This window comes from Pinus tabuliformis, chromosome 4_2 (assembly GCF_031772625.1).
Source record: "Pinus tabuliformis cultivar Carrire ecotype Pingquan chromosome 4_2, CPIR1, whole genome shotgun sequence".
Taxonomy (NCBI): Eukaryota; Viridiplantae; Streptophyta; class Pinopsida; order Pinales; family Pinaceae; genus Pinus; species Pinus tabuliformis.
Window position 1 is genome coordinate 962,123,857 of NC_142304.1, and position 72,089 is coordinate 962,195,945.

Here is a 72,089-nt window from a genome sequence, read left to right on the forward strand (position 1 = left end):
AAGATTTAGAGTTTACTGTACTTGAACCAGCATTTGATTAGTTTTGCAAGTGTAGGATTTAATCACCATCTCTTCCATCTTTAGTCCTACAATAGATCTTGTTAGAGTCAGTATTTTCATACTACCATCAGTGATCCAAATTCCTCTTTTACATCATATTAATGTCCCATTTGAAATTTTTATCATTCCACCTTGGTCATCATGCAAAACTTTACTCATTGATAGTAGCCCAAAATAAAAAATCACACTCCCCTCTCAAAAATTTGTACTTGATGGTCCACCTTCATGTGTCTTGCTAAGAATCCATTGACTATAAAGGCTCATTTCATGTCAGTCAAGTCCACCTGAAGTTTTGTCATTCAAGGTTTCATTAGGTCACCTAGGTTTTAATTTTCCAAGGTCCAATAAATCACCATCTCACTGCACAATGTCAGAAAAGTATGATACTGAAGCAAATAATATCCCTTTTTCAGTTAAATAAGGGTTTACAAGTATGTAACCATGGTTATTGAACTTCCAAATTTGATTTCAAGGAATTTATTCCAATTGTTTGTAAATTTTATTTCAAAAGAGATATAGTAATTTTTATTTCATTTATGTAATTTTATGTCTATTATATGTAATAAGTCAAAATTTTAGCTGACTATTTAATTCCATTACCAATAGCATCCAAAGAAAGGTCAAAAATGAATATTGCGAAAGCATCATCCACCTGTCAAAGGAAAAAGTCAGAAAGTCAAAGAGCATTAGTGTGAAAATTTGAAAAGTGGCATGTAACATTAGAAAATGGGTTTTCAAGGCATAAATGAAAACCCATTCAAGTATAAAATCCCTCAAAAACATCAATTCAACATTCATTCGCACTCCTAAACTCTCAAAGCATCCTCAGCAAAAGAGAATTTTTAAGTTTTAGGCGAAATTGGGCAAAACATGGGCAGAGGGTGTGTTTACAAACTGGAGAGCACGTTTAGAATTGGTGTTGCGAGTTTTCCATAAAACTTAGTGCATTTCCTAAGGGTGTTGCGTGCCTATAAGGAGAGGGTGTGTTTGACCATTTTGTTGCCCCTTTGCCCGAGAACGTCTAGAAATTGCCAAAAACACACTATATTGCTCCAAGCTTCAAAATTTGCCACCAACGTCGTCCAACAAGCAAGTAGGTTAAAATTATATTATTCCTCTCCTCCACAACTCATTTATATAGTGTTTCATTTAGTTTTGGAGTCATAGTAAGTTCAAAACCCTAGTAACATAATTCCACTCCTAAATCTCATTTCCTACCATCCCACTACCATTCCTACACTTCAAAACAACCCCCTATCACCTCCCTCATATCACACATCCCCATTTCCATCTCCTCAATTTCCTCACATCATTCCATACTCTCCACACCTATATTCCATTTCATCATCTCTCTAGGGTTTGACTCCAATAACGCATGGTAGAAGAAGAGAATAGAAGTCAGAATCAGGAAGAAAGACAAGAGAGGAGGCTAGCTAAGAAAGGAGGGAGAATCATTAGACATGAGCCAACCAATATTGGCGAACTCATGGCATCTCCCATCACTATGACAAGCTTTAAACATATGGGCTATTTTCAGTTTTGTGAGAAAGTGGAAAGGATCCAGCATCATCCCGTGTTGACCAAATTGTTCATCACCAACCTCCATGACAACCAGGTAACCCTTGTTGGTGTCACCTTCACTATATCTTCGATTATCATATTAGAAGCCTCTGGGATCCCAAATGTTGGGGAAAAATGGTTTAAACAAGTAGAAGTGGATCACTTTTATTATGAGCCATATCTTAAACCAAGGTACAAGAATTAAAGAAAGAGGATTTTTCCTTTCTCTTACCTCTTGGACAGATATGTTCGCATGCTGAAAATCATCATGAAGTACTTCATGTGTGAGGTTAGGTTTTCTAGGCTCTATTCCTATCATATTCGACTACTCATGCATTTTACAGGAGACAAAATGCTCAATATGCCCTACTATCTTTATCGAAACATTGAAAAGATGACATTCGTTGCCCAAAGGAAATATTATGATCATCAGTTGCAAAGTATCATTCACCACTTCCTCATCAAGATGATAGTCCTCCATTACCTTGATCAGCTTAACATTGCATGGGACACTTTCATATCCAATGATATTTTCATAGTCCCACCTATTTAGAATGGCCAAGAAGCACCTTCGTCATCTCATCCATCCACCTCCATTCCTCCACCTCAGCCCATACATCATCCATCTTCATCTGATGAGTTAGCCACACCATCACCTTCATCATAACCATCTCACGGGCCCATTCATTCCCCTGGCGGAGATGAAGGCAGTGAGCAAGAACACATTGAGCATGGGGCAGGTAGCAGGCCTAAAAGGGTTGGTTTAGGTACCTTGACACATACCTATTGGAGATGGCATAGGAAAGTGTTTTCCCCACAAGCTGTGGGAGGGGCCTTGCCTTCCTCGTCAACAAAGAAGGTATAAAAGGGTAAGGAAAAGGTGTCGGAGGCAGAGATCTAGCAGGAGGAGGAAGACATCCACGAGACAGAGCATGATTTTAAGTTAGTTGACCCAACCGACATGATGATAGTGAGAACGTATCCATTGTCATTAAGGAGAAGAATGCAATTATAGGGGAGATCCAGGTCAACTTGCAAAGCGCCAAATACATTAGTTCATACTATGAGCAGGAGAACAGGCAGTTTGAGGTCAAGCATGAGCTCATGGAGATTCAACTCATCAAGGAAAAGAGAGAGGCTGAAAAGGCTAAGGCCTTACTTGATGAGGCATATGGACAATATGGTGAACAACTTGATGAATAGGTTACAAGAAGAAGGCCAAGGATTATAGGCCTAAAGAGAGCTTTGGAGCTAGAAAAGAAAAGAGAGGCAGGACTAGCTAATGAGCTCACCCTAAATGAGCAATTTTCGAAAATGGTAAATGAGAACCGGGAACATTGGCTCGAGATGGTGAACACCCATCTTGAGAGCCTCTTAGACAAGAGCAAAAGGGATATTTGTATTCAAAGAAGGATGGAAAAGTACTATCCATGAGAAAAAGAATTGCAAGAGCCAAACTCAAAAGAGCCCATGCAAAAATTGAAGCCTTGACCAAGCAAGGGGAGAAAAGGAGGCTAGAAATTCTTGCCGAGGCATGAATCCATGCCTCAAACATATCATCAGCCATCATCCTAACAATTTTGATAATTTTTTAGTATATTTTGCAAGTTATGGTTTTTTGTGTCTTTTAAAGCATTTTTAACACATTCAAAGAGTCAAACGCGCAACAACTAGGGTGTTGCACTCCTTTTTGAGGAATCTGATGAACAAAACACCAGCATATTTGGATTTAGAGTGATGAGGACATCCACCCTATGCATTTTATAAGTATTTGGAGGCAAACAGGTCAGCCAAAAAGGTCAAAAATTGCCAAAAAACCACCTTTCTGCCTCATTTCCGGCTTGGGCACTGCGTGTTTATCAGTCTTGGGAGATTGAGTTTTTCATAGGGAAAATGAGCTCCAAATGGAAAACTGAAGACACCTCAAGAAAGTAGACTTGAAGGGCTTTCCAACGAGTGATATTAGGGAAACTTTGGACACTGGGAAGGCACCCAAAAGTAGTGTTGAACTTGGAGGGCATGTTTGACACTGAAATGGCGTGTTTGACAAAGAGAGGGGGTGTTCGAGATTCTTCTCTGCTTTTCACTATTTCTCTCTAAATTGATTTTCGACTATGGTAATTTGATGTTTTACTGATGTAATTGATAAAGATGATGTAATTATTATGTTTTTTGTTGTTATCTAGGGTAAATACATTACCTAAATGGCCTACATGACTTGTAATGAATCGATTTGCTGAAGTTAGGGATGAATAACTTTGACCACCCTACACTCTAGCTATCATTTCAACCTTTCTTGCAACTACTCCTCCTCTCATGGATTCAAACCCTGATGCTAGGATGAGTTGGTTTGAGGCCTATATTATGTATTTTCCTAGTCATTTTACAAGTTGGACTCTCTTGGATGTTGTAATAGCTTTCAGACTTTGGAATGGAATATATTGGATGAAGTTGCAGCTATTTTGGTGGGATTCTTGTGGCATGGTATTTTGATCTTGTTTCTTCTTCAATTTCATAAGTGTGAATTTTTTGTTCCTTTCATGATCCATTTCACTCTAATTATGTATGATTTTCAAGGTGTGATAAGAAGAATTCATCTTTGTATGCTATGTTTTGGGAAAATTATCATAGATTGTTTCATTTATTCAGTTTAAAAAGAATTCATGACCCTCATGTTTTTTTTAGCATCTAACTAGACTAAAACATCTCATCACTATACTACTAAGTTTAAATTACCTTGCCTACCTTTCCCCATTAGATGTCTGTAATTCAGATTCACTTTGCCTTGATTTAGTTCATCCTTTGACCTAATTCACTCATCCTTGTGTCTACCCAACCAAATGAAATCAAACAACCCTTTGCACTTTACATGTAGCCTAGAACCATAATTTATCCAGCCCTCTTGCCTGTGATCCTTTGGAGAGAACCCTATCTAGCTTGGTAGGGCTAGCTACCAAGTGAAAAGATTGGTTTTTGGTTACCTGAGTTGGACTCTTCGTCAGTCATGGAGATCCGGAGGAGTGATCACATACTAGCACCATTGCTTGGGAAGGAAAGGTTCATTTACCCTGGGTGTATGACTAGTTCTAAATTGATTTTTGTCCTCTAGATGATAGGACTAAGCTTCACAAAGCCTGATTCAGTAATTACAGTGTCAATATTGTAGAAGCTTGCCTCAAGGAGAAAACGAGATAAATTCTACATCTTGGTCCAGTTGATTCAGTTGAAGACAATCAGAGCTTGTTCAAAGAAATGAAGAACATTACAAATCACAAGTTTGATCAAACTTCATTCCATTGGTAAGCTTTCAATTATTACCAATTTTAGATTTCTCTATTGAAGACTTTCCTTTGAAAATAATCTCTGTTGAGCTCTAAGTATTAGATCTCTGTCTCTCTTAAGTGTGACCCTGTTAAGATACTAGCTTCAAAAAGATACACCATTTCAAACCTTGACCTAAATCCTCCTTTTCTGTTTGATGACCGTGAGAGGTTGTTGAGAAATCCTAAAGTCCCTTTCCCCAAGACTGAAACCACAAAATTGGAAAAGACCACTTCCTTACCAGATCAACTATATAGTATCGAGGATATAACTTTCAACATTAAATTTGAGTTATCCTTATTCCATTCAAAGTCTAAGTCTTGTCTTACTGAAGAAGTTTTTGATCCTATAAATTTTGACTTATACCTTCCTACCTCAAAGCCTTTGTTTAACCGACCTTCTGTAGCTTCTTAGTCTTTAAAACTTGAGCATGAGGTTTGGTCTAATTTTGACAAACTTCAAAGCCTTGTTGTTCAATTACAAATCACTGCTGGAAAGGCCTATATTCAGTATCAAATTGAGCTCTTATATTTTTCCATACCCTCTACTACACCTCTGAAAGCATCCACTTCAACCCCTCCATCTTCATCTCAACCAACACAACCCATTCCAGTTCCCATCCACCATTCTCCAGGAGTTATGGTGAAATTTTCAGCATTAGTGTTACCTGGTCAGTTGGCAGCTTTACCTCAGACCTATGGGTAGAGGCTTCCTCTATTTGATGGCAACCCAGGAGTCACAACACATCACCATATTGATAATATGACTGATTTTATTTAATTAGAGGAAGTCAACAAGAATTATGCTAAAATGAGACTGATAGCTCAAATATTTTCGAGAGACGTCAAAAAATGGTTCCATGGTTTGGCAGCGCACTCTATTAATTCTTCAGCTAGGCTCAATGAGTTGTTTTTTTATAGATGGCGCAAAAAGTATAATCCATTACAGATCTTGGTGGAATACAACACATTGAACAGGAAACGTAATGAGACAGTTCAGGAATTCACCTTAAGTTTCAATCGGATCTACAATTCTATTATGGATAACATGAAACCTCCACCTGATTTGGCGCTTCAGCACTACTCGAATACTTTTGATCTAGAGATGGCATATAAATTGAGGGAAAGAGATCCCACAACTCTGTAGGAAATGTAGAAGAATGCAGTAAGTGTGGAAGAAAACTTGATGATTAAGAAGTCTCAATTGAAACATGAGAAACTAGAAAAGAGAGTGACCATCAAAGAAGAACCATCTTCTTCCACCAATCTTAAGTTAGATGCACAGATCAGAGACATGGAGAGAATGGCTGACCAGATGATAAATCTGGATAGATCTCAAGACCCTCAAGTTAGAAATCCTAACTTTAGAACTCAGCAGCAAACTCAGTACAGGATAAAACAAGGAGAGTAGAAAGCTTCTGAAGCATCAACATCTTAGCAACCAATTCGGACACCCTTGTAGCAAAATTATGCTCAAGGAGAATATGATGATGAAACAGACCTGATTGTTGAGGAAAATCACTTCATTAGGGAAGATTACCATCCCATTTTCTTGACTGAAGATGAGAAGTATGTCGAGAATGCGGAGGATCCTAAAGATGATGATTACATACTAGCAAGCGACAATGCATTGTAGACTGAAACCAATGATTATCAAAGAGGATATTTGAATGCACTCATTTCTCAGAAGAAGCAATATTCTTTGAGGAATCGAGATGTCCCAATCATTCCTATTCAGAAAAGGAGATCATAGCAGAAAGATACCCCACATAAATCAAATCCTCAAGGTAGTCAAAGCAAAGGTAAAGAGCTGGCAATAGCTGGTCAAATCAGAACAAAACAACCATCTACAAGCAATCCAAACAAAGAAAATGACATTTAAAAGAAGGATCAGATACCAAGAGATTTTCTCAAGAAGAGAGACAATGTCCAAAGAGAGGTAGATAAATCTAGTTCTTTCAATCTAGAAACTGAAATTTCAAAGTTGAAAGTGTCAATCCTTCTTACTGAACTAGCCAAAAATAGCCATTACAAGTCTGATATAGTTAAAATGCTCAAAGTTGTTCCAATGTCTGGCATGGTTAACGTTGAAGATGACTAGCCTGAATTGATTTTTGGTCCATCCGTAGATGGTTAGTCATGAGATAGTGATGTTCCTCCATTTTATCTTAGTTCGAGAATTCACCAATTCATTCTTCACAACTCCATGCTTGATTCCAGAAAATCTCATAATTTAATGCCAAAATCCATCATGGAATAGTTGGGTCTAGATATAATTCATGAGTACCATGACTTTTATTCTTTTGACTCCAATAAGGTTCGTTGTCTTAGCCTAATCAAAGATTTGGTAGTATTCCTGGATTAAATCCCTGCAAAGAATGTTCTAATGGATGTGGTGGTAGCTAATATACCACCACAGTTTGGCATGTTATTATCTAGATCTTGGGGAGCTAAAAAAAGAGGCACGCTGTATTAGAATTCTCCTATGCTACCATCCCAATTTTCAAGGATATTGAGAAAGTTGTACTGAGAAAACAAAAATGAAGTTCATGATAACTAGCAAGGAGGAACCCAAAAATCATCCTATAAATGTTGTACATGCGGATTTAGAGTCTTTTATTTTGTACAATGATATTGGACTGAACGATGTAGATAATCAGCTAGTATAAATTAAAGACGTACTGTAGATTTTCAATTTTATAAAGACAATTTCATATTAAGAAAAAGAATATCTTCCAAGTTCATCCGAACAACCATCATACATGGCACAAAAATGTTCAGATCAGCCATCAGAGAAGGTAATGGAAACTTCAGAAGAGTCTGAAATGAAAATTCAGAAAATTGACCCAAAACACAAAAAACATGAACAACTCTTGGAAGATGAAAATGGCCTTTGGACCATGGAATTTGATGGTGCCCTTAGGAAAGATGGAGCAGGTATTGACATTTAGATTCAAATCCCACATCATCATCAGCAAGGTAATCTCCTCGAACATGTTAGATTGTGCTCATACAAGTTAGCTTTTGATTGCACTAACAATGAGGTGGAGTACAAAGCGCTGATCACAGGTTTAAATATCTTGAAGAGGTTAGGTGCCCACATAATTGCAGTGTATGGTGATTCAGAACTTGTGATGAAGCAAGTTAAATGTGAATATGAAGCTCAACATCTACGAATGAAACAATATAGAAATGCAGTTTTAGATGTTTTTGAGATGTTTCCTGAGTATACTCTTTCAGTTGTACCAAGAAATCAGAACCCTATTGCGGAATCATTAGCTACAGCTGCAAGTAATTTCAAAATCCCCATCTTTTCAAACAAGAAGTTTGAGATTCATGTCAAGCATCGACTCTCTATTCCTGACAACTTGCGATATTGGAAAGTATTCTGAGATGACAAACAGGTGAATAAATTTCTTCAGAGTGAAGGAGAGTTTTAAAATTGTTCTACGGATGAAGTCTATGATGAAGATGATCAAGTCATCAAAGCAACCCAAGTTGAAATATTACAGATGAAGGACAACAATATTCCAAAAGGTCTTGTACCTTTGGAAGACTCGTTTGATCAGGATGATGTAGCAAGGAAGCCTACATTGGTTCCTACAGAGAAAGGTGTTGAAGATGTAAACCTCATAACAACAGACAAACCAAAAATGATAAAGTTGTCCAAAACATTGTCTCCTGAGGTAAAAGAGAAATACATTCATTTATTGTCCAAATTTTTTGATGTTTTTGCTTGGGATGATGCATATTTGAAGGAGTATGATAATAAAATAATTCAGCATACCATCCCAATCAAGCTCGATCAAAAACCCTTCAGATAAAAGATAAGGAGGATTAACCCAAGGTTGTTTCCATCCATAGAGAAAGAAGCTAACATACTTTACAAGGCGAGGATCATTGTTCCTATCAAATTTTGTGTTTGGATATGGAATCTAGTCCTGACGAGAAAGAAGATTGGGGAGATTAGGCTCTACGTCGAATTCATAAACTTGAACAAAGTGTCTCTCAAAGATAATTACCCACTTCAAAAAATGGACCATATCCTTCAGAGATTTGTGGGTGCTTCCCGACTATTAATTTTGGACAGCTACTCTGGTTACAATCAAGTTTTAGTTCATGAAGATGATGAGGACAAGACCACATTCACCACACCTTGGGGCACATTCAAATATGCAAAGATGCCATTTGGTCTAAAAAATGCAAGGTCCAATTTTCAGCGTGCCATGGACATAACCTTTTCAGATAAAAAAGTTCTTTTCTTGGTTGTATACTTAGATGATGTAACCATGTCTTCACATTCAGATGATGAACATTTGGATCATTTAAAAGCCATTTTTTCAGAAGTGTAGAAAGTTCGGGATCTCTATCATTCCAAAGAAAAGTTTGTTTGCTATGGAGGAAGGTAAACTTCTCGGCCACATCATTTCGAAAGATGGCATCTGGATTGATCCTTCACGAGTAGAAGCCATTTAGCAAATTGATTTCCCTCCCAGCAAAATGGAAATCTAAGCATTCAATGGTAAGATGAATTTATTACGCAAAATTATTCCTAATTTAGCTGAACATCTTAGAGAAAGGGCCAATATGTTAAAAAAGGATAATGACGTGAAATGGTCCGAAGAAGCCTACAAGTCTTTTCATGCGATGAAGCTTGCCTTAACCATGGCCCCTGTTCTGATTACTCCTGATTACACTGATCATTTTATTATATTCTCATTTTCTTTTGAGCATACCATGGCAGTGGTACTAATGTAAAGAAGGGATAAAACCGAGCTACCAATAGCATTTTTCAGTCACAACATCAAGGATGCAGCCCTTAAGTACAACATCATTAAGAAATAGGCCTTGGCTTTGGTAAAGGAAATCAAAGATTTCAGAGTTTACATTTTACATTCACGTACTCTTGCTTATGTGTCTAATGCAATGATAAAAGAAGTCCTCATGTAGAATGACCTGGAAGGTAGAAGAGGTAGATGGATGGTAGCACTATTAGAATATGATCTTGAGATCAACCCTACAAATCTGATCAAAGGTCAAGACTTAGCCAAACTCATGTCCGAGTCAAACCTCCATCCTCTGGACATCAGCCTTGTTACAACATTATCCGACAATCAAGAAGAAGTGGATCTCATTCAGGTATCTAAAATATTTCTATCATCTCCATGATATTTTGATATTATTTATGTACTTTAGCATCTAAATCCTCCTCCACGCATGTCTAAGGCTAAGAGCAAGTCTCTAAAGTTGAAGGCTTCCAAATATTGCATCATGGATAGTGCACTTTATTGGAAAGATCCTCGAGGTGTGTTGTTGATTGTTTGACCAAACATGAGTCCAAAGAATTAATAAATGAATTCCACAAAGGACTATGTGGGGGCCCCTTATATTGGAAGACCACAACCAACAAAGTACTAAGAGTGGGTTACTATTGGTGTACATTTTTTGAAGATATCTACAAGACATTGATGAGTTGTCACGAGTGTCAAGTTTTCCAAGGTAAAAGAAAACTTCTTCCTTTGCCTTTACAACCAATATCATTAAATGCACATTTTCAGCAGTGGGGCCAAGATTTCATAGGTGAAACCAATCCATCATCATCCGCACAACACAAGTGGATATTGATAGCTACAGACTAATTTACAAAGTCGATCGAAGTGATCCCAACCAGGAAATAAACTGATTCAGTTATCATTCAGTTTTTAGAAACTAATATCTTGTCCTGTTTTGGTTGTCCTAATAATATTATCACAGACAACGTGGCAACATTCAAGTCCAGAAAGATGACTAAGTTTTGTGACAAATACAACATAAATTTGGGGCATTATACAACATACCATCCACAAGGAAATGGTTTGGCAGAGTCCTCCAATAAGTCCTTAATCAACATCATCGAGAAACTGTTGGAGGCCAACAAAAAGAATTGGCACAAAAAGATGATTAATGCATTGTGGGAAGATCGGGTGAGTAGTAATAAATCTCTTGGGTTTTCTCCTTTTCAGATTGTGTATGGAGTAGATATTTTTTTTCCAACATCTTTAGCAGTCCCGATCATGAAACTATTATAAGAAGCGGGAAGTGAAGAGAGTGATATTCAGCATCAGATCAATCAAATGATTCACTTACAGCACACACGTGAAGAGGTATTTCAGAACACCTCCAAGATTCATGAGAGAATAAAGAAGATCTATGACCAGAAGAAAAAGGATGATGATTTCAAAATCAGAGATGTGGTACTCCATTGGGATGCTAGAAACAAAGACAAGGGTAAGCATGGCAGATTCGAGAACTTATGGAAAGGCCCTTATCATATTTCAGATTTCTAGGGACAAAATGCTTTATTATTGGACAAAATGAATGGAGAACCATGCTTAGGAGGACCAATCAATGGTAGGCTCTTGAAGCATTGTCTTTTCAGAATTGTCTTGGTTTCATTGTACATACATTTTAAATTTTCTGCAAGTGTGAAGCTAAAGATCATTGGAGTTCGGAGCTCGAAGTGAAGGCCATGGAGCTTCACTGATTTTCTGCCATTTTAAGTATCCAGTCCTTAGTCATGTATTTCTCAAGTCGGTTTTGAGTCAGTCTTTGAGTTATTTAGGTTGTCATCATTTACTCATTTATTCTAGTTCGAGTTTTTTTTTACCGTACTGGCCCATATGGTTAGGCTACTTGGTGTACGGTGTTCTTTGCACCTCTAAGGAGCTACCATCCCCAAATAAGGCCAATCTTAGAGTCAGTATTTTCATACTGCCATTAGTGATCAAAATTCATCTTTTACATCATATTAGTGTCCCATTTGAAATTTTTATCATTCCACCTGGGTCATCGTGCAAAAATTTACTCACTGATGGTAGCCCAAAATAAAAAATCACTCCCCTCTCAAAAATTTGTATTTGCTGGGCCAACTTCATCTGTCTTACTGAGCATCCATTAACTATAAAGGCTCATTTCATGTCAGTCAAGTCCACCTAAAGTTCAGTCTTTCAAGGTTCCATTAGCTCACCTAGGTTTCAATTTTCCAAGGCCCATTAAATCACCTCTTATTGCATAAGGTCCGCAAGGTATGAGAGTGAAGAAAAGTATATCCCTTTTTCAATTAAATAAGGGTTCACAAGTATGTAACCATGGTTACTGAACTTCCAAATTTGATTTCAATTAAGGAATTTATTGCAGTTTGTAAATTTTATTTCAAAAGAGATGTAATAATTTTTATTTCATTTATGTAATTTTATGTCTATTATATGTAAGAAGTCACCAGTTTAGTTGACTACTCAATTCCATTACCAATAGCATCCAAACAAAGGTCAAAAATGAATATTGCCAAAGCATCATCCACCTGTCAAAGGAAAAAGTCAAAAAGTCAAAGAGCATTAGTGTGAAAATTTGGAAATTGACATGTAACATTAGAAAATGGGTTTTCAAGGCATAAATCAAAACCCATTCAAGTATAAAATTCCACAAAAACATCAACTCAACATTCATTTGCACTCTTACACTCTCAAAGAATCCTCAACAAAAGGGAATTTTTAAGTTTTAGGCAAAATTGGGAAAAATAGGGGCAGAGCGCGCATTTAGAAACTGGAGGGCGCGTTCAGAACTGGTGCTGCTTGTTTTCCATAAAACTCATTGCATTTCCTAATGGAATTGTGTACCTATAGGGAGAGGTCATGTTTTACCATTTTTCTACGCCTTTGCTAAAGAACATCCTGAAATTTCCCAAAACACACTATATTGCTCCAAGCTTCAAAATTTTCCACCAACATGCTCCAGTAAGCAAGTAGGTTAAAATTATATTATTCCTCTCCTCCACAGCTGACTTATATAGTGTTTCATTTTGTTTTGGATTCATACTAAGTTCAAAGCCCTGGTAACATAATTCCACTTCCAAATCTCATTTCCTAACATCCCACTACCATTGCTACACTTCAAAACCACCCTATGTCACCTCCCTCATATCACACATCCCCATTTCCATCTCCTCAATTTCCTTACATAATTCCATACTCTCTACACCTATATTCCATTTCATCATCTCCCTAGGGTTTGAATTCAATAATTCATGGCAGAAGTGTTGGAAATAATACTGAGACAGGGGGTTGAATCAGTATTATCAACTCAATATAACTTTTTCATTTCCATTCATAAGCATATATCCAACAAACTTATGATTCAGTTAGTTGATCCTTAATGAGTGTATCAGAACATTATTAACCATATGAACAGTAAACAGGAGCAGTAAAATAGAACAGATCATCACACACAAGAAGCACACATGAACACCATGATGTAAGGTGGAAACCCAATGTGGGAGAAAACCACCTGCTGCAATATGTCTCTATCTTCTTTCAATTAGAAACTTCTTTTACAATGATTTTGTACTGGCGCAGTCTTATACCAGTATGTAGGCTTCAACCTGTAGAAGGCTACAACCTTCCATCGTTCTCCAGCTTCTCCTGGAAGAGAGCTACAGCCCCCTTGGCTCTTGTACTAGTTGATCCAGTTACTAGTACGTAGGTGCCAACCTACTGAAATGCTCCAACCTTTACTCGTTTTCCAGCTGCTACTGGAAGGAAGCTACCACCCCCTTTGATCTTGTACTAGCTGATGTACTAGTACGTAGGTGTTGACCTACAGAAGGCTACAACCTTCTCTTTCATCCTCCAGGTACCACGTTTCATACATTTTCAGACTGGATACTCGTGGAACACATCATCATAATCTGAAGGCCATGTTTCATCCAATTTTCATATTGGACCCATCAATATCATTGAAGCACATAATCAACCAATCTTCTGAATCACCCAATCACCAGATCATTACATATACAAGGATAATATGTGTGTTAGCAACTAGATCTAGTCCATCAGATCACATAAAGATAAGTCATTATGAACCTGATCCATCTCATCCATCAATATTGAAGCTAAACATAATCAATCAATCAATCACTTCCCAGAATGCTGTTATCAGAACACTGTACCAATAACTAGACATCACTTCAGAACCCAGAACACTGCAGTAATAGACAGAAGTAGCTAAAACATATTTCAATAAAAGGTACGCAACTTCACCAATAGTAACCCGCGGGTATCCGCGCCTTCTCTGTGTCAGATTTGCGGGTGTACACACCTACGTTGTCTCACAAACTGCGAGTATTTCGCTTGCTCTATGTCGGATATGTGGGTATATGCACCTGCACTGTCTCACAGACTGCGGGTATCCGTGCCTGCTCTGTGTCAGATCTGTGGGTATACGCACCTGCGCTGTCTCACAGACTGCAGGTATCTGCGCCTGCGCTGTGTCGGATCTGCGGGTATACGCACCTGCGCTGTCTCACAGACTGTGGGTATCCGCGCCTGCACTGTGTCAGACCTGCGTACCCAAATTATCAGATTTATAGATCTGATCATGCATCAACCTGCATACCCAAATTATTAGATTTATAGATCATGCATCAAAGAGATCTCAACCCATCAGTAGATCTTAACCATCTTGTAATACTCAGGTTCCTCCTTGATTCAGGTTCAGCTATAACTCACCAACAGATCACCAGTTTTTCAGATCTTACTCTTCTCAAGATATTCAACTCATCACCACCCTCCAGCCAAATGATCTCCTTCCATTTTATAGTCTAGGCCTTACTCAAACCATGGACCAAAACCATAGAGATCCAATACTAAGGACCCAATACCGGGGATCAATACTTTAGATGCAAAACCAAGGACCAAAACCATAGGTTCAAAAACTGTCGGACTAAATACCATGGACCAACCATAAGATTTCCCACACGTGCGCTTTTCTCTACATGAAAGTGCGTGCTACTGAACATCCGCACCTTTTTTATCTGTGTGTCTGTGGATATGTACGCACCTTTTGAACGGTGCACCTGCGTATGTACGCAACTTTGTCAAAAGGAACCTACGAGCCTCATTTTCTTCCATTCTAAGAGCCTAAACTGTGATCTTCCATCTTAGTGAGTTGCCATACTGTTAGTGGGTTGCCATATAGTGAGCTGTCATCATAATATTGCATCTGAACTGAATGCTTTGAGCTGCCCTGCATCCCATGTATCTTGTCACATCTGATTTCTCTTCTGTAGATTCATCTAGTTATATATAAGTGAGATGTTCTTCTGCAAGTGGGTTGCCATCAAGTACAATACATGCATCATAATGCCAACAATGCAGAAGAAGAGAATAGAATTCAGAGTGAGGAAGAAAGACAGGAGAGGAGGCTCTCTAAGAAAGGAGGGAGAATCATTAGACATGAGCCAACCAATACTAGAGAACTCATGGAATCTCCCATCACTGTGACAAGCTTTAAGAATATGGGCTGTTTTGAGTTTTGTGAGAAAGTGGAAAGGATCCGGCATCATCCCGTGTTGACCAGATTATTCATCAGCAACCTCCATGACAACCAAGTAACCCTTGCTGGTGTCAACTTCACTATATCTTTGGCTATCATATCAGAAGCCTCTAGGATCCCAAATGATGGGGAAAAATGGTTTAAACAAGGAGAACTAGATCATTTTTATTATGAGCCATATCTTAAACCAAAGTACAAGAATTAAAGAAAGAGGATATTTCCTTTCTCTTACCTCCTAGACAGATATGTTCCCATGATGAAAATCATCATGAAGTACTTCACATGTGAGGGTAGGTTTTCTAGGCTCTATTCCTATCATATTCAGCTACTCATGCATTTTATAAGAGTCAAAATGTTGAATATGCCCTACTATCTTTACCAGGACATTGACAAGATGTCATTCATTACCTAAAGGAAAGATTATGATCATCAAATGAAAAGTATCTTTCACCACTCCCTCATCATGATGATAGTCCTCCATTACCTTGATCAGCTTAACATTTCATGGGACACTTTCATATCCAGTGAGATTTTCACAGTCCCACCTATTGAGCATGGCGAAGAAGAACCTTCATCATCTCATCCATCCACCTCCATTCCTCCACCTAAGCCCATACATCCTCCATCTTCATTTGATGAGTCAGCCACACCATCGACTTCATCATCACCATCTCATGAGCTTATTCATTCACCTGGCAGAGATGAAGGTAATGAGAAAGAACACATTGAGCATGGTGATGGTAGCAAGCCTAAAAGGGTTGGTTTAGGTACCTTGATAGATACCTATCAGAGAGGGCATAGGAAAGTGTTTTCCCCAAAGATTGTGGGAGGGGCCATTCCTCTTCATCGACAAAGCAGGTATAAAAGGGTAAGGAAAAGGTGACATAGGAAGAGATCGAGCAGTAGGAGGAGGATCTCAATGAGATAGAGCATGATTTTCAGTTAGTTGACCCAAATGAGCATGATGACAGTGAGAATATATCCATTGTCATCAAGGAGAAGAATTCACTAATAGGAGAGCTCCAGGTCAAATTGTAAAGGGCCAAATACATTATTTCATACTATGAGGAGGAGAATAGGTAATTTGAGGTCAAACATGAGCTCATGGAGGTTCAACTCATCAAGGCAAAGAGAGAGGGTGAAAAGGCTAAGGCCTTACTTGATGAGGCATATGGACAATATGGTGAACAACTTGATGAACATGTGCCAAGAAGAAGGCCAATGACTAGAGGCCTAATGAGAGCTTTGGAGCTAGAAAACCAAAGGGAGGCAGAACTAGCCAATGAGCTCACCCTAAATGAGAAATTTGCCAAAATGGTAAATAAGAACCGTGAACATTGGCTCGAGATGGTGAACACCCATCTTGAGAGCCTCTTAGACAAGGCCAAAATGGTAAATAAGAACCGTGAACATTGGCTCGAGATGGTGAACACCCATCTTGAGAGCCTCTTAGACAAGGCCAAAATGGATATTGATATTCAGAGAAGGATGAAAAAGTACTATTCCATGAGAAACAAAATTGCAAGAGCCAAGCTCAAAAGAGCCCATGCAAAATTTGAAGCCTTGACCAAGCAAGAGGAGAAAAGGATGCTATACATTCTTGCCAAGGCATCACTCCATGCCTCAAACATCTGATCAGCCATCAACCCAACAATTTTGACAATTTTTGAGCAAATTTTGCAAGTTATGATTTTATGTGTTTTTTAAAGCATTTTTAACACAGTCAAAGGGTAAAACGCATAACATCTAGGGTTATGTGCTCTTTTTTGACACATATGATGAACTAAAGGCCAACATATTTGGATTCATAGTGATGAGGGCATGCACCCTATGCATTTTCTAAGCATTTGGAGGCAAATAGGTCAGCCAAAAAGGTTAAAAACGACCAAAACACCACCTTTCGACCTCATTTTTGGCTTGGCACTTCACATTTACTAGTCTTGGGAGATTGAGTTTTTGATAGGGAAAATGAGCTCCAAATGGAAAACTGAAGACATATCTAGAAAGTAGACTTGAAGGGATTTCCAACGAGCTATATTGGAGAAAATTTGGACACTAGGAAGGCACCTAAAAGCAACCCTGAACTTGGACGATGCGTTTGACACTAAAATGGTGTGTTTGACAAAGAGAGGGCGCGTTTGATAGTCTTCTCCAATTTTCATTGTTTCTCTCCAAATTTATTTTCACCTATGGGAAATGGATTTTTTACTGATGTAATTGATAAGGATGATGTAATTATTTTGTTTTTTTACTATTATCTAGGGTAAATACATTAGTTAAATGGCCTACATTACTTGTAATGAATCAATTTGCTTAAGTTAGGGATGAGTCACTTTGACCACCCTACACTCTAGCTATTAGTTCAGCCTTTCTTGCAACTGCTCCTCCTCTCATGGATTCGACCCCTCAGGCAAGGATGAGCCGGTTTGAGGCCTATATTATGTATGTTGGCATTATGATTCAAGTGTTGTCCTTGATGGCAACTCACTCAGAGGTTGGTACAGGTGATGGCAACTTAATCAGAGGACAGATCTTAGTACAGCAGGTCAAGAAAGTTCATACACGCAGGTTCATTAAGCCCAAGTCGCGTATACACGCAGGTTCACTATATACCAGGTCGCGTGTACTCGGGTTCGCTATATACCAAGTAGGGTATACACGCAGTTTCATGAACGGAAAAGAGCGTACATGTCGGAAAGCTTACTTTTGGTCCGTGGTAGTTAGTCCTTGGAATTTGTGCCTATGGTTTTGGACCATGGAGTCTCGACAGACGTGTTGATCCCTAGTATTGAATTGATGGTATTGGGTTACTATGGTTTTGGATCGTGGTATTGTGAAGGGCCTAAAGCTATATAAGGAGAAAGATCATTAGGCCAAAGGTGAGTGTGTGAGTGATGAAGATCTGAGGAAGTGTGAGATCCAAGTGCTGGTTATGGGTTGGTGATCTGAACCAAGGTTTCACTCATGTGGAGGATGATGAATGATGGAACGAGATCTCAAGGCTTGGAATGATTATCTTCATATGGTTTGACTGTGGATAGACTAGATATACTGACGCATGTTTATTATTGTGATCTGGGTATGTTTTGATGTCTGATATAGCTGTGGAGTTTTAAGCTTGAATTTGCAGATCTGTACGCAGGTTGGTTTTGGTAAAAGTGCGTATACACGCAGGTTGGGTTCATCCAAGTAGCGTATACAATGTGAACTATGATATTTGAAGATGGAATTGGATCTGGTTGTTGTTATGATGTTCTTGACAGGGTTTCAGTGATTCAGTATTGGGTGATTCAGAGATTGATGATGCAGGTTGTTCTACAATGGTGATTGTTTTATGGATCCAGTATGAAAATGTATGAAACGTGGTCCCGGGAAGATCGTAGGCCGGCACCTACGTACTGGTAAACATATCAGCCAGTACAAGAGCCAGGGGGTTGTAGCTCCCTTCCAGGAGCAGCTGGAAAACAAGTGAAGGTTGTAGCCTTCTGTAGGGTTGGCACCTACGTACTAGTAAATGGATCGGCTAGTACAAGAGCTATGAGGGTTGTAACCCTCTGCAGGTTGTAGCCTGTGTACTGATAAATGACTGCACCAGTACATTGTAAAAGAAGTTTCTTATTAAAGAAGAAAGAGACGAATTGCAGCAGGTGGTTTTCACCCACATTGGGTTTCCACCTTATATCATGGTGTTCATGTGTGTGGCTTTTGTGTGATGATCTGTTCTGTTATACTGCACCTGTTTACTGTTAATATGGTTAATAATGTTCTGATGCATTTACTGAAGATAAGCTAACTAAATCATAAGATCTCTGGATATACTCTAGTTGCTTTAGACACAGTAGCGTGTACACGCGGGTTCACTTAACTAAAGTAGCGTATATGTTTCTGAGTATGAAATTGGAAAGGTTTTACTGATCTGATAATACTGATTCACCCCCCCCTCACAGTATTATTTCCAACAATGTATCTTCTTAGTCAATTTATAGGTTGGACTCTCTTGAATGTTGTAATAGCTTTCAGACTTTGGCATGGAATATATTGGATGAAGTTGCAACTATTTTGGTGGGATTCTTGTGGCATGGTATTTTGATCTTGTTTCTTCTTCAGTTTCATATGTGTGAATGTCTTGTTCCTTTCATGGTCCATTTCACTCTAATTATGTTTGATTTTCAAGGTGTGCTAAGCAGAATTCATCTTTGTATGCCATGTTTTGGTAAAATCATCATAGATTGTTTCATTTCTTCAGTTTAAAAATAATTCATGACCCTCATGCTCTTTTTAGCAGCTCACTAGTCTAAACCATATCATCACTATACTACTAAGTTTAAAGTACCTTTCCTACCTTGCCCCATCAGATATCTGCAATTCAAATTCACTTTGCCCTGACCTAGTTCATCCTCTAACCTAATTCACTCATCCTTGTGACTAATCAACCAAATAAAATCAAAAAACCCTCTGCACTTTACATCTAGCCTAAAACCCTAATCTATTCAGGCCTCTTGGCTGTGATCCTTTGGAAAGAGACCTCTCTGGCTTGGTAGGGCTTGCTACCAAGTCAAAAGATTGGTCTTTGGTTACCTCAGCTGGACTCTTCCCCAACCTTGGAGATCTAGAGGAGTGATAACAAATCTCATCGATGGTTCCATTTTATTCAATAATTTTCCTCATGCATGAAGTAGACAGCTAGTTCATTAAATTTTTCTTCTATAGCTTGTTATAATTCTTCTTATTTACATGAATTTTTGGAAATTATAAATGTTTGATGCAAAGCAGGTACTTTAGAAATATAAAGAGACCTCATAGCAGGAAACCACCTTCCAACTTCATCCATCCATAATCATTCCTTTCTCTCACCAATACCTTCACCAATCTCATCATTTTACATAAAAATTCCTCCAAGCATGTTAAGCAAATCCAACCATCTCCTAGCCTTGGTTTTGAGTTTTAATTGATCCTAAGAATTTTCTCACTCCATTCCACCCATCCAACACCTTCCCTAAGCCTTCCATCACCTCCAGAAACCATCATTTTCCTTTTGGCTGTATCTCATAGAAATAGAGGGAATCCTGTAGGTTTGTAGTACATCCTGTAGGTTTCCCTGTAGTGGCCTCTTTTGAGGTCGAAATGAGGGAAAACCTCTAGGAAGCTACACTAGGTCACCCAAGGGTATCTCGAACCTTCCAACCATCTCCTAAACCTCCCAACCATCCACCAACATCACTAAGCCACCTGCCACATCACCAGAAGAAATTAGGGTTTACACTAGATTTCCATAAAAAGAATAAAAAGAACAAAACAGATTTATTTCAGTCCTTTACATGCACAGTAGTGATGTTTGATGTCTTGAACTTCCATTCTTTAGACAATACCATTTCATACATGTTATTTTGGCATTCTTGTAAAGCATAGTTTCTCAATAGTTAGTTAGAGAATGGTATGTTTTTAACATAGGATTTCAGTCATTTTCCTTATTTACAGTAGAAAAGATTTCTCCTAGAGTAGATTTCTCTTTCTTTCGTCGGAAATCAATCTTCTTCTGAATCCATAGAAGTCTACCTTGAAATCCCTAGTGGTCTCTTGCCAGCTGAACAATGACAAAAGACAAAACCATCACTTTGACTTGTGTATACAACACTGTCACCTCCAAGTTTGTACGAACCCCAGGTTGATAAAGTAAAGCTGGTAGCTCAAGGAGTTGCATCATTCTTGTGGCAATACTGGTGCTCATCACTTTTTGGTGTTGTTTCCAGGGAGGTGTCTTAGTAATATGTGATTACTACTTTCCTTCTTCTATTTCTTGTTTCTAATATTCAACTATTAGTTTCATTTTTTCAAAAGTAATTTAGTTGCTTCCTTTTTCATTATGCATTCTTTGCTTTCCTTTCCATTCTACAAGTAAGATTTCAATTAAGTAGATAATTTTTTCATTCAGTAAGTAGTTTTCATTCAGTCTGCAATTCAATTTCTACAATTACTTTCAAATTTTCAAAAAACACAAAACAAAACAAAAGAAATGTATTTTCATGCCTTGTAGGAATAGGGATAACTTAGAGAAAGTTTTGCCAAATACCCCCACTGCTTCAAATAACCAACCTTCCCTCTTCTTCGGTGGCTGTGAACTAGAGGAAACCTTAGGTGAGCAACCAGACATATTTGAACAACCTATAGGGGAAGAAGAAGGAGAACCCATTCCTACTGAACCTATGGCTGAAAACATAAATGACAGAGGAAATAGAGAAAGAGTTGAGGGTGCCTTTCCCATCAGGGAAACCAATGGGGATACTAAGATGAAAAATATAAGCCCTTCTTCCCTTCCTCATTTCCATGGCCTAACCATAGAATAATGAGACGCTTTCTTATTTGATTTTTCTGTCATATGCCGAACCTTTGACTATACAAATGATGAGCAAAAGTTGAAACTATTTCCATCCACCCTCAAGGATGCAACTTTGCACTAGTTCATGTGTTTACCTAGAGATAGAATCACAACTTGGGCTCAGATGGAGCAAGCCTTCAACAACAAGTCTCGAGACTATTGTAGGTCTAAAGACACTAAAGAGAAAAAATTTACGACAACCTTAGGAAATGATGAATCCCTAGAGGATTATGAATAAAGATTCCAGCTTAGCTACAAAAGGGCTAGGTGCACACTTGACCCCGAGTCACTGAAGTTGGTCCTGCTTAGAGGAGTAAGGGAAGATATTTTGCATAACCTACACTTGTTACTAGGAGGGGATATATACTAGTTACCCTATGAGGATATCAAGACTATCCTTAGAAACCATTCTAGGGCAGCCATGAAAAAGGGTAGGGGTAGTCAACCCATGGTCAGTCCATCCTCTTGCAATTCATCCTTTAAGGGTAAAATTGGAAAAATGCTGTAGGATTTCAAAAGTGAGATGTTGCAAACCCTTTCACTATAGATGGACACTATGCAGATTAAGAGAAAGCATGAGGAAGCAGAGAGAGCCTTGGGTATTTTTTGTCCTAGATGCACCAGGAGACACCCTAGGAACAAATGTCCATTGAATTCTATTGAAACTCTCTCAGTATGTGAAGAAAACCACTCCACAGTCAAGTGCCCCTATTTACCTGGACTCAAAGTTGTATATGAAGGAGCTCAAGGGGTCATTGAGCAGCTATGCTACGTAAACCAAAGGAGACCTCATGGGCCTAGGCCATACCACCAAGGCATGCAAGGGTCATCCCATGCATATTACAGCCCCAACCAGACCACATCCATACCTTCTTGGGGACCCCTTGCTCATCCTTCCTCGTCTACACCTCCTCCTTGGTCCTTTGCTCCTCTCATCATTCGTAGCCAGCCAGTCAATCATTTCAACCATATGCTTTGGCACAACCTCAGTGGAATACACCACCCCAAGGGTGGAAGCCCCCATACAACAATGTTCCAACTTTATTGCCTTCACCACCTACCCAAACACAACTTTTACACTCTACTCCACCTAAACAACCCCATATGCCTGCCCAACCAAATTCGAACCCGAACAATAGACAGGAACAACAAGTATAGAGTGGAGATACATCATATCGAACTTATGCTAAGGATATTCAAGAAATCAGCCTGAGATCTAGGAGAGTACTCCCAAATAGTCAACCTCTACCTCCACCTGGGGAGGTTGAGGAAGAAAGAGAGGAAAGTGTGCTTAAATTAAATCCACCACCCTTTCAAAAGAGATTAACCAAACCACTCCAACCTACCCCAGAAGAGACTGAACTTCTGGGAGAATTGAAAAACATATGTGTCAAAATTCAACTTCTCCAAGTTATTAAAGATGTGCATATTTACAACAAGTTGATTAAGGATAAGTGCTTCAAGCATCCAGGGAGGCAAAGAAGAGATGCCCCAACTATTAATGTCATTGCACAGTTGTCTGACTTAATGCTGGGGCATGTAATATGTCCAAAGTATTTGGACCCTGGAAGCCCTATGGTAGATGTGCACATCATTGGAACAATTGTCCCACACACTTTGATTGATCTTGGGGCTACCATTAACGTGATCACCAAGGACACCATGCTCAAGCTAAACCTCCAAGGTTCATTAAGGAAGACCACAACAGTTCTGCAACTTGCAAATTGCTCCACAGTGACCCCTGAGAGGATTGTGGATGATGTGATGGTCTCCATTCATTCTTGGGGATACGCTATATATTTCCTAGTTCTCCATCCTAATGCTAATCTTACTGGTTACCCTCTCATCCTTGGGAGGCCCTGGTTATCCATTGTCAATGCTTACATTAGCAGTAGAGATGGAAATATTACCATCAAGAATGGGAATATGTCCAAGAAGTTAGTCTTATACCCTCCTGCTCAGCCATCTCTAGAACATAACTTACCTTTGTGGCTGGAAGAGGAGGAGGAAGATGAAGTTTGTTGTGCCCAACTCTATACTTTAGAAACAACCATGGGAAGGGGACAACAGGATGAAGATGATTTGATCAAACGCATACTCCAAAGTTCAACTCCCAATACATTTTCCTTAGAAGAAGTAGTAAAGGAAACCTAAAACAACCATAAAATTGATCTATGGTTAGCCGATTCCAACCCTATTTGTGTCAAAACCATAGAATTCGACCCCAAGAGAACTTTGAAAATCAATCCATCTCTTTTTATTCTCCAAGAAGAAAAGTTGTGCAACATGCTAAAGGAACATCTGGATGCCTTTGCTTGGAGTTACCAAGAAATGAAGGGAGTGCACCCGTCGGTGTGTACTCACCATATTTATATCAAGGAAAGTTGCAAGCTAGTATGGCAACCCCAAAGGAGGATGAATCTAGCTCTTAAGTATATAGTCAAAGAAGAACTGCAAAAACTGCTAGATGTAGGATTCATTTACCCTATCTCAGATAGTGAGTGGGTCTCTCCTTTGGTGTTGGTTCTAAAGAAAAATGGTAAATGGAGGATTTGTATTGATTACAGGGAGTTAAACAAAGCCACAAAGAAGGAGCATTTCCCTCTACCTTTCATCGACCAAGTGCTGGATGGCTTGGCTGTGAAAAAGTTTTTCTCTTTCCTAGATGGATTTAGCAGGTACAATCAAATCAAGATCAGCTCAGAAGACTAGGATAAAACCACCTTCACTTGTCCTTGGGGTACTTTTACCTATAGGGTCCTTCCTTTTGGTCTATGCAATGCTCCTGCCACTTTTCAAAGAGCAGTCTTGAGTATCTTTGCCAAGTTAGTCCATGATGTGGTAGAAATCTATATGAATGATTTCACACCTTATGGAGGTGATTTCGAGGAGGCTCTGTCCAACTTAGGTAAGGTTCTACACAAATGTATTGAAATGAACCTATCTCTTAGTCTCGAGAAATGTGAATTCTTTATGATTGCAAGGACTCTGCTAGGTCATTCAATATCTCAACAAGGATTGCAGGTGGACCCAAAAAAAATAGCTATCATCCAAAGGGTCCCACCTCCACAAAAGAAGAGAGATATCAGAAGTTTCCTAGGGTTAGCTGGATACTACCGAAGGTTTATAAAAGACTTAAACAAGTTGGCTTCTCCTTTATTTAGGTAATTGGCCAAAGTCTCTGAGTTTGTATGGTCAAAAAGCTGTCAAGAGGCCCTAGATACCCTTAAGTACAAGTTAACCACTGCACTGATTATCCGAGGCCCAAATTGGGCCCTTCCTTTTGATATTCATGTTGATGCCTCAAACAAAGACATAAGAGCATACCTAGGCCAGATAGATGAGAAATTCCCTTATGCCATTTACTTTATCAGTAAGAATCTATCAAAGGTTGAACTGAGCTACACAGTGACTGAAAAGGAGCTCCTGGTTGTTGTGAATTCAATGAAAAAATTTAGGCATTATATTACATGCTATCAAACATTTGTGCATACTGACCATGTTGCAATCAAATATTTAATGAATAAACCTGATGTGAATGCCCTGATTATTAGATGGTTACTTTTATTACAGCAGTTTGATCTAACTATTGTTGATAAGCCTGGCAAGGAGAATGTTGTTGCCGACTTTTTTTCCAGATTAACTTTCCCCATATGTGAGGAGGGAATGATTGATGATCAGTTACCAGATGAGAAATTATTCGCCATCTCAGTTCTCTCTCCATGGCTAGATGACATAGAAAACTATTTGGTATCTGCACATTTCCCATTGAATTTTTCCTCCACAGAGAAAAGAAAGATTGTGATGAAGAGCGCCCCCTTCACCTGGATTAGGGGCAACCTCTTCAAACTTGGCCCAAATCAAATTCTGAGAAGATGTGTCAGGGCGAAGGAAGTCTTTGACATCCTTCTGACCTGTCATGATGGGTCACTTTGCAGCAAAGAGGACAACATTTAAAGTGTTATTAGCTAGGTATTATTGGCCCACTCTTCACTAGGATGTGAAAAGATATACTAGTCAGTGTGATCAGTGCCAAAGGATGCGAAATCCTACTCCAAGAGATGAAATTCCTCTACAACCTCAAGTGACTTTTGAGCCATTTGACAAGTGGGGCATGGACTTCATTAGAGCTATTGACCCTCCTTCCAATAAAAAGTAGTATATCATTGTGTGCACTGACTATCTGACTAAGTGGGCTAAAAACAAGGCAATTAAGGAAACAATAGAGTAGAAGTTGGCTGAGTTCATAAGGGAGAATGTATTTTACAAATTTGTGTACCTTAGAGAACTGGTCACTAATCAAGGTAGCCATTTTACCTCCAACATGATTGAATACTTTCTTATTCAGCACAAGATCAAGCATAGGACCTCCACTCCCTATCACCCACAAGCTAATGGGAAAGTGGAGGTAACCAACAGAGCGTTGGAGGACATCTTGACCAAAGTGGTTAGCACAGGAAAGATTGGGCAAATAGACTAGTTGAGGGAACCCGAGCCTATAATACCACCTGGAAGACCACCACTGGATTCACACCCTACCATCTTGTCTATGGGAAAAAGGTCCTGTTGTCCATTGAATTTGAGTATAATACATTGAGGATGGCAACCCAACTAGATCTAGGTCTCAGCAGTGCAAAAAAAGAGAGGTTGCTCCAGTTGAATGGTTTAGATGAGTTTAGAATGTAGGCCCTCCTACACACAGAGGTAACTCAACTTCAGAGGAAGATCTGGCATGATAAGAACATCAAGGATAAGAAATTTCAAGAAGGTGATTGGGATTTGTTATATGATTCCAGATATAAAGACTTTAAGGGCAAGTTAAGGACAAGATGGTTAGGGCCTTATGTTATAAAGATATGTCATGATAATGGTTTAGTGCAGATCAGAACGATAGATGCAGAGGCCATTCCTCTACTTGTTAATGGGCAGAAACTGAAAGTTAACAAGAGGCCATTGTCAAAGCAAGAGTTCGTTGATGGTATCAATAAAACAGTGATGGTGTTGAAGCAAGTTTCAGCTCCTACCTCATCAAGTCACGAAGAAAAGAAAAAAGTAAAATAAGGACTCAAGTGAAAACGTCCATAAGGCACCTAAGTCCCACTATTGGGCTAACAACCTCCTGGGGCGGCCCAATGGTGTCGAAAAAATTGAGAGAAGTAAAAAGATCTCTGGATGAAAAAATCTCTTGAGGCGCCCAAGGCAGGCAGCTAGAATGAAAACCTCTTGGAGGTTGGCTAGTTGGTTTCAAATAAGAAAAAAAAAGAGAGAATAGAAAAATCATGAAAAATTGTTTATACGTCACCAGGAGGATGACAAGAGAGAAAAGGAGAATCAAAAGGGACCCATTCCTCTCACATTTTTATTTTTCCATCCATTATCTTTCATCATTCCACCATTCCTTTCATTTCTTCACTCATTTGCCTCAGTTTGCAAGGGCACTGTGTGTTGAAATATGGAAACAAGAATATTCCAATTTAATTTTTCTTGGAATTAAATTGTGAATTAAAATCAAATTTAGTCTTAACAGCTACTTGGAATTAATTAATTTATTTATTTTAAATTAATTAGTTGGAGAAATTCAAGTTAGAAGTATTTCTAAAGTCATGCAAGAGTTATCCCTTAAATTAAGGAGATAAGATTGAGTTATATATGAGTTGTAATTAGTTAACTCAGTTTACTGAGTTAAGTCTAGTTAAATTAGTTCCAAACTATTTTAGCAACTAATAGTGAGTTAACAATCAGTTGATGCATTAATGAACTCATCTATTGCTACTCTAGTTAACTGAAGATTCCCTCGTCAGAAACTCATGCATGCCTATTCTTAGAAAGACCCAGTTGATATTAATGTTCAAGGATAGTGTACTATCAGTTGCATGTGTTTTCTCATGGAGAAAAATCATGCATGAAGTCAAGGATTTATCCTTGAGGATTGTGTAGTTTTGAAGGATGGGTTTTCCATTTGGTAACAAGAAATCATCCATAAGGAACATCGCAAGGAAATAGGAGCATGGAGGGTAGAGAGGAAGGCTGGAGAGAAGCCAAGATTTCCTGTAAGCATCTATGAGGATTGTACTGAGAGCTGGCTAGATGTGAGAGCTAAGGTTTTGTATAATTCCTATTTATTTACACCATATATGATAATACAATAGTGTGGGGTTTTTAGCTGAGTCTTTCCCCAAAGTATTTTCATGTGTATTGTGACGTTGATTCTTCTTCTTCTAGTTATATTGTTTAGCTCGATCTTTAAGCTTCTGCAAATTGATAGTAGAAGTAGGTTATAGTATTCTGCTTTGATTTATATTGCATTATCAAGTTAACCTGTCACAAATTTTATACATGGTATCATATCTATATTTGTAGAAATTATTCTACACGGTATTGGAGCTATGAACAATATACTAAGAAGATAATTTGAAGTTTGAAGTTCGGGGTTGCAGATGAAAATCAAATTCATATCATACTTCAAGGTTGGCCAATGGCATTCTATGGCTTGAGACTTGAGTATGCCTTGGAAGGTAGCTTGAATTACATAGCATGGAAAGATATAATGGAGGCTGTATTAGAAGACAATGGCTTGAAGGAATTCATTGATCAAGAAATCCCAAAGACAGCTTCAACTAATGTGCAAGAGTTGGCTGAGTGGAAGAAGTGTGTGGCAAAGGTGAGATGAATCATCCATGAGGGAGTTTAGGACCATATTGTCTCGAGTCTCCATGGGAAGGATACTCCATTTTCAATGTGGAAGACATTGAAGGACCTCTACCAGAATAGTAGTGACCAGAGGAAATTAGCGCTCAAGGATAAGCTTCGAAGAATCTAGATGGAGAAGGGCGATACTATTTCCACATATCTGAACAAGCTCACCACCTGCAGAGATGAGCTTGGTAGTGTGGGAATAACTACTACCGATGATGATATGGTGAGCCTCGCTCTCCTTGGCCTTACAAAGAGTTGGAATAGCTACTAGGACTTTGTGAATGGAAGGGAGAAACTATCGGATTGGGAACCGCTGTGGTCAGATATTATGCAGGAGGGGATCAAGAGGAGCACACGAGATGGTTCTTCATCCAAGAATGATGATGAAGAGAATATGGCCTTAGCAAGTAAGGAAAGGAAAGGGAAGGGGAAGGCTTCACATTTCAAATTGAATTCTTCTCATGGAGGGAAGAAGGGTGACATGTCTAAAATAAGATGATTTAATTGTCACAAGATGGGACATTATGCGACTAATTTCCCATCGAAGAAGTCCAAGAAGGGATCCTCGAAAGGATTGGAAGGTGACACATTAGCCTCTCAATTCAAAATGGGCTTTACCCTCATCACATGCATGGTGTCATTGATGATGGGCTGTGTCTGGTATCTTGACAATCGAGCCTCATTCCACATGACCAGTGATAAAAATTTATTCAATGCCTTGGAGGAGAAAGACCTCAAGATGTGCATATAGATGGGTGACGATGGAAGGTATAGTGTTTCAAGAGTGGGCCCAGTTTCTTTTTAGAGGGAGAATGGAGCTCCTCTCACCTTAACAGACGTGATGTATGTGCCTGCGCTAAAGAAGAACTTGGTATCGGTCGTGATGTTGGAGGACAAAGGCTATGATGTTGTCTTTAGTAAAGGAAAAGCATTCCTAAGACACATGGCAACGGGTCAGACCAAGAGGATAGGGATTTGCTTGAAGAATCTCTATAAACTAGAGGTAGATGATTGTGCAACATTGAGTACAAAAGAAGAATTAGTGCAAAGCCAAGACATTGGCGAGTTGTGGCATAGGCGGCCATTTACATCATGGGGCTTTGAAGATAATGCAGCAGATATCTAGAGGACTTCCCAAAGGTAAACTTGAGCAAGTTGACACAAGAAAAGGTTGTACCTTGGGAAAGTACACCAAGTATTCCTTTCATGATTGAGACAATTGAGCAGAGGCTATCTTAGAGTGAGTTCATATTGATTTGTGTGGACCATTCTCAATGGAATCCACAGCAAAGAAAAGGTATTATGTGATTTTCATTGATGACTATTCTCGTAAATGCTAGATTTATTTCGTGCAGAATAAGGACCAAACTTTCACAAAGTTTTGTGAGTTCAAAGCTTTAGTCGAGAAAGAGTTGTTGACCTAGGTTGCCATTGATGTAAATATGGCAATATTCTAGATACTAGATGATGATATGGAGCTAAGGGGAAGCAGAACAAATCCATGGAGAGACAGAAGCAAGGCCATCAGGATAGCCAAGCCATAAGCAAGAGGAGTTACCAAAGGAGGGAGATCAAAGCATATAATAGGATACCATAGCAAGAGAGGCATTCATATATGCAAGGAGGTCTTTCAAAGACACTGCTAATCCAGAGGAGCCACATTGGAGCAAGAGGAGCTATAGGAGGAGCCATATATATATGTAATATATATATGCCAAAGCTGAGTTCTCAGAAATATAGGAGCAAACAGAGCGAACAGAACAGAGCATATATATATGCAATATATATATGCCAAAGAAGAACAGAGCCATGGAAGGCAGCAAACAGAGCTATCGGAGCTATAGAGAAGCCATATATATATGCCATATATGCCACAGATAACACTGCAGGAGCAGAAATCATAGATAATGCATGCAAATACACTGTTGGGAGCAGAAATCACATGTATGTGTGGAATTACACTATCAGGAACCATCGAAGGAGCAAAGGATGCATTAACACTATCGGAGGAAGAAATACTTAGTCGAATAGCATATACACTATCGGCGGTGCAGACGCATGTATGTATGTGCACTTACACTATCAGAGGTGCATGCTTATATATATATGCATTTACCCATCGACGGAAAAAATATAGTTATATGGCGTTTAACACTATCGGAGGGCAAATGGAGGCCAAAACATATACATATTGCAAACACACAATCGATGGAGAAGTTTATATATATATCAACATATATATGTATATTGGCGACAATGCTAGTCGGCAATTCGGCTATGTGCCACCACCAAAAACCCCCGATTGCGATATATATGCTGTAGACCTGACAAAAACATTATGGAAGGTGTATATTACATTGCATATGACCTATCGGGATCCACCCATTGCAATAATTCCCAAAGGGTTGTCCTTTGCAAAATATCGATTGTGATTGCAAGACCAAACCCGATGCTATATTGCGATTTGGCTTAATGTCTTATTGCTCCATCAGCCATCGGCCATCACCCATTGACCAAGGGCAACCCCTGATTGCAATACATATACATGTGGACCCGCCACAACATTGTGCTATGGGTTAGTAATGGATCACATCCGCCCATCGCAACAATACACAAAGGAATTTCACTCTCCCGAGCGCCGATTGCGATGTAAGTCATGGACCCGATGGTCCAATTCCAACATGGTTCAATGCAATATCGCATCCGCAAGTGGATTGGTGGTCGGCCATCGGCGATGTCACGGGCCTGACATATAAAGGACCTCTGAAAGTCGTGAATCGCCAATTACGATTTAAGCAATGGACTCGATACAGGAATAGATGCGGGTAAAATAAATTTGAAGTCTGCCTTTAGCATTTTTCACCTGTTTTTCATATATTTCCTGTGTAACTCAAAAATGTATTGCACTAGGCTTGTGAGGCAAAAATACATTAAGGAATGGTCCCGATAGTTCAGGAGGCTGAACTACACCAGTTGTGATTTCCATAGGATGTGGCATGTCCGTTACACCATAAAGCTCTGTGTATGCCTGCTATCACTGTTGAAAGGAGTGTTGTTACAGTTTTAAGCAGGAAGATGTGTTCTCCATGGATTATTTGGAACTCTCTCATGACTTAACATGTCCTATGAGCATGAATAGATAGAGGAAACCAAAAGAACGGAAGCTGAAGAAGCAGGCGAGCGTTGAGGAAGCCAAAGGGCCAGCGAAGAGGGAAAACGGAGAGACAGAAGAATGGGGAACATATAAGACAAGAAAAACAAAGAACAAAGGTGGTTGAACATTTTTGAACACTGTGGAAAACAAGTTGGAGGAGACAGAGGCAGTGAGAGGATCCAACAAAACAAAAAGAGGGCCAAAGGGCCAACATGACAGCAGATAGTCGAAGGGGAGAAGTAGCTAGCAGAGAACATAAGCTTGAATAGGAAGTTGTTCTTTATGTAGAGCTTAGTGCAGCTAATAGTAGACTGACTAGAGATTTGTGAAGACATTATCAAAGAGCATGAAGGCTATTGAAGACTATGTGTGGGCAGCGTGCAGAGTTGTAAAGACTCATTCATAAGAAGACCGGTTGTCATTGATACTGTAGCTTGGAGACTACAGTGAAGCTGTAAATAGACAAAACTTAGTAGAGAAGAGTTCTGTGAGAAAAAGATCACTATCAAACATGCCTTGACAAAATTGGGTTGGAACCCTTGGGGTTGGTGCCTCAAAAGTGAAAAGGATTAGAGTTCTTGGGGCTGGTGCCTCAGAAGTGAGAAGGATTGGAGTCCTTGGGGCTGGTGCCTTAGAAGTGAGAAGGATTGGAGTCCTTGGGGTTGATGCCTCAAAAGTAGGAAGGATAGGTGTCCCTGGGACTGGTGTCTTAGGAAATGGAAGGATTAAAGTCCTTGGGAGTTGGTGCTCCTAAGTTCAAGATTGGTGTCTTGGAAAAATAGAGTTGGTGCTCTGGAGGTTGGAGCCTCACCAAAGTCTAAGTTGGAGCTTGGAAACTGATTGCAACCATCTATATATTGTATCTATTTACTGCATAGTTTATATTAATAAGAGCACTTATTCTTGTTGTTCATCTTATGTTTTGAATCTATATGTTTTAACTGGTAAAACAATAGTCAGAAAAAGAAATACTGATTCCCCTCTCAGTATTTCCAAAAATTGGTATCAAAGCAGGTACCTTGATTCAAAGCTTAACAGCTTGAAGGTTGACCTTTAGAACACAAATGGCAAAGTCAAGAAAAAAATTCTCCAATCCTCCTAAGGATGTGTCTCCCTCTACTACTAAAATAAAAGACAATCAATTTGAGGAGGCTCCAAGGCTCAATGGGAACTTTAATATATGGGAAAGAAGAATGAGGAATTTCCTACAGACTCAAGGCATTGAAATCTGGAAATCAGTGATTACTGACAGCAAGATGGATGAAGAATCCAAGGAGTACAATGAAAAAGCAATAAAGCCAATCTTGAATGGGCTACCTGATTCTATAAAGAACAATCTAGGAAAATGTTCATCAGCAAGGGGTATATGGGACAAACTTCATGACCTTCACTCAAAAGGAGCATTGACCATGACCATCAGTCAAGAAGATGATGGAAATCTAGAAGGAAATCCAAAACCCATCATAGAAGCTGAACATGAGAATGATGACATCAAGGCTAAAACAGACCTAGAATAATAATGAATGTGAAAGATTGGAAGAAGAGATTGTCTTCCTCAGAAAAAATGTTGAAGGGATGAACAAAATCTTGAAGAGCTCTCAGGCCTTGGATGACATGCTCAGCTATCACAAATGTCCATTTGATAAATCAGGTCTCAAGTATGCAGGTGATGCTCCCAGTTCCAGCAAAGGCAAGGAGAAAAATCAAGGCTACAATAGAAGAAATCATGTTCCAAGAAGAAATCCAGCTCCAAGAAGAAATGTAGATGATGTCAAAGATGCGAAAGGTAATGGTTATCATCAAAGGATCTCAAGGTAGAAAGGCTTCAGAAGTACATCAAGGAAATCTCCATCTCCTAGGTACCAAAGCTCATTTTTTAGTTATTGTTATTATTGTACAAACTTTGGTCACATGGCAAAGGACTATAAAGCATATCATAGAGATAGATATTATAGTCCCCAATAATCCCCAAGAAACAATTTTACAGGAAGAAAACATGAATTCTTATTCATGAACAATGTATAATGCTTCAAGTGTCATAACATTGGTCATATGGCACGTGACTGTAACTTAACTTAGGCTCTTACACAAGCTAGAACCATGCAAAAGAAGAAAGTTACACAAATATGGAGAAGGAAGGAAATAAAATCTGAGAGTCCCTTGAGCTCTCCAGCCAACAGCATATGTCATTGGCCTGAATTTTGACAATCTAAGCATTTTATGAGAAGACTCTGCCAAACGAGATGATGCATACAGTTAGGGGGATCCTATGATTCTTGATCATTATTGCTGAAGCTATTAGTGAAAGGGTCCTTATGAAATCCTTGATGAACTATATTAACAGTCATTCTTTGATAAACATCATTTCTCAGGGGTACTCCATTGAAGCATATGATCCTGTAACCATGATTTGGACTATTGTTAAAGATGCTTTCCACTTAATCACTAAGTAGTATTTGAAGAAACAAAGAAAGTCATCTAATGCTAGATAAAATAGGGAAAACAACTATGGTTCTGTTATCACAGAAATTTATGTCTTAACTCAGGGATTTAATGAGAAAACAGATAAATTCTGAACACTAATAGAGGAAATCTTCAAATAAACAGATACATATGGAATGAAGATTGAAATAAGAGAAGTTGGCAGCGTATAACAAAACTAAAGCATTGCGTGAAGATGCAAATCGGCAATTGGATTTAAAAGATAGGCATAGACTGGATATCTAAATCTGCTAGGGAAATAACATGCAGATATGTGTGCAAGAACACAAGGACAAGATGGCTCATAGAAAGGAGAGTGTCATGCAGTCAAATATAACTTACGCTAAGACTGGTCACTGAGAAAAATATAGAAACAGTAAGGCACAACCTCTCACTTTTTCATCCAAATGTAGTGGAGTTAAATACTGGATGGCAGTCACTCAAGGAGAAGCACAGAGACACAAAGGAACTCAGATGTGAAGAAAGACAACAAGATAGACAATCTCGGTGGCAGTTTCTCTTGATTCAGACTATGAAGGTCTCTCAATTCTGCCTATGAAGACAACAATATGGATTGAAGCATCAAAGCCTGGACTTGGACACTTGGTGTATGGCTATTTGCAATCTGATTGAAAGCATTGAAGTAGAGCATCTTTAAGCATTGTTGAAGCCATGATAAAGTAGTTTTGAGACATGAAGAGGGAATAATGTGCTAATTGATGATAATGCATCAATCCTTCTATCTTGATTAAAAAGAAGAAGAGCACCATGACATGGGGAGTCATAGACCCATGAAAATCTACCATTCATGAAGAACATAAGTAGTTTGATAGGGGGAGTCCCAGAGCACTCCTTTTCCATTGATGTTAAAGGGGGAGAGAAGAACAATATTGCCTGTTGGGTGTGGAGCCTGATTATCTTCTGTATGCAAAGGTATCACCACATTAGACCCCAATTTGAAATGGGGGTGACAATGCCGCCCATAAAATATTCATTGCAGGGGGGGTCTAGGGGGGGGGCGACTGCAACCTTTGGGGAGCCCCCCCTGGCGGGGGGTTTCGAGGGCAGCGCCCCCGAAGCTAAAAACAGATGTAAAATTTCCTTGTAAAAGTATAGTAATTTCTAGTCAATCTAGGCCATTCATTAGGTGGATGATCTGATAGTAGAACTTATGTTTAGTTTAGGGTTTTTTTCCCTAGAAGGCAACCCCTCTCTTTGTATGAGGGCATTGTATTTGAGGCTATGTAATTGATGTGTATTCTCAGAGCGAGAAACAGAGAGGTGAGACTGTGAGAGAAAACAGACGATATTACAGAAGATCTGCTGTAGGTTGTGTCTCTTCATTTTGCTGGATAATAGAAAGGAAGGACTGGTTGTTCGGGGTGGACGTAGCCCAAACTCGGTGAACCATGTATATCTGTGTCTCTCTTGTTTTATGCGTTTTTCTATGTTTATATTTCTGCAATATTTTATGTGTTCCATTGCTCCGTAATATATAATTTTCTAACATTGCCATCAATAACAAAGAGGGAGATTGTTGACCTAGGTTGTCATTGATGTCAATATGACAATATTCTAGATACTATATGATGATATGGAGCCAAGGGGAAGCAAAACAAATCCATGAAGAGACAGGAGCAAGGCCATCAGGATAGCCAAGCCATAAGCGAGAGCAATTACCAAAGGAGGCAGATCAAAGCATATCACAGGATATCAGAGCAAGAGAGGCATTCATATATGCAAGGAGGTCTTTGAAAGACACTGCCAAGCCAGAGGAGCCACATTGGATCAAGAGGAGCTACAAGAGGAGCCATATATATATGTAATATATATGTGCCAAAATTGAGCGAACAGAACACAACAGAGCATATATATATGCAATATATATATGCCAAAGAAGAAGAGAGCCATGGTAGGTAGCAAACAGAGCTATCAGAGCCACAAAAGAAGCAGACAGAGGCTTTGGGAGCAAATAGAGCTATCCAAGCTATAGAGGAGCCATATATATATGCCATATATGCCACAGATAACACTACAGGAGCAGAAATCACAGAAAATGCATACAAATAACTTTTAGAAGCAAAAATCACATGTATGTGTGAAATTACACTATCGAGAGCCATTGGAGGAGCAAAGCATGCATTAACACTATCGGAGGAAGAAAGACTTAGTCGAATGGCATATACACTATCGGCAGTGCAGACACATGTATGTATGTGCACTTACACTATCGGAGGTGCAGGCTTATATATATATATATATATATATATATGTATGTATGTATATTTTTTTTTTTTCCGGGGAAAAAAGCAACTTTTTATTAGAGAAAAAAAGTTTTGTTCCAGTAGTTCATAAGCCGCACAGGGCTTAAAAGAGCAGTTACAGCTCGACCCGCGGGGAGCTATTTTTCGGATTGATACCTGAGACAGTCTTCCTCCAAGAGGAGGAAATGAAACCAATTAATACAGTAGTTACAAAATTTTTGGAGTCTCCATATTGGAAAACAACTCCTGTAAAAACAGAGTGAAAAGTGACCTCCAGCACTGTGAAACAAAAACAAAATTTGAAATTTCAAAATTGGAGATCAGTAATAACCCCGAAAGTAGTAGCCGAGAGTTTGAGGACAGCAAAATAGATATATGTACAAGTATGTGAACAGCAATAAAGGATAAAACTGGAAAAGTGCCGACAAAAAAGGGGCGGAACAAGATGACTGTTGTTTGTGCTACTGATCATAAGGAGGCTGGTTCGATCTGACTGACTGCCCCTGAAAATTTTCTTCTATCTCCCAGCTGTCCGGATCCTGTAGTAAACCTGCCTTAGATAGCTGATCGGCTTCTTCGTTCCTTTCCCTGTAGATATGACATAATGAGAACCTGTTAAAGAGAGTCTTCAGGTGTAAAATCTCTTCAACAATAGTCATTAAAATTTGATTTTGGCAAGCAGCTAAACCATTGATCCAATTTATAACGTTTAGAGAGTCCCCAAATAACTGAATTGAGGTGATGTGTTTGTGAAGAAGCCAGCAGAGAAGTAGGCGCAATGAGGAGAGTTCTGCAAAATTGTTTGTTCCTGATCCCAACCCAACTGAGGCTTTTAGAATGTGTTCTGAGTTGATGTGAATGCTCATGCCTGCGCCGGCCCGGTTATTTTGAGAGGCTCCATCAAAAAAACCACTTGGGATATCCTCCTGGATTATGAGATTGTTTTGAATTGTTCTGGTTTTCTTTGCTTCAGGGGGAGGCAGAGAAAGATATATGGCAGCGATGTTAGAAGCAATGGCAGAGGGCGGTGTAATTTGGTCTTGGAACAAACTTTTATTTCTCGCAAGCCACACTCCCCAGCAGAAAATAATTGGCAGGTTCCTCAAATTCCCTTCTGTGTATGTGTGCCACCATTTCCTCCATGATTCAGCAAGCGGCTCATTTCCCCAATGTGCTGTAATCTTGAGAAGCCCCGAGACCTCCTCCCAAATCTTCTGGGAGAAAAGGCAGGAGATGAAGAGATGATTTAAAGTTTCCTCATTATCCTTGCACAGGGGGCAACGCCCTGGGCCAACAAGAAACCTGGATTGAAGGATTTCCCATGTTGGAGCCTTCTTTTTTAAAATACACCATATGAAGAGCTTTGATTTTGCTGGGCTTTTAAGTTTCCATAATGCTTTGGACCACCAATCCGGATCGCCCCATCCTTTCTTTCCCAAAAGATAAGAGTAGCCCTCCTTTGGTGTGTAACCCCCCGATTTGCTGTGAGCCCACATTAACCTATCAGGTTCCTCCCTTATCCTTACATTGGATCTTTTTAATTCTTTTGTGAAACCTGTCCATTCGTTCTTCCATCTAATATTTAGCCCTAATTCTTCATCATCCTTCCAAACCTGACCCCAGATGGAGAACTGCCCATCTCTTGCCACCTGATTTAATGAGGTGATATTTTTGGACTCAAGATGGCGAAGGAGCCCGGGCGATAAGGCAAAAGCTTCATTGCATCCAATCCAGGGATCTCTGCCAATCCTGATTTGTCTGCCATCTCCCACTTTCCATGCTAATCCTTGCTCAATCACTGAGAAAGCATCCACTGTGGCCTTCCAAATTACGGAAGAGTTTTTTGCCTTCTTGTTCTGACTCCGAATCCAATCTTCCAAGGGCATAGGGTCGATATATTTTCTTTTAATCACCCTTGTCCATAGATTTTCTATGGTGATAAGCCTCCAGCCCGACTTTGCAGCTAAGGAAGTGCTGAAATCAGGAAGTCTTTTAATCCCCCAGCCTCCCCATTCTTTTGATCTGGCCACTTTGTCCCATGCCACCCAAGGTAAAACTGTGAGTTCCTTAGAACCAGCCCAAAGAAATCTGCAGCAAATTCTTCTGATTTTTTCCATTACACCTTTGGGGATCCAGGTAAGTGCAGCCCAGTAAACCGGAATAGCTAGCAAGACCGACTTGATGAGAGTTAGCCTGCCCGCTCTGGAAAGCCATCTATAGCTCCAGTGTGATATTCTAGCTTCAATTTTTGCAATAATCCAGTTCCAATCTGCTTTTCTGTAGGCGGCAGGTTTTAACCAAAACCCCAAATATTTGAATGGAACCTCCAATGATTGGCTAGGAAACGGAAAAAGATTAGCTATAAGACTTCTTTCCCTTCTGTCCACATCAGCAATACAAACTTGGGATTTCATAGCATTTATCTGCATTCCAGTAGCTTTTAGAAAAAGATCAAAGATACATTTTATCTCCTTTAATTCGCTGTAATTTCCATTTGTAAAGATCAATATATCATCGACGAAAAGAAGATGGGTGATGAAGAGATTTGTAGCTACCTCTATACCTTTTACCTTGTCCGCACTTCTGGCTTTATGGATCAGCCTGCTAAGACCTTCAGCCACAAGGAGAAACAGAAGAGGAGATAAAGGACACCCTTGTCTGAGGCCCCTCTGACTAGAGAAAAATGAAGAAGCAGCTCCATTGACCAAAACTGCAAAGCTGACATTTGTTATGCATCCCATGATCCAGCTCACAAATGGGTAGCTGAATCCCACATGAGTAAGGAGCATTCGAAGGTAGAGCCAGTTTATCCTATCAAATGCTTTGGAGAGGTCGATTTTGAGAACAGCTCCTTTTTTTTTCTTTATCTTGATGCTATGGATTGCCTCCTGAGCAACCCCAATAGCTTCATGAATTTGTCTGCCATCTAGGAACCCAAATTGTTCCATGGAAATATTCCTTGACAGAATTGGGGCTAATCTGAGAGCAATAACCTTTGAAATAATCTTATAAATACAATTGCACAAAGAAATAGGCCTAAAATCTTCAAAGCTCTCAGGCTCATTCTTTTTAGGAATGAGAGCAATAAATGTTGAATTAAAAGGTCTATAAATATCTCCTTTTAATCTGGACTCCTCTACAACTTCGGTTATTTCATCTCCAATTTGGTCAAAAAAATGAAGAAAGAATTCAATAGTCCAGCCATCAGGGCCTGGGCTTTTGTCTTTGCCTAAAAGCTTCATGGCTGCTTCAGTCTCCTCCTTAGAGACCAGGATTGAAAGATCTTCGGATTCTTCTTCCTCAATAAATCTGGGAAAACATTGCACAGTATTGAGAACTTCTGCAATAGTGGCTTCTCTCTGATCAGAGTATAAATTATGAAAGTGTCGGTTCCCTAGTCCTGAGAGATCAGAGAAAGACTTGACATCTCTTCCATCTTCATTTTTAAGGCTCCAAATGGTATTTATTGATTTTCTTCCTTTTGCAAAGTTATGAAAGAATTTGGTGTTTTCATCCCCAGATTTAAGCCAAACAGCCCTACTCTTTATTCTCCATTCTTCTTCCCTTTCCAATAGTATGCCAGATTGCCGCTGCTCCAAGAGTAGAATTCTATCCTTGGATTCTTGGGATGAGTATCCTTCTGAATCCGGACATTCCAGATTCTTCAATTCTTCCCTTATACGAGTTAGCTCCTCATTTTGATTCAATTTCCTATCTCTTGCCCAAGAGATTGTTGCAGATTTCATTCTTTTTAAATTTTCCATGAACAAGTAACTTTTCTCCTCTCCTCCATTGTGGACTGGGTGAATCCAAGTTTTTTTAAACAAATCACTGAGAGAAGGATCTTGCAGCCACGCAGGATTGAATTTATAAGGGGCGGGGGCTTTTGGGGAGGAGAAGAAAGATCTAGAAAGATTGGGAAATGATCTGAGTTCCCAATTTCGTCAACCCACTGCCTGATTAGGGGAATTTTAGCAGAAAGCAGATCTGAAAGTAGGAAGCGGTCTAGCCTCTTAGCAATCCTGTCTGCACCAACTCTTCAATTCCACCAAGTAGGCTTCAGCTTAATTGGGAGAGGGTCAACCAGGTTATTTTCTGAGATGAGATTATGGAAAAAATCTGTAAGAGGATCTTCTCTCGCCGAGGGTCCCCAAGCTTCAGCACGACCCAGAGAGAAGTTTAGGTCTCCACCCAGAATCATCACTGGAGCTTTCAGAACAGATGTTGTCATCAAGGTATCCCAGAAAGATTCTCTACCTTGACAAGGCCCATAGACATTTATTAAGGAGATGGGGAAATGGAAATCAGGGGATAATATTTCCATTCCCATAACGTTCTTCATCCCCCAGTTATTGAGAACTTTAACTCTCCCATCTTTGAACCCAATTGCTAACCCCCCTGAGTGTCCAAAGGCATCCATAGCACTGAAGGACCACCCTGGAAGAAGGGTCTTAAGCATAGATTCAATGTCAGCGGTCTTCCCTAGGGTTTCTTGCAGAAGGACAACATCTGCTTTTGAATTAACAATCCAGTCTTTCAGGGCCAGTTTTTTAGGTTTGCTGGCCAAACCTCTGCAGTTCCAGGATGTTAAGATCATTTTATAAATTCTCCAGGGGAATGGGCTGCTCTAAGGACCCCCTGGATGGAGAATTGTTTGCCATCTGCAATATCCAACTTTGCTTTGAGTTTTGCCTTGAAGAGATCGGATTTCCTACCTCGTTTGTTTTTGGATTTTGTTTGAGGAGGAATTAAGCCCAGCCCACCTAAAGACCCCTGAATCGCAAGGTTCCCACCCTGAGATCTCAAATTGTATGGACAAGGGGTTCGAGTTACAGGTTGAGGGAGAGGGGGCCAAAGGTCTTCACTGTTTATATCCAGGAGGGGCAAAGTTTCGGTTAAGGATTCCACATTCGGCTCAGATAAGAGGCCGCCCTTATTTTCAGCTATAAATTTATCTTGCTCATAATTAGACAATGAAGCAATATGATAATTTTCATTTGTAGGCTCAGGAGAAAAAAAAGAGGTGGGTGGCCCCGTGCACTTACCCTTCTCCGTATCGTCGGATTGAGTTTGTAGAGTTTCTTCGGCCGCGCCAATCACTGTTTCCGGTTCTTTGACTGTAACCTCTGCCGTTCCTTCCACAGCGACCTGGTCTGTAACAATCTCTGCTTCCAGATCTGAAGGCTGTATGCTTGCATTCGATGGTTCTTTCTCGGTCTCCTCTGCCTCTGTATTCATTTGTTCTTGTGACTCCGGCATGTCCTGCTCCATCCTAGTCTGATCGACCGATTGTGCGTTTGTTCTGTGGGCAGGAGTCCGACGAAAATGTCTCCTTCTTCTCTTGTGAGGGCAATCTTTTGCTAAATGTCCATGCTCATGGCACCAATGGCATCTGAAGGGAAGGTATTCATAGTCTAATAGCTGTTCATGGACATATTCATCAAATTGGAGGTTTACCTTTTGTGCCAGGCCTCCACTTGGTTTGAGCATTACAAGGATGCGCGCGGTTGCCAAATTGTTTGTTATTAGAAAGGACATGTCCGCTGTCATGTATTCCCCCAGCCTGTTACCAATTGTTCTGAAGACTTCCTCAGTCCATAGAAGGGAGGGAAGACCCGGAGCACGCACCCAGACAGGAAATGTATCTGTGCGTTCTTTAATAGCATCGAACAATGGAGACCATTTTTTGAAAAGAACGGGGATGTTATCAATATGCCATAATTGCTGCAGAACCCAATCCGCCATTTCTCTGTCCTCAAACTTGAATTTGAACCACCCTTTTGCTAGTATCTGTGCTTCGAAATTAACAGGTCTTTCAGATGTAAAGCTACTCGCACCCCATTCTTGTAGAAAAGCAGAGGAAAAAGGCTTACCTCTGGCTCTGCCTACCAAAGTGCAGTCAGCCATCGCAAGGGCTTCTCTCATCGATACCTCCATCCCTAGCACCAGATTTTCCGTTATTACCTGTGATCCAATAGGCCTTTTTTGCTTCCTTGTCACACTTCTTGGCCTTGAGCTCTCCCCCGCCGGTCTATTACCTTCACGGTCCACGTTATTGTCTGAAATTATTTGGGCTGAGTCCAAGAGGGAAGCTTGTTCCCACAGAGACGGGATCTGTCCTGAAAGATCCGGATTGACGTTCCCATCAAACAATGGATCTGCCCCCAGGCCTTCATTTTCTGCCGACCCATCTGCAGCAGGGGTACCTTGGTTGCTTGTCCGTATCCCGGGAAGATCTTGTGAGTCACGAGAGAGTGAAACCCTCGTGAGCGAACCTGGAGCACCTAGAGCTCTGGATAACTCAACTTCTGCTGAAGACCCAAGCTGGGGGATTTCTTCGAGCCCCTTAGGGTTTGGAAACCGTGGTTTCAGGATAAGACCCTTTGGCTCCGGGGGCTTAGATGCCGCATTCACCCCGCTCAGTGCTGTCTCTTTCGCTGGTTGAGGAGGGTCAGTCGCATAACCTTCAAGCTGGATCTCTCTGTCCAGCACCTTGTCATGGGTAAAAATCTGAGGGGTCTCCGACTGTGAAGCAGACGCCAGACAGGGTATATCTACAGAGCCAAAATAATAGTCCACATTTTGGGAGTTGATTTCTTTGCCCCACATGGAAAGAATGTCCTCTACGTCTGGGTCCAATGCAAGAAACTCAGAGGGCTTTACCATGATTGATGCTAAAGAAGGAGATAAACCACCGACAAACCGGGAGAAACGGAAGCTTGCTTACAGCTGACAGTTACAGTAATAAAATAATCTTTACCGACCTTTGGAAAATTCAAAACGCGGTTTGACCGCCATATGCCAGTTGCAAGGGCTGGAGGGGAGGCTCCCGTGACGGCAGCTGTGCGGGAACTGACCTCGACTGTCTACCCGAACCCTGTTCGGGGATCAGGGTTTTGACCAGGGATCGAGTTCCTTCCCTGCTTCATCCTTCCCGCTCTAGCATCAACTTGTATGTATGTATATATATATAGATATATATATATATATATATCTATATATATATACATACATACATACATACATATATATATATATATATATATATATATATATATATATATATATATATATATATATATATATATATATATATATATATATATATATATATGTATGTATGTATGTATGTATATATATATAGATATATATATATATATATATATATATATATATATATATGTATGTATGTATGTATATATATGCATTTACCCATCGGTGGCAAAAACATAGTTATATGGCATTTAACACTATCGGAGGGCAAACGGAGGCCAAAACATATATATATGGCAAACACACTATCGGTGGAGAAGTTTATATATATATCGGCATATATATGTATATCAGCGACAATGCTAATCGGCAGTTCGGCTATGTGCCACCACCAAAAACCCCCGATTGCGATATATACGCTGCAGACCTGACAACAACATTATGGAAGGTGTATATTAGATCGCATCCACCCTATCGGGATCTACCCATCACAATAATGCCCAAAGGGATGTCCTCTGCAAAATGCTCATTGTGATTGCAAGACCAGACCCGATGCTATATTGTGATTTGGCTTAATGTCTTATCACGTCCATCGGCCATCGACCAAGGGCAACCCCCGATTGTGATACATATACATGCGAACCCGCCGCAACATTGTGCTATGGGTTAATAATGGATCACATCCGCCCATCGCAACAATACACGAAGGAATTTCACTCTCCCGAGCACTGATTGCGATGTAAGTCACGGACCCGATGGTCCAATTGCAACATGGTTCAATGAAATATAGCATCTGCAAGTTGATCAGCCATCGACCATCGGCGATGTTATGGCCCTGACATATAAAGGACCTTCAAAAGTCGTGAATCACCGATTGCGATTTAAGCAGCAGACCCGATACAGGAATAAATGCTGGTAAAATAGATTTGAAGTCCGCCTTTAGCGTTTTTCACCTGTTTTTCATATATTTCCTGTGTAACTCAAAAATGTATTGCACTGGGCTTGTGAGGAAAAAATACATTAAGGAATGGTCCCAATAGTTTAGGAGGCTAAACTACACTGGTTGTGATTGCGATAGGATGTGGCATGTCTGTTACACTGTAAAGCTCTGTGTATGCCTGCTATCATTGTCGAAAGGAGCGTTGTTACAGTTTTAACTAGGAAGATTTTTTCTCCGTGGATTATTTAGCACTCTCTCATGACTTAATGTGTCCTATGAGCATGAATAGATATAGGAAAGTGAAAGTTGGGAAGCTAAAGAAGCAAGCGAGCATTGAGGAAGCCAAAGGGCCATCGAAGAGGGAAAACTAAGAGACAGAAAATGGGGAACATATAAGACAAGAAAAACAGAGAATAGAGGTGGTTGAAGGCTGTTGAACGTTGTGCAAAATAAGTTGGAGGAGACAGAGGTAGTGAGAGGATCCAGCAAAACAAAAAGAGGGCTGAAGGGCCAACAGGACAACAGACAGTCGAAGGGGAGAAGTAGCCAGCAGAGAACATAAGCTTGAACAAGAAGTTGTTATTTATGCAAAGCTTAGTTCAGCTAACAGTAGACTGACTAGAGCTATGTGAAGACATTATCAGAGATCATGAAGGCTATTGAAGACTATGTGTGGGCAGTGTGTAGAGTTATAAAGACTCATTCATAAGAAGATTGTTTGTCATTGATACTGTAGCTTGGAGACTACAATGAAGTTGTAAATAGAGAGAACTCAGCAGAGAAGAGTTATAAGAGTAGAAGAACACTATCAAACATGCCTTGAGAAGATTAGGTCGGAACCCTTGGGGTTGGTTCCTCAAAAGTGAGAAGGATTGGAGTTCTTGGGGCTGGTGCCTCAGAAGTGAGAAGGATTGGAGTCCTTGGGGCTAGTGTCTCAGAAGTAAGAAGGATTGGAATCCTTGGGGTTGATGCCTCAGAAGTAGGAAGGATAGGTGTCCTGGGGACTGGTGTCTCAGGAAATGGAAGGATTGAAGTCCTTGGGAGTTGGTGCTCCTAAGTCCAAGATTGGTGTCTTGGAAAAATAGAGTTGGTGCTCTAGAGGTTGGAGCCTCACCAAAGTTCGAGTTGGAGCTTGGCAACTGATTGCAACCATCTATATATTGTATTTGTCTCGCTGCACAATTTATATTAATAAAAGCACTTATTCTCGTTATTCATCTTGTGTTCTGAATATATATGTTTTAACTGGTAAAACAATAGTCGAAAAACGAAATACTAATTCACCCCCCCCCCCCCCCCAGTATTTCCTAAAAGACTCAGGGAAGAAGATCAAGGCCTTGAGAAGCGAAAATGGTGGAGAATATGTCTATCAAGATTTTAAGGACTTCTGTGCAGTGGAAGGAATTAAACAAGAGTTGACAACACCTCATAACCCACAACAGAATGGGGCTGGCCGAGCGGAAGAACAGAACTATTGTAGGGGAAGCATGGACAATGCTACATGACCAAGGCCTACCACTTCACTTGTGGGCTTAGGCATGCAACAAAATAGTCTATTTGTAGAATAGAAGGCCGCATCGTATACTTGGGATGAAGATAGCAGAGGAAGCTTTCTCTGGTAAGAGACTAGATGTGGGTCACTTCGGGATCTTTGGCTCATCGGTATATTTCCATGTGACAAAGGATGCATGGAAGAAGCTTGAGCCAACAACAGAGTTGGGGATATTTGTGGGATACACTGATACACCTCACAACTATCGGGTGTACTTGCCTACCAGTTGGAGGACAATGGTTCGCAAAGATCTCAAGTTTGATGAGCAGAAGGCCATGCGAGTTTCCCTTGAGAGGGAGCTCCAACTACAAGTTGTGGAGGAACTGTTGGCTCCTAAGGAGGAGGAGCCTCAGATTGATGTGGAGAAGGCACATGTAGAGGCTCCAAGAGTGGATACATCCACTCAAGCAGAGTCTTCCAGAGATGGATGGAAGTGCACAAGAGAAGTTGACAGATTGTTGGAGGATGCAAGAGAGAATGTGGGAGCACCATCTTCTCAGCGCAGACAGAGGAGGTCACCTGAGAGGTACACTGGATACATGGCCCTTGCTAGGGAATGTGTTGAGACTAAGCAATCTTCCTTTGAGGAAGCAATGTAGCAACCGATTTGGGTTGATGCTATGGTGGAGGAGTATGACTCCATAGTTCGTAACAGTGTTTGGGACGTGGTTTTGAGACAGGAGAACAAGTTAGTTGTTAGTTCCCATTGGATTTACAAGGTAAAGCAAGTTTTTGATGGTAGTGTGGAGAAGCATATGGCAAGATTTTTTGACCATGGATTTTCACAGGTTGAGAGGATCATGTTGCTATAGTATATTTTGACATAGGAGCAAGACGCTGACATTTTGACAAAGGCATTGTCAAAGTGTAAATTCGAGTTCCATAGAGACAGGATCAGGGTGGCAGATAATCCCTTTCTTGTTGAGAGGGAGTGTTGAAATATGGCAACAAGAATATTCCAATTTAATTTGTCCTTGAATTAAATTGTGAATTAAATTGAATTTAGTCTTAATAGCTACTTGGAAATAATCAATTTATTTATTTTAAATTAACTAGTTGGAGAAATTCAAGTTAGAAGTCTTTCTGAAGTCATGCAAGAGTTATCCCTTAAATTAAGGAGATAAGATTTAGTTATATTTGAGTTGTAATTAGTTAACTTAGTTTAGTGAGTTAAGTCTAGTTAAATTAGTTCCAAACTGTTTAAGGAACTAATAGTGAGTTAACAGTCAGTTGATGCATTAATGCACTCAACTAGTGCTACTCGAGTTAACTGAAGATTCCCTCATCAAACACTCATCCATGTCTATTCTAAGAAAGACCCAGTTGAGATTAATGTTCAAGGACAACATAATGTTAGTTTCATGTGTTTTCTCATGGAGAAAACTCATGCATGCAGTTAAGGATTTATCCTCAAGGATTGCGCAGTTTTGAAGGGTGGGTGTTTCACTTGGTAACAGGAAATCATCCATAAGGAACAACGCAAGGAAATAAGAGTTTGGAGGGTAGAGAGGAAGGCTAGAGAGAAGCCATGATTGCCTGTGAGTATCTGTGAGGATTGTACTGAGAGCTGGCTAGCTGTGAGAGCTAAGGCTTTGTATAATTCCTATGTATTTCCACCATGTATGATAATACAATACTATGGGGTTTTTAGCTAAGGCTTTCCCCAAAGTATTTTCATGTGTATTGTGCCATTGATTCTTCTTCTTCTAGTTATATTGTTCAACACGATATTTAAGCTTCCGCAAATTGATAGTAGAAGTAGGTTATAATATTCTGCTTTGATTTATATTGCATTATTAGGTTAACCTATTATAGATTTTCTACACTGTGTTTTCTACAGGATTCCCTGTAAACCTACAGAATCCTCTAAAAACCTACAGGATGATCTTGTAGGAATTATAGTGCCTTTGGAATCCTAAAATGAGTATCCCTAGGGCAAAAAAATGACCTGCCCATGTCAAGAAAATAAAAAACTCTTCATCGAAATTCCATTACCATACCTCTCTCCACCACGATTACCCCTTCATCCATCATAAAAAAAATTAGTTTAAAAAAAAACAAAAAATTTAGAGTCTTAAAGAGAAAACACAGAAGAAAATGAAACACGAAGTAGAAGGGAATAACACCTGAGTGTACTTCTCATTATTCACACTCCTAGACCTCCTCTTTATCCATGTCAACATCCTCAAAGTCCCAACAAAAGAAATTATTAAAAATTCTTAGGGAGAAGCAGCTATAGGACATCCTGTAGGAAATCCTATAGCAACGTATCCCACAGATTAAAAATCATGAGTAGCAACAAGATTTCGGCATGAATATCCAAGGGAAGAAGAAGCTCCAAAGCAGGAGAAACACCATCATCTTCAACATCAAGTACCTTCACATCAAGGGAATCATCATAAGGCAATAAAAAAGTAAGGAAAAATAACATGTAGCCAATAGACAACAAGCACCTCATGTCTTCAACAAACTGCAGCAAGGTATTAGCACCACAGGTAAGTATCTCGATTCACTCTCTCATTTTCATAATGTAGTCAAAATATGTAAAGGTTGCGAGTGATTTGGTTTATACGTGAATAGTGGGTAGCTAACTTGGCCACCTTCGTTTAGTCGACAAAGACAAAATAGTAGGTCCTCCCATGCATGGTAGTAGTCAAGTAAAAAACAAAGAGGAGGAGGACGAAAGCAGTTAAGGCTATGGATGCTCGAAGTGGGAGTTGATTACGAAGAGAGGGGAATGATGGGGTTGTAGTGGGGACCAATGGTCCAAAAATAGAAAAAGCGTACCTCGGTCTGGTGGGCTCCATTATTGCAGCAATAATGCTGCAACTCCTGGGACTCCCTTCTTTACTTTTATCAACCCGGTAGTTCGTAACAAACTTGGAAGCGATGGTGCTATATGCACAAGTACTAGCTCTTGCCGCAGGCTGTCACTTGATCAGCTGGAGCAAGTATGCTAGGAGCTTAAGCCAACTTCTATGAGATCCTAGAAGAAGCTTTTAACTGTGATGGATGAAAGCTAACTCAAAGGAGGCTAATCTACTTACAGAAAGAAGCTGAAAGCTAAAAGGAAATGCAAACCCTAGCAAACCCTAGTTTTACCGACTAACCCTACTGGTGCAAGAAAAGAGATGAAAGCTATTGAAATGGATGCCATTGACTCTTTGAAAGGTGGAATGCATGTGATAAGATACTTCTGAAGTGAAATTTGTAAAAAAAAAAAAAAAAACATCTTTTTGTATTTTGGAGTAATCTTGCAGAATTATTATGAATGTGCTTTAACTGTTTTTTATTGTGCAAAGGTTGAATGGCGAAAGGAAATGGAGTGGGCACTTGTAGGAGGTTGGGGAGGTGAGACGAGCACCTAAGAGGTCCCTAGCACCCTTCTAGAGAGTTTCACTGTGATCAAGTCTCGAAAAACTGCTCACGTGAACTTCTACAGGAATTCTGCAGGGGTTCTACAGGATGTTCTACAGGAAGAGCCGAAAGAGGATTTTAGAGGGTCGATGGTGGAAAAATAGTGGGAAAGTGGAAATGGAGGATGGATGAGGATGTGAAGGGTTCTAGGACCTGGTGAATGAAGCTAAGGAGGGATGAAGGTGGTTGGATTTGTTCAAGGACGGAGGAAGCAATGGTGCACAAGAATGTAGAAATTAGGTCAAATTGGAAAAGTGTGGCAAATGAAGGGAAGGAATCTGGAATTATGGGTTGGAGTAGGTTGTATGATGAAGGAAGGATAGGAAAGGATGTATTACAGGTGATTTGCACACTATTTCTCAAAACTGATCGAATAAAGACTAGAAAAATCAGACATCTATTTACTTTGACCTAATCTGACCTAAAAACCAGAAACATGATGAACAGAAGGTTATAAACAGGAAATCATGCAAGATAACTATGGAAACCTAAGCAAGAATAGATCTAAATGTGAAAATAAAACTGGTATCAACTTTTCCAACTAAAAATCTAACACTAGCAATTGCATTGAAAGGCAAAAACAATGTTTTTGTGACAACAAGTATGCCTTGGTCTCAGCTCATGGTCCCAAGGAGGGAGAGATGAGATCAAGGATTACTGTTACATAAAATATTGTCACCATGAATTTCTGTAATCAGTGTGAGTCTATCACCACTCATACTGTCCTCCTATGTAAGTCTTAAACCTCAGCTCTTCATGTCAAGCCTTAAAAATGAGAGAAAGTCCTTGAAAATCTCTAAAACTCTGGTTCCGCACTTTCTCTTAGCATTATCTGCGGTCCCGCACCCCTTGGTCATGTTACCTACGGACCTACCCACTCTGTCTCTAAAGGAATGGGTGCGGACCCCTGTAAAAGTAAAAAAGGTGCAAGTTTATTATTAAAAACTCACTTAGGATTAATTTTGGACGCTTCTATAAGGAATCTTGAGGTGGCAAGTTCGCTCCTAGGTGGTTCATGCATCCCATAACTAAAGGAGCTAACCCCTTGATGAGAGGAGATTTTCCCTTTGAAGGAGGACTCTATCCCTTTGAAGGTGGACCTAGTAACTTCCTTCCTCTGCACTATAAAATGAGGCATTGGGCTGGTTGCTAGAGAGGTTGAAAAGCTAAATATTTTTGAGGGTAAATGCTGTTGGAATTTAGACTTCCTAATTGAGCTTGAGAAGAGATATTACATACCTTTTGATCTCTTTGGGAAGAGAGTGAAACTTGTCAAAGTAGAGGAGATTCTTGTTGGACCCTGGGAGGAGCTTGTATAGCATCAAGGCACCAAGGTTGTAAAGTTCTTCTTTGTTTAAAGTTAATACAATCAAATTCATTTTTCTCAATAAATTGTCTTCTATGGTTTATTTCATGAATTCCTTGATCATCATGATAAATATGGTTTATTATATTGGCTATTCAGGTGTTATTTGATGTGTGTTTGTTTGTGTTTGTAGGTTCTTTAAAAGAAAGCTCATTTGGACGAACAGAGCGTGGCTTCCACAAACTGGCATTGGACTTGAGGTAGGGTCTGAAACATCTCTTGGTTTTTATTTATAAATCGCAATATTTAGAGAAAGATAGAATTTGTTTGTCTTGCTTGTCGCTAGATATCAGTAGATACTAGGGAGATTGGTCTTGTCAGCAAGAACGATTTATCCGCCCGACAAAATAGTGACTCCACTGGGGACTTGAATTTTTGGTTTTTGCCTTTGCTTTTACTTTGACTTGAGAAACTTTTTCTCTGTTTCTATTTTTTGCTTGATGTGTGTGGAATTGGGTAGGTTATTTAGATTTTGAATTGTTTTTTTTTTTCACACTTTTGAAAGAGGACCGCACGCTCTGGTTGTAACACAGTGCGGACATCCCTGCACTGTTGCTTTACTACACAGAGCGATACCGCACATGGTTATATTGGGGACCTGCGGAGCCTGTCAAATTTTTGAAAAACTTAAAATCTTTTCATTCAGTTAAGATTAGGATATGTTTATGTGTTTTAGCCTCTGCGCAGATCTACACGTTTCTTGTCAGAAACATTTTGTAGGTGAATTCCATTGGCATTTAGGTTTTAGGTGAATTTCTAGAAGTTTTGTGTGCCTGGATTGATTTTCATTTGGTCTTTGTAGTAACTCAGAGCTTAGAAGCCTTAGAAACCTCAAATCACCCTGGTTTTTGCTGGTCTTCTTTATGAGTCTGACCGATTTATAAAATCTGCCTTTGGTGAGGAATACATCTCGTTTTTCTCTTTGCAAAGCTTCGAAAGAACTTGTTTTGAAAGTTTTGGATTTCATTTTTAAAAAGAAAACATAAGCTGGTTGTTTTTTGATTAATTTGTTATTCTGAACAAATTAGTCCTTAGTTTGCTCATAACTAAGTAAAACATCCTTGAAAAGAAATTTTGTAAGCTTTTACTTCAATTATATTTTTAGAATTTATAGATCTCAAGATTAGATTTTTAATAGTTTTGAGTGTGTTCTAGAAATTAAAAAAAAAATCTCTTTTGAAAAGTTTGTTTTTGTAGTATTTGAGTGTTGAAAAGAAAGGGATATTTTTTGTGAGCATAATTAGTAGTCTCATTTTTGAGTTTATTGAAAAAGACAAAAAAGTTTTTCTTTTCATTTGTTTGTTAAGGAAAGATTTGTTTTTCAAGCAATTGCATTCTCAACTCTTTCTTTAGCTAGAAATTCATTGAAAGCAAAGGATTGTTTATCATCTTAGGTGCATTTTTAGTGTTTTGGAGTCGAGTCTTCACACCATAAAGTTTCATCTCCACACCTTTTGACTTAAGAAACAACCATAAAAATAATGCTTAAAGTAAAATCTATCTAGCAATCTTTTTATTTCTAGGGCTCTTTATCACCAACATAGCTTAGGCTAGTATCTTGGAGTAGGGAGTAATGAAATCTCCAAGATAGTAAAAACAAACAAGTAGCTATATCTTATGGTAGGAGATAAATTCCAATTGTTACATCTATGCTCTCGGAAGCTCCTCTTAAAGGAGTCAAGCACGAGGTCATATCTGAACCAGTTGGGTAATCAATCCTTCCTCATTGGGAACGACAACAGATATACACGTATTAAAAACGGTAAACCTCGGATTAACCATTGTCGAAGAGCCTGGGGTCACTTGTTGGTAAACCTTGGATTATGTCAATGAGCCTTCAAGGGGATTGAGCTTTGCTACTCTACCCTTGCGTGTGTATCGGATCACAGACTGTTCCCCCAGGTATATTTGTTTTTGTTGGTAACCATAGTGACCATAATCTATAGGATTCTTTCCTAAGGTGACGGTGGAGGGAAGATCCCACTGTACCTAGAGCAGACGTCGACTAAACTCACTTGAACTCTCTGGGGGGTTCTCTTCACTTGAGACGGTTTAGTGGAGAAACTTGTGCCAGTCTGTTTCATTAAGCAGGTTGTCGGGGTAATTGTTCCAACTTCCATTTTTGTATTGAATTCTGCGACGTTGGATTTCGTCACCAACTAGTGTTTTCGGTACGGAAAGTTACTGTTTGTGTGTGGTTTGAACTCCTAGATTCTTTAGGCGTGTGCTTCAAATTGTTTGGTTCTTTAGAGACTTTAGGTGGTTTTCATTGAGATTTTTCTTTTTTGCGTGTGAAGTAATTAAAATATTTAATCGTGGCTGAATTATCGAGGCAGTGCCGTAGACTTCGGGGCGAACCTCCTGAGTTTTCACCAAGCTAGCTTGAAGGGCTATGAGCTCTTGTAACTCCTAGTGAGAGTAGAGTTGGGTCACCAGAAGAAGGAGAATCTTCTATAGTTGTGCATCCTGATTATCAAGTTCAAGCACCAGAATATATTGTTGAAACAATTTCATTTTCTGAAGTTACTGGTAGTTTTTCTTCTACTAGTGAATTAGCCCAGGAACCTAAAATTTCAGAACCTGAAACTGAACCTGTTGCTACTCCATCATCAAGATTTTCTTCTCCAACTTCCAGTAGTCCTGATTCACCCAGGGTAGGAAGAATCATAACCCAAAATCTTCCTTTTGGACTTATTGCTATTGAAGAACTTGTTACTTTGGAAGAAGGTATATCTATCCCTAAAAATCAACCAACTATAGAACTTAGGGAGCGTGAGTCGATCTTTTACAGTCCACCTAGGAGGGATGCTTGGTATCTTTCATTGACCAATTTTCTAGAAAACCCGGGACTAAGTTTTTCACCACCTCGCATTCCTTTTCATCCAACACCTAGAGGTTATTATCCTCCTTTGAATATGTCGAGATAGTCATCCATGTTTTCTCAATCTCCAGAAACATTTTTATATGGCGGTCCTTCTGTTCCCTTTGGGTATCAGTCACTTACTGGTACTTTTTCGGGAGCATCTCCTCAACCTGTTGAAAACGGGTTATTAACTGGTAATAATGGAACTAAACCATTGAGTGTAGAAGATATTCTTATGATGTCAGGTACCATTCCAAATCTGTAGCCTCAAGGTAGTCAGTTACCGCCTGGGGGGCAACCTCAAGGTCCTCAATTATCGCCTGGGGGGCAACCTCAAGGTACCTAGTTACCGCCTGGGGGGCAACCTCAAGGACAATACATACCTTCAAGACTGTACATTCCTCAAGGTCAACCCCAGACTCAGTACGTACCTCAAGGTCAACCCCAGTATCAATATGTACCTCAAGGTCAACCCCAGTTTTAGTACATGCCTCAAGGTTATCAACATCAAGGTCAGTACCCAACCCAAGGTTTCCAACCACCTTTAGGTCAATCATTTGTCCAAGGAGCTGGAAATGTACCTTTGAATTATCAACCCTACCCTCAACCCGGTTATGGTCCTCAATATGCTCAACCTTCTATGGGTCCATACCCTAGAATGAACGTAGTGTGGGATCCATCTCAATCCGAACAGATCTTGCAACCGAATGTGCAGTTGTCATCTCAATCTGGACAACCCTTGGTTTCTGGTTCAACCCAACAACCTATCCAGCCTACTATTCAAACTTCTACACCTAGTGTAGTTTCTCTTTCTACTGTTCCTGCATCAATTCCTCAAGCATCTTTACCTCAGTCTGGACCTACAATTTAGACTTCGGTTCAAATGCCTGTAAGACAACCTGGTCCAAGTACGGTTGTCACAAGTCAACCTCAATTTACTTATCAACCATACCAGGGACAGTACCAATTCCGTCTTGCTGTGCAGAACCCAGTCCATCAGTATTAACCGTACCCTGGATATACTTATCAGCAGCCTCAACAACCCTAGTACGGTCCAGTTAATCCTAGTTTTCCAGGAGGATATAATATCCCAAATGCAATTCCAATTCCAAGTTATCCTGGATATCCTCCTCGTGGGGCTGGTCTCATGACCAGGGTTTTTAAGGCCCTAATCATCAGTTACCATTCATTGCAACTTTGGACTTGCCTGATTTGTCACGCCTTATGAACAATCCGATTAATTATCTTCCGTTTTGGCTGCCAATGCTGAATAAGTTGCCCAGTGATATCCCAAAGTTTGAAGGTAAATCAGGAGAGGATCCATCAAACCATGTGATGACTTATCACCTCTGGTGTACATCTAACTCCATTTCAGATGATTCAATTCGTTTACGACTTTTTCAACGCACTCTAATTGGTCTTGCGGCCAAGTGGTACATTGAGTTACCACGAGCCACTTTTTATAACTTTAGTCAGCTAGCCACTTCGTTCTTAACTCATTTTCAGTTGCCTGTCAGATATGACAATGGCACGGAATTATTAACTTCATTAAAACAGTCAACGTCCACTTATATTTCAGATCACATTCATGAATGGAGACGTCGACGATGTTTAGTGAAAGTTTTTATTCCAGATCAGATCTTAGCAGAATGGTTTGTTAAATCATTATTACCTAAAATCACTGAGGATGTAGCTAAGGCAGGAGGTGTTATTGAAGAGCAAGTAATTGTTCAAGCTCATTACCTTGACCTCATTTATACGCAGTCGGGCATGTTACACGAGAAAATCCCCGACCTTTGTAAACAAAATCAAATAGTTGTAGCTCCTTTAGGGTCTCATGCCGCTGACGGTATGATTGGTTCAGTTAACACCAAAAGTAAGAAGAAATCTTCCAAGAATTCTTCTCCTATTATAACTTTACCAGATTCCCCGACAGGAGACTCTTCCCCTTAAATTTCTGCCAATATTCATGTCGTAGAGTCATCTACAGCCAAATCAAAATCCGGCGGTAAGAAGAAGGGGAAGAAGAAAAATAAATCAGATAAAAATTCGAAAGAGAAACCATATAAAACGGAATCTACTGATGAGAAACATAAACCTCGTTATCCTTGTATCATTTGTGACAAAGAGCATTTTACAAGAGACTGACCTCATTGCGCTGAGGTTGCGAAAATCGTCAAGGTTCTCAAACGCATGCTGTCTTGAAGGATACTTTTCCTAGTCAACATAGTAAGATGATAGGTTCTTCCTCAAATGCCTCAGAAGAACCCATAATGATGATGTCCCATGTTAGGATTGCGACACGATCACAAGATTATGGAAGTAAAAGTCCTGTTGGTGGTAAGGAAGCAGAATCTTCTAATTCAAACCCATCAACTTCAACTCTCGGTTCCGATCCGCTACAGATCGAGAAACCTAACCCAGACTTAGTAATCAAACTGCCCGCCAAGGGTATACTTCGAAAGTCAGCTTTCAATCCACATGCGAGAGCTTCTTAGAACTATAACATTGTTGAAGATTTAGGCATTTCACCTTCAGAAACGTCGGCTTTGGAGGTGCTGCAATCATGTCCAGCACAGCGTAAATTGCTATTGTCGGCTATAGGAGCTATTGATATTAAGAACTCAAACCTTATAATCTTCGATTTAGAAAATATTACACCTCCTTTACCTCATCAAATGGCTTTCCAGATTCCAGTGTTAGTCAAAAATAGACCTTGCTATAGGACTGTGATTGATGAGGGAGCCTCAACGTGTATTATGTCGATCAAGTGTTGGACATCGCTCGGTTCTCCTATACTCAATCAATCCCTGATGATTCTAAAGGCTTTTGATGGCCGTGGGTTCCATCCTTTTGGCATTCTACAGGATTTTTGTATAGGGGTTGAAGGCAAAACTATTAATCTAGATGTGGAAGTGGTTGATGCCCCTCTAGATTACAACCTTCTCTTGGGTCGTAGTTGGTCTTATGCTATGCATGTTGTTGTTTCATCGGTCTTTCGGCTTATAAAGTTTCCTCATAATGGAAAGATTGTAACTATAGACGAGCTAACTTATTATTCATCCGACCTAGCCTCTTCTAAAAGTATCCAACATGTCGGCAAAACAACTATCCCTTATACGGATGTTGGAGTAGGATTAGTTAAAGATTCTGGTTTACTAGGAACTTTTTCCTTTCCTCCTCCTTACGTATCACCTTCTACTACAACCATTCATATGATTTCATCAGACACTATTGTTTATGATGATCCTTGGATCGTACCTTCCGAATCTAAGTTGGATTCATTTGGTGATGCTATGCCTTTGAGTCCTTATGAAATTGCGTATTAGGCCGTACAGTCATTTTCCGACCCTTCTTCAACCAAAATTGACTTAATGAATGTTGTCCATGAAGAATCACTTTCAACATCAAACTCAGATTCAACAACTTTTTCCGAACTTGTTCACACTGATGAGTCGATTTGTGAATTTTGTCTGTTGATGACTTATCATGGGAAGATCTTCATCATAGATCTTTGTTCTTACCTAAGATTGATCGTTTTGAAAATGATTTTTCATCTATTTTTACTACTGGTTATGTCAAGGAACCAAAAAATCCATTGCAAAATCCTGATTCTGAGTTAAATTTGGGAAATATTTCTCGAACAGTTCCTATTGACATTTCAGTTAAACCTGGAATTGTTGAAAACATTCATATAGGTGCCTCCTGTACGGAAGATGAATTTCAAACATATAAGGCCCTATTTCAAGAATTCCACGACGTGTTTGCCTGGTCATATGAAGAAATGCCAGGAATTGATCCAGCAATTGTTGTTCATGAAATCAAAACTTACCCGGATGCTAAACCCGTCCGGCAACGTTTGCGTCAGATCCACCCACAAAAAGCTGCTGCTATTAAAGTAGAAGTTGAGAAATTACTTAAAGTAGGTTTCATTTATCCAATTCCCTTAACAGATTGGGTATCGAATATTGTTCCTGTTGACAAAAAGCAAGGGACAATAAGAATATTTATCGATTATATGGATATTAATCGAGCTTGTCCAAAAGACAATTATCCGACTCCCTATATCGATCAAATCATTGATGATTGTGCCGGCAGTGAAATATTCTCATTTATGGATGGTTTTTCCGGTTACAATCAAATCAACATTCTACCTGCTGATCAACCAAAAACGGCTTTCATTTGTCCATGGGGGACATTTGCTTATTGCAAATTACCTTTTGGGCTCAAGAACGCCAAAGCAACTTTTCAAAGAGCTATGTCTTACACATTTCATGACATCAAGTACATTGTGCAACCTTATCTCGATGATTTACCTACTCATTCATTACATAGAGCCGATAATCTCATTCATTTACGAGCAATCTTTATGAGATGTAGGCATTATCGAATTAGGTTGAATCCACACAAGTGTGTTTTCTATATAGAAACGGGTCGTTTACTGGGATTTGTTGTTTCAAAAGCCGACATTCGTGTCGATCCTTCGAAGGTTGAAGCTATTGTCAAATTGCCTCCTCCTTCGACTCTTCGCCAACTCCAAAGTTTGCAAGGGAAAGAAAACTTTTTACGTCGATTCATTCCTAACTACGCCGAGATAACAAAGGGTTTTACTAAGTTGTTGAAACAGAATACTCAATTCTTTTGGGATGAGATAGCTGACAAATCTTTTGATGCACTTAAACACGCGTTGACCCATGCACCGTTATTGCATCCTCCCAACTACAACCAGGACTATTTCTTATATTTCACCGCCTCTCATTCCACCATTGGAATGGTATTAGTTCAGGAAGATGAATTCGGTAGTGAACATGTGATTTGTTACCTTAGTCGAACTTTGAATCCAAATGAGCTAAAATATTCACGTGTGGAGAAATTGGCCTTGGCAGCTGTTCAAGTTGTCCAACGATTTCATCATTACATTTTACTACGCAAAACTACTGTAATTTCTAACTGTAACCCTATGATCTATATTTTGACAAAACAGTTGCTAGGGGGCAAGTATTCCAAATGGATTGTTATCTTGCGGGAATTTGACTTGGAGTTTGTAAAATCTAAGTCAAAGGAATCTTTAATTTTTACGGAGTTGATGTGTGACTTCCTGTGTGCTAATACTGAAACTGTGGCAGAAGAGCTCATTGTGGACGAATCCTTGTTTCTTATCAGCACTCTTGATCCATGGTATGGAGATATCATAGTTTATCTCCAAACCCAATCCTTTCAGCCTGAAATTTCAAGATCTCAGCGTCAGAAAATACGATTCCAATCCCAACAATACAAAATTATTGGAGATACACTTTATCGTCGTGGGGCGGACTCTATTTTCCGACGTTGTTTAACTCATGAGGAAGCTGAAAGGGTTCTAAATCACCGTCACTCTGGAGCGTGTGGCGGTCATATGTCTGGGTTTGCCACAGCCCAAAAGATATTGTGCGTTGGCTATTTCTGGCCCTCTTTGTTTAAAGATTGTATTGACGCGGTCCAAAAATGCCACAACTGCCAAATTTTTTATTGAAAGATGTGCGCCCCACCTACTCCTCTCCACCCTATAATTTCCATCAGTCCTTTTGCAAAATGGGGTATCGATTTTATTACATGTAACCCTCACTCGACCGGGGGGCATGCGTATATAATCCTCGCGGTAGATTATTTTACGAAGTGGGCCGAGGCGATGCCTACATTTTCGGCAGACGGCAAAACTGCTGCGATTTTTGTTTTCAATCATATAATTACTAGATTTTATGTTCCACAAGTGATTATCACTGATCATGGGCGTCATTTTCAAAACATCATGATGATTGAACTAACAGATCAACTTGGTCTGCGTCACGATAGTTCTACTCCATATTACCCACAGGCTAATGGTCTGGTTGAAGCCATCAACAAAGTTCTAGTCATTATGATCCGATGAATCATTGGGATTCATAGGTAAAATTGGCATAACATGTTATTTTCAGCACTTTGGGCGTATCGAACATCAGTATAAACATCAACTGGTTTGACTCCTTTCCAACTAGTTTACAATTTGGAAGCTGTGTTACCCATTGAATGCGAAATCCCGTCATTGCAAATGGCCATAGAATTACTTCCAGCCACTTCCAAAGAGGAGAAACGTTTGTTGTACTTGGCTCAGCTAGATGAGAATCGAGGTGATGCTGCACTAACAATCGAAACTCATGCCAAACGTATTAAAGCTCAGTATGATCGAAATGTTACACCTCGTAATTTTTTGGAAGAAGACCTAGTCTTACTGTACGATCAAGCAAATGATAAGTTAGGCGCTGGAAAATTCGTACCCATGTGGCATGGTCCTTATGTTGTTAAGCGAAAGCTGGCAAAAGGGGCCTATGAATTGGTAGATTTTGACGGTGTCTCTTTAGGTAAACCCAGAAATGGGCTTTACCTGAAGAGATATTATGCTTAAATCTGGGTGTGGAGATTTTAGTTAGGTTAGTTTTCTTTCTAGCTGGTGTGTTTTAGATTAGAAAAGTGTGCTTAGTTTAGAGAGTGTTTTCTGGTCATTATTCCTGCTTATCTTGATTTTACTCTTGATATTGCAGATGTCGATGTCTCTTCAAACATACATTGGTTTCGCTGATGGTGTTTGTCGTAATACACGAAACATTTCTTCTATAGCTTGAGTTATCTATTCACCCTATGATGAGTTGGTATCTATGCATGAGGTAAGCTTCGGTCAAACAACGAATAAAATTGCAAAGTATAGTGCAGTGATTGAGTTATTATCTGAATCCATCTCATTTGGAATTCGGAGTTTGATTGTGAGGTTAGATTCTGAACTCGTTGTATTGTAGATTAATAGAGTTTATGCCATTAGAGATCTGGTGTTATTAAGATTATTTTTGAGAGTTCGTCTCTTGGAACGTGAATTTGACTATATTGAATATCAGCATATTCCAAGATATTTAAATACATTAGCAGATGCAATTGCTTCTCGAATGTTAAGTAGACATTTGCAATAATCAAACAATAAATTTAAAAACTCCATAACATGTTTTACAAGATAGCCAGTAATAGTGATATAGCATAACATAGAAGTGTGTCAAATATACATCGTCTTCGATCGTAGGTTGAAAAACACCTTATGATCGGAAAAAATGATAGTACAAAAAGCAAAATGTCATATGAGTCTACAATATGCGATCATCCTATCACTGGTGATGATCACGATAAGAAACCACTATACGGGCCACCCTACAAAGAAACCTCCTGAAAGGTCCTGGGACCCCAATCACATAGCATTGTAGCCTAAGAGGAATGCCATCTATGCTAGTCTCTGGAATGTCTGCTGCCAAACGCTCTAGATGGTTTTCCAATTCGGCTAGGGTCTTTGTAGATATGTCCTATGGGACTGGTACAATTGCAGCTGGATGTTTCCTCTCATAGGGCCGGAGAGTGGCTGGTTGTCGTGGACCTACATCTGCATTTGAAACTTTTTACTATCAATTTTGGGACGATTTAAAAAAAAAATAAAAAAAATTAGAAAATGTTGAAAATGATTTTACCCGAGTCATCCCATTTCTCTCCTAGTGGAAGAGCCATGTATGGGTCACCACGATAATCCATCCCAGCATAAGGAAAATCCTGAATCGCAAAAACTTGGTTCTCCAACCAATGAAAATACTCAGGAGGAAATCGAACAACCTCTGAACCCTCCTTAGGATGACGGGCCATAACTATGACCCAACGCATCAGCTTGGGCTCTCGGGGAAGTCCAGCTTCAACGGAAAGATGCTGTGGGACCAACATTGGAACCCTCTCTAGACCAAAGCTCACAACCAAGAAACCATATCCAAAGTTTTTCAGTTGTTCGTTCTTTGCTCTAGTCAGTTGGCCTTTTACATTAGCCAACACAGCTTCGCACCAGTTGAAGATGATGCCTCGAAAACAGTCTACTGCCATCCGCATTTGGGATCTGGTGACCATATGTAGTGCTGCGCTTCCGCAGAGTCTGGTGACAGTAAATGCAATCACTTTGAGTTTAGGACGGGAGATGGTTTTGATATCAATCCCTTTGTCCTTGGTTTGGTCGTTACAAAACTCTAGCCGAAGACTATCGACAGACTGGCCACCTGGCCTAGTCCTGAATAGAGTCAATTATTCACCTCTCTTGGGCAAACCAGTCAAAAATTAAATGTCCTCTGGCTCCATTTCGAGCTGGTGGCCACCAATAATGAAACACTGGTCCTGTATATTCCACCTGTCCACCAGCCACTGCAGAAAGTCTACTTGGGCCCTCATGCCAGGTATGGCCCAGAATTTAAATAACCTGCATGCCTTTAATGCATCAATTGAAGGTTGATGATTGATTGCGGCGAGGTCCACATCTTTGTGCTCCTGTTCCCACCAGCTAAGCATGGTGTATACCCTACATTGAAAGAAAAGGCGGATTAGAATATTTTAAATCAAAGTTTTTGGGTGGAATTTGAAGAATTTGGAATTTTAGAACCTATGTCGCGGAGACCGCACTCTCCAGTTAAAGACAGTGCATAGGTCTGCACTCTACCTGAACAGCAGGTGCGGGCCCCTAGCTTTTTCCTGCATAGGAAAAAGTCAGGGTCCGCAGGTGTCGCATGCTGCGCCTGCGAACCCTCGCAAGCAGACTTTTAAACAAAATTCTTCCTAAAAATCAAAATAAAAACCTAAAAACAAAATTCAAACGGTTGAAATGCAAGAGTAAATTGATGTGGATTACCTGGAGGTGACGGTGTTCGATTCCAACGGATGGATTTTCCGCAATCTTCACGGGAAGTTTTTTACCCAAAAGCTCTCTCTCTCACTCTGAAGTCAAACAGTAAAAATGAATTTACAAAAGCCCTTTTTATAAGCTTTTTTGAATAAATGAATTTTTAATTTGTTTATTTTTCATTTTAAAGAGGTAACTTTTGATGCATTTTTATTTATTTTTAAACAGGTATGAGTAATGTTTGAGTTTTTGTGTAGAATATCGGATTTTTTAGGCAAAATTGATCATTTTCAACAAAAAACATTAGAGTCATCTTTAAGCTCTTTTCTGACTCCTAAAAATATGAAAAGATTGCCGAGTTTTTCTTTTTAGCTCGTTGAAACGAAATTAAAAAGACAGTCCACTTACAGCTCTTTTATAACCGTATAAACATGAAAAGATTGCCGGATTTGTGTCATTTCAAATTCGATATTGGTTATAAAACGACGTGTCTTTGGTCGCTTTTTTACTTTTTCAGATCAGAGACACTAATGATGAAAAGTACTCCTTGATCGTAATGGTCAAGCGGTTCTCTCAAGTATTATTTTATACTTTTTCGGGCTTGGGAGACACAAATTTACGAAAAAGGACAACCATGGAGTTTTCTTAAGTTTTTCTTCTGACTCCCTAAAATTGAAAAATGCCGAGTTTCCCCTATACTGGACTCGTTAAAATTTAACAGTAAAGGACCTGTTCAATTACAAATAGGAACGGACCACTCCTTCTTAGGGTTTGAATTTAAGCTAAGTCGGACTCATCCGAAGGATAAGCTTATAACCAAGAAAATGTTATCCTCCTCAAGCTTGTAAAAAATAAAGAGGTACTTGTCAGAAATGGTGGAGGAAAAGAGAGAAAAATGAATCTTTTTGTCATACTTTGTGTCTTAGAAAAACATTCAACCACTCTTGAACACGACACTTTTTGTTCACCTGGGTTGGGAAATCCTTTGCCTAACAGTTAATCAAATCATATTGAAAGTCTTCAGCCGGTTTCTGGGTATTAGCTTTGGCTCAATTTTCACCAAACCATCTGCAGTGTCGTTATGTGTTCAAGAGGTCAGTGAAAATAAACCATTCATCTGCAAAATAGTTTTCATCCATCTTGACCATCCCTGAGTCAGTCCTTGCAACTATATTTCTTCAAACTTGATCTATGATTTCCTGTTGTGGGTTTGCCTACGATGGATCGCTTTCTGTCGAATTCAGCTCATTATCTAGAAAGATGATCTAGAAATCATCAGTACCTTGGGATCTGCATGCCTCAATGGTAGGTTTCTCGCCTTCAACGATAGGTTGCATCATTGACCTTCGATCAAAGGATTCCATGACATGTTTGACATCAACACATCTATTCACATTTCATGGATTGTACTAAGTACTTTGAGAGCCATTGACATTACTCATGGCTTCTCTCACACTTGTTAACAGTGTACATCATTGACTGGTAATCAAGTGGTTTCTACCATGTTCGACTTCGACATATTTATTCACATGGATAGAATCGTACTATTTTGGGAAGTAGAAATCAAGACCCTGGATCTAGTTTCCACCATCCAGGCTGCGAGGAATTTTGTTATTCATTATACAATGGACTATTCATAAACAGATGGCTGCATCCATACTATGTCTACATATGTCTATACTTATGATGTATTACAAGATCATTCCTATATCAGAGCAGTTTAGTTAGTTTTCTAGTCAGTTTTGATCTGAGTATGGGAATGCCTACCTCAGCGATGATATGATCTCATATATATATTTTGTATTGAATGTTTTTACAGGTTCCAACTAGGCTCTCCACAAAATGATCCTCGAAATGTTAAAGTACTTCACTCTTCTTAGATGACAAATACTATCAATTACAAACTTCGCACTTTAGGGGGAAATCTGTTACACAAAATATTGTCACCATGACTTTCTGTAATCAGTGTGAGTCTATCACCACTCATACTGTCCTCCTATGTAAGTCTTAAACCTCAGCTCTTCATGTCAAGCCTTAAAAATGAGAGAAAGTCCTTGAAAATCTCTAAAACTCTGGTTCTGCACTTTCTCTTAGCATTACCTGCGGTCCCGCACCCCTTGGTCATGTTACCTGCGGACCTGTCCGCTCTATCTCTAAAGGAATGGGTGTGGACCCCTGTAAAAGTCAAAAAGGCACAAGTTTATTATTAAAAACTCACTTTGGATTAATTCTGGATGCTTCTAGAAGGAATCTTGAGGTGGCAAGTTCGCTCCTAGGTGGTTCATGCATTCCATAACTAAAGGAGCTAACCCCTTGATGAGAGGAGCTTATCCCTTTGAAGAAGGACTTTATCCCTTTGAAGGTGGACCTGGTAACTTCTTTCCTCTGCACTATAAAATGAGGCATTGGGCTGGTTTCTAGAGAGGTTGAAAAGCTGAATATTTTTGAGGGTAAATGCTGTTGGAATTTAGACTTCCTAATTGAGCTTGAGAGGAGAGATTACATACCTTTTGATCTCTTTGGGAAGAGAGTGAAATTTGTCAAAGTAGAGGAGATTCTTGCTGGACCCTGGGAGGAGCTTGTAAAACATCAAGGCACCAAGGTTGTAAAGTTCTTCTTTGTTTAAAGTTAATACAATCAAATTCATTTTTCTCAATAAATTGTCTTCTATGGTTTATTTCATGAATTCCTTGATCGTCATGATAAATATGGTTTATTATATTGGCTATGCAGGTGTTATTTGATGTGTGTCTGTTTGTGTTTGCAGGTTCTTTAAAAGGGAGCTCATTTGGACAAACAGAGCGTGGCTTCCACAAACTGGCATTGGACTTGAGGTAGGGTCTGAAACATCTCTTGGCTTTTATTTATAAATCACAATATTTAGAGAAAGATAGAATTTGTTTGTCTTGCTTGTCGCTAGATATCAGTAGATACTAGGGAGATCGGTCTTGTCCGCAAGAACGATTTATTCGCCTGATAATTACTTGATGGCCTTTTTTCAGATCTTCTTTGTTATCAAATTGTCAAATCAACCTGAAGCATGACAAGCTATTTTAATCATCAAAAACAACCTAAGTAACAAAGCAAGATCTTAACCTAAATAGCAGAAATTATTCTATGAATGCATGAAAGCACATAATAGTACACAAAGGAGGTACTGCACTTGGGTTGGGCCCAGCCCCAAGAGCTACAGCCTCCTAAGAAAAACTCAGAGCTGGTGCAAAGTGAAATTTATCTCCATTACTCAAAAAAAATCATGTCACAAAAATGTTTACAACAAGAGCTCGAAAATGAGCTAAAAGGCAGAGCAACACTAAAGTGTGAAAAACAACTATTCAAGAGCTAAACTACCAAGGTGTGAAGCCTTTCTACTTATGCACCATGAGAACTCCCAACAGCCCGCCTTAACTTGAGAGGCTTGGCTGCTCAAAACTGCAATTAATTAGCCACTTCACAAAATCTGCTTGGCTACCCCTGGAAATCATCTTTGGTGGGTTGTTGAACTCTGAGCTGATGGTGGATAACTCGAGTAAGGGGTCATTTAGTGCAGGAGACACCATTTCTACCAATCCTCAGCCTTGTTCCCTTATATTTGGCTGTCAACTGGCTCATAAATGCTTGACCTTGGTCCAAAAGATGTCCAAAAATCTGCAATAAGCATGTATTAGACTTTGTGGTCAAGTGGCTATTCTCATTCATTCAATTAACATAAATATATTCAAAAGCATGCATAAAACTATGAAGAATGGTGGATTAATCAAGAATAATAGGCAAAATGAGCCTAATAAGTTACCCATTTTTGGGGCTCATCATCACCCCCCTGCTGAATGTGTTGCTCATCCTTTGAGCAACTAATCCAGTTCATCATCTTTGATTGCTTTGATTGCCTCTCTGACAACCTAGGCTTCCAAGGTGATGTCCTCTTCTCGGTCATGAAACCCTACTTTTCTCTCTACCTCATCCCATTGCCTGTGTTCTTCTTTTTCTTTGACCCCTTCCAGCGGTCCTAAAAGCAATCGAGGATTGAACTTTAGGCTGATCTAGTTGACCTGTAGATTTTTCATTGACTACTTATAAAGTGGTACTCTTGCCAAGGCCTCCCTCATCCTTGTTGGGGAGTGGTACTCTCTTATCTTCAAACTGTGGGACAATGTGTTCCATCTCCTTGTGCAAGCATGAATGCAGTTATCACCCAACAGTCTTTCCATGTCCTCAAAGTGAGCAATGGCCTGAGCTTGGCTTTCAATGTAGTCTGGGAGAACCTGCGGGTTGTTGGCAAGGTGTTGATGGGCATACATTAAAGCTGAGGGATCTTTTAGTTCTACTCTGATCATGAGTGGCTCACTTAGCTCCTTGTTCATAACATTCTGAATTTTTGCTGCCCTCTTTTCCTCATGGTTTAACTAAGAGGCCATTGCCATGAGTTTCACATCTCCTAATGCAGCATTGGGGTCCCATAGATTCATGCTCGGAAGGGCCAAGTTGTGTAAATGGAATTTTGATAACTTGGCCTTATCTTCTGCTGAGCTGCGATCACACAAATCCATGAACTGATGGTAATTCTGAAATGGAATGGTGCCCCTTTGGGCCAAGGTGTTAATTTGAAATTGCAACCATTGATCTTTAATATATAAGGCATATGAATTAGCAGGTTGCCTACATTGTAAGGCTTCTACTGCCCAGCTGGCCATGCAGGCCAGTTGGGTTTCTTTCTCTTGCACCTATTGTTTTAAAGCCTGTATTTCTTATGTTGCATGTGACTCCTTTTCCTGTAGCAGTTTTTTCAACATATCAACATCAACTTGCAGCTTTTCCTCTCTCTGTTGTTCCTCAGTTGTTTCCTTGTCTGGTGGAGGCCCTTCTTGCTACCACTGTCCTCCCAAAATGGATGGCCTATCTTCCTTATGACCTCCCTGTAGCTGCAACTGTTGTTTCAGTAGTTCATTCTCTTCCTGTAATTTGGCTCTTTGACTGCCTTCTATGTGCTTCACCATGGCCAACTCTTTTCTCGATTCTTTAAGCTGTTCTTCCAGGTGGCCTATGTCTACAACACCCTTGGATTTGGAAATCCTCATCCAAGTGTGAGTCCTAACCCGTTCTTGTTCCAATGGAAAGAAGAGTGGCACAGCAAACTTTTGCGGGATGATCTTCCCACCCTCTAACAGGTTGTAATATGAGCCCAAGCTAGGTTGAGGTCTTGCTTCTAGTATCTCCTCGGTCTTTTCTTCTCCTTGTGACTGTTTGGCTACCTTTTCCTCCAATTTCTCTGTCTCCTTTAACTTAGCTAGAGTTTCCTGAAGAGATGTCTCAGCTTCCTGTAGAGCTGTCTTTGAGTCCATCATCCTAATTCTCTCTCTCCAGGTGGAGGTTTTGGGGCTTCCTCTTTCATAGGTGATAGATATCTTTGAAGGAGACTCTTCTTTTGGTTTAGTGGATGTGTCCTCAATGACAAATGGTTCCTTTGATTGTGGCTGGGGCTTGCCCACTTTGATCCTTGTGCTTCTCCTAGATTTAAAGTACATGGAGGTTTGCCTATTTCTTTTTCCTTTTTGTTTTGTAGGTGTGCTTAAGGTAGAAAGCACAGCTGCTGCCTCCCTTGCCAACATCTCAGGTGATTTCTCTTCTTGCTGCTCCTTTTCTTTACTTCCTGTAGAAATTTCTGTGTCCAGTGTTTCTGTCTGTGTTGCTGATATCTCAGGGTGTGTTTTTCCCTTTTCTTTTTGGGTGCCTACTTTAGCTGTGGCAGCCTTCATTTGGGCTTTCTCGACCTTTTCTTTCCTACTCTGCATCCTCTTTTCCCTTGGTTTTTTTGCTGTTGTTTCTTCCTCTATTTTAGACTCAGCAGTCTTGCCAATTTCTTTCTGTTCTTTCTGTTCTTCAGTTTGCTCCCCCTCCTCACTGCTGGATGGGGTGATGTTTTCAGCCAAAGTTCCAATGTTATCATCCCTGGACATGTTTCTGAAGATTTCCCAAGATATGGGGACAGTATAGGTGTGTAAAGCATCTTCCACCAATAGTTTGATGAGCCCATGGTGGGCCAACTGATCTGGGATCCCTTCATTTAGTTTTGCACCACATTCAATTAGGGATTGAAGAAGGAAATATGGGATGCTCAGTTTCTTGGCTAGAGGCAAATCAATCCCATGCCTTAATTCACATAACAACCTAAAATGATATCCATCGATGATGCTAAACCTCCCCTCACATGTGATTTACTTCATAATTTGATAACTAACTTTACTCCAGAGAGGAGGCAAGCTAGTTCTTCTAACCTCGTTTTTGTCTTCTACAGGATGCTCCTCGGGTAGAAAAAATGTTTTCTTAGCAATTTGGCCCAATGACGTCTCCTTTTTGCTCCAAGGGAGCCCCAATGGTAGACCAGTAACTCCACTGATGAGCTCAGGGGTAAGTTCTCGGGTCAAACCCCTAAAACTAACTGTGGCATGTGTCTTTGAATGTGGCCTCAGGGACATTAAAAATTCTTTAGTTATTTCCTCATCATAACCCTGAATTTTGTCGAAGAAGGATATCAAATTTGCTCAAGTGAAAAGGTCCACCACCTCAGGGTGCTCGTCCAACTTGATAGAGTCTGAGGGTTCTTTCCTTATGAATCCTCCTGGCATGGTGTTGAGTGCTCTTTTATGTTTCAACCAGAAAAGAAAATGCTCAGGAAAACAACAGTCAATCACTGAAACAGGGGATAGCTGAACTCAGTTTCTTCTGAATCCAAGAAGGAATTTCTCATGTGTTCAATATCAACTAGCAATAATTCCCTTGTTTTAAGACTGTTGTCACCCAAAATTCGACTGTCTGTTTATGAAAAGAAGAATTTTGTTTTTACAAAACAAAGCATAAGGACACAGGTTCTCTTTTCAGCACATAGATAGGTATGTAAATTCAGTTTTTTTCACACACACAACTGGCTCCTACTGCTGCATATATCTTCCTTACAAGGTGAACTTAAAAATGATAGGAGATTTTGAAATGCAGAGGAAGAACTGGGTAACTTGGTGAAATATGCAGGCAAATTGTTACGTTTTTTTCCAATGCACAGGCAGACTTTTCCTCTGGTTTTTCAATCTGATGATGTTCAATTCACCGCCTTGCACAAACAAACCATGCATAGAGGAGATTTTTTCGAGCCTACCACATTTGGAGCTTCAAATTCAATGAAAACTTCGGGCTTTCCTTCTTCGCAGCGCTGTTTTGCCTTTCTTGTAGAACCCTTCCTGTAGAAGTCTCTTGGCTCCTGTAGAATAGAACTATGCTTCCAATAAAGCCTGATAGGCGGGAGATTTTCGAAAATAGGCAGAAAAAATGGTGGAGGACGACTAGTTAACTGTTTTTGGAAGTGGTGGATGCGCACTCCAGTCGGGAACATCATAAGTGCAGAATGAACAGAAGGTGGTGCATGTTTCAGCTGGGCATCTTTTAACTGCGGCGTGATTTGTGGTGAACGGATGAGGTGGCCCGACTGAACCATTGATCCGACATCATAGCTATAATTTTTCTGTGTGTTTCTAACCACCATCCCTCCCCTCTACCGTTACCTGCTGCCACCACTACCAGTCCCGACGATTCCTCCCTAAATGGACACTCTACACGTGCTGGCTGCCCATTTAATCAGCAATTTTGAATGTAACTAAGCTCGTTTGGATTCCATGAGGATTTTTAACTGGCTGAGGGTGGCCAGTTGACTGGCCACTGATTTCACTCTATCCGAACCATTCTCATAGTCATGCAGCCTTAAAATATGATTTATGAAATTGAAGAATGAGTTTAGGAACTTACCTGCGTGGTCGTGTCCGTGTTATGCAAATTTCAGGTTTTGGAACCCATTCCTTTGTTTGTTGTTGTTGTATGCACACTGCATGCTTGGTCTCGGCTGTTGTTGATGTGCATATTTTCAATTTGAGCTCCATGCATGCTTCTTCTGTCATACTTTGCTATCCCTGTCTTTGAAGCATGTCTTTCATAGGGATCAGCTACTACAGGATTCCTGTAGGATGTCCTGTAACTGCTTCTCCTCTTGGAATGTAAGCTAGAATGATCAGGGCTGTATTGTTGATGAGGAGTCTAGATGGAGGGTAATAGGTATGGTGAGTGAAAAACTACTGCTTGATTTTTCATTAAAAAAAAATTGCGGGCAGTATGAAGAAAACAGGGTTTTCTGTGTGTGACTATGCATGAACAAATAAAAAGATGAGTGCAATGGAGGTGTACAGAGATGGAAAAGGGTGACATATGGAAACAGGGATGTTTACAGGCCTCATAGGTAGTTCCCAACCTTCGGATTCTCTTCTGCGATCAATTTTGGCTTGTATGTAGGTTCTACAGGATCTTCCTGTAGAAGACATAAAACTTCCTGTAGAAGACACAAAACTTCCTGTAGAAGACACAAAACTTCCTGTAGAGGACACACAACTTCCTGTAGAAGGTGAAATCTTAGCCCGAATGAGATCAAATCTTAGGAAAGTGTAGTGGTCATGGAGGAATGGATTGTGAGGGATTCTTGTAGCCTAATGCTAACCTCTATCTTTGTCTTGTGCAATCCTCCTAACCTGCAATGTCCTTCCTGCAACCTGCAATTTATTCAGCAGAAGTCAGGTTTATTTTTCTTTTTTTTCTTTTCTTTTCTATTTTTATCTGAGACAATTGGGGCACCTCCAGGAGGTTTTCACCCTCACTGTCTACCCTGGGCGCCTCCAAGAGGTTTTCACCCAAGGATCTTTTATTCTTTTTCTGTTTTTTTTTTCTTTTTTTGGTGCTCAAAGTGTGGGTGGAGTGGAGACAGGGGCCTACTCCACTACCAGCACTGATTTATCCAGAGTTACAATGAACTCTTGCTTAGAAAGGGGCTTCCTGTAGATCTTCAATCGATTCCCATTGACGAGCATGGGGATGGCTTCTTCATCAATGGTCCTGATAAGGACTGACCCATTGTCGTTATATTTCTCCACTATATATGGTCCCAGCCATCTCGTCCTTAGTTTCGCTTTGAAATCCTTGTATCTTGAATCATATAGCAACGTCAACTCTCCTAGCTAAAATTGCTTATCTTTAAGGTGTCGGTCATGCCATATCTTTCTTTGGAGTTGGACCACCTCTGAGTGGACGAGGGCTTGCATTCTCTGCTCATCTAGTCCATTCAACTGAAGCAAACTTTCCTGTTGTGCATCGCTGAGATCTAGGTCCAGCTGAGGTGCCAACCTCAATGTGTTGTATTCAAATTCTATGGACAGCAAAGCCTTCTTCCCATAGACTAGCTCATAAGGTGTGAAACCTGTTGTAGTTTTCCAAGTAGTGTTGTAGGCCTAGGTGGCTTCAACCAAGAGATCTGCCCAATCTTTTCTACTGTTGCTCACCACTTTAGTCAAAATCTCTTCCAAAAATATGTTAGTGACTTCCACCCACACATTTGCTTGCAGATGATAAGGGGTGGAAGTTCTGTGCTTAATCTTGTGATGAGCGAGTAGGTCTTCAATCAAGTTAGAGGTAAACTGACTTCCTTGATCTGTGACTAATTCTCTTGGGTAGCCAAACTTGTAGAAGATATTTTCCCTCAAAAACTCAGCCACATTTTCTTCTATTGCTGCCTTGATTGCATTTGTTTCTGCCCACTTTGTCAGGTAGTCCATGCACACAATGATGTAAGACTTTTGTTTTGAAGGAGGGTTGATAGGACCCACAAAGTCCATGCCCCACTTCTCAAATGGCTCGAAAGTCACTTGAGGTTAGAGGGGAATTTCATCCCTTGGAGTCGGTTTCTCCATCCTTTGACATTGGTCACATTGGCTGATGTATCTCCTAACATATTGATGAAGAGTGGGCCAATAGTAGCCTGCCTGTAGAATTTTGAAAGCAGTTCTTTTTGCTGCAAAGTGGCCTCCACATGGCCGATCATGACTGGTTAGGAGGATGTCAAAAACTTCCTCCTCCATGACACAACGCCTCAAAATCTGATCTGGGCCAAGTTTA

General features: G+C 39.8%; 1 protein-coding gene across 1 annotated transcript; it reads right to left on the reverse strand.

Moving 5' to 3' along the window:
- Nucleotides 1-12,210: 12,210 nt before the first annotated feature.
- On the reverse strand, nt 12,211-40,025 carry LOC149172842 (uncharacterized). Its single transcript, XM_089426489.1, has 5 exons — nt 39,273-40,025; nt 36,778-39,167; nt 14,202-14,315; nt 13,893-13,956; nt 12,211-12,279 (listed from the first exon to the last, which is right to left on the reverse strand). Exons 1-5 carry the CDS (start codon nt 40,023-40,025, stop codon nt 12,211-12,213), a joined length of 3,390 nt encoding a protein of 1,129 aa, XP_089282615.1.
- Between the last annotated feature and the right edge of the window lie 32,064 nt (nt 40,026-72,089).

Coding starts and splice junctions, on each gene's coding strand:
- LOC149172842 (XM_089426489.1), bottom strand. CDS start 40,025: ATGAAATCTGCAACAATCTCTTGGGCAAGAGATAGGAAATTGAATCAA. Junction 39,168..39,272: donor TTTATAAGATTATTTCAAAG/GTTATTGCTCTC, acceptor GGGGTTGCTCAG/GAGGCAATCCATAGCATCAA. Junction 14,316..36,777: donor GAAGAAAATTTTCAGGGGCA/GTCAGTCAGATC, acceptor TTGGGTACGCAG/GTCTGACACAGTGCAGGCGC.